Below are 72,089 nucleotides of genomic sequence, written 5' to 3' on the forward strand. Positions count from 1 at the left end.
CGGCGCATTAAAATGAACCAAAGCAGTAACATCATGTATGAATGCCACAGCCATGCCATTGCAGAGTTGCCGCATCTCATGAGCGAAATTCGTTAGTATACAGTAGCGCAACCGTTGTGGAATTGCACCAGTCCTCGAGAGTTTCTCGCGCAGCAGAAGAAGGTGCCATCCGCAATGTCCTCGTAATCCTGAAATAACATGTGCGTCACAAGAACCAAGACAATATAAGGAGCTAGCACCCTCACGTCATCGCTGACTATACGCAAATGTTGTGTCTCGGTTATTTTTCATTGCGCTACGTAGGCCTTTTCAAAAGAAATATCAACCGCGTTTCTTTCAGGTCAATGAAAACGCCATTGGTCTGAGGAATTTAAGGTTCAGAATCATGTCCTTCGAACACTCGGGAAGTGCCAAGAATTCAGAGACTTACACAAAAACGGATGCCGACCCGCGATGTGCACTTCCCAGCAGGGATTAATAAAGTGACTCCCAGCCATGAGAATTCTTGGGCCAGACCAGTGCGTCAAAACTCTTCAGTTCTCGGGCGAGAGCATAGCACATTACTGAATAATCTGTACCGTTTTCGAGTAAGCGGTGAGATGAACTCCATCAACCGTTACATACAAATCGGAGGCAGCACGTGAGCTGCTATCACAACCTGTTCCAAGAAAATTGTCGTCGTATCGGTTGGAGGTACCACGTCGGATGCTGTCGCTGCCAGGTCCCCAAAAATTGCGTGAAATCGGCATGACGTTGAAAGAGGATGTTCACGTTTACCTAAAGAGCGGCCCTGCATCCGAAGTCCACTGCTATTAGTTTACCCGGTTAGGGTTTGCAGAGCGGCGGCGTGAATATTCCCACTCTAAACTAGGGAATCATGAAACGGACCGAATGTAAGGAATGTCGATATATAGCTTTCCTATATTACGACAAATGGGGTTTACTCTGTTGAAACCTCCGCAGTCAAGCTGGCAACGTAGAAATAAAGAGTGAGGCAACCCACTCAAACGTGCTTTAAAGGTCCCCAGAAAGGGGTCACCAAGAAGGGTAAACAACGCCATAACACTGATAGTTATTGAACCACCCATCATTCTCCCGCAAAAATTTTCGATCTAGCTTCTGCAACACCAGAGATATCGGCGATTAAAAATGACCCTTCCAATTTTCCCCCTCAACTCGTACGCCGAAGGGAGCCATAAAAAAAACAAAGAATACAAGCAAGTTCAAAGCTCCGCCCAGACATACGTCACTTCGACGAACTTCCGGTTCCCGCGCGCTCGCTCGCTGGCGTACTCGCGCCAACCCGTCCTCGCTCGCACACGCCTGAGTTCGCCAGTTCGCGCAGCGACGGTTAGTGTAACCGCGAACCTGTGGTTATCCTATGTTACACGGCGGACCAAATCATGGTTGCACCACTAACCGCGGTTACCGCAAACCGAGCTTGACGACCTCGGTTTGCGTCGTTAACCGAGGTTATGACGGCGTCTGTTGACGAAAGCTACTCGTCGGCGCCCGAGTGCGCGAAACGTACGAGCGGGTCTGCTTCACAAAGTTATTCATTTGCCCACTGTATAACGTTTAAAGATCGATGTATAGATTATGGTGCCGCCCGACGTCTTCCATTAAGGCCGACAGCGCAGCGACTGCGTACTGAAGCCTTGTAGTGCCTACAGTATCGTTTCAACGGCTTGTTGCTGAGCAGAACGCCAAAAAATACGCGGCCTTAGCTATGAAAGTACACGAGTTTGCAACGCTTGCAGCACGGGATGCCGCGAGCAGGCTGAGGTACGTTACACAATTACCGCGGGGGTGGAACGTGCGAGCGCGGCTAACGCCGGCGCCGTGCGTGACCGTCCCTAGTCGTCGCTAGGCCTATTGTTTCGCTTCGAAGCCGCGGCGGTCGCCGCTTTGGAACATGATCAACGCTGTCGTAAATCGTCTACTTATGAAACTGCCCTATAGTGATTCCTATCCTGCCATAGTAAAATAATTATAGGATTAACTCTGCCGACGCATTATTCGCAGAGCTAGTACGAGCAGATCGGATCAGCCGAAATGCACCAGCGGCAGCTGGCTTGAGCAGAAACTAGCTTGTATCACGGCTATCGCTCTTACCAGCAATTTGCTGCTGGTCAGCGATCCTCACGAGGGCTTCATACTTAATATTCGGCTCAGTATTCCAGACGCCAACAAATTTTAGCACGCTTTATTTCGGACATCGGTGCTAACGATCCGCCGTGTGGTTCGCGAACGGTATGCGGGAGGAGGGGCCACAGCGGCGATGTTTACGGTGGTCAAGGAGGTGCTGCCATCGTGCGGTGCTTGACCGTGCTGTTGACGCCTCGTCGGACGACACTCCGATACTCCTGAAACAACTTTATATAAATAAGATATTTGTAAATGCAGCTTCGTTCTGTCGATCCCTGTGTCGCTTCGGTTGTTGCACTTAATGGGCAATGGCCACCTAACCGATAAGGGCGGCGAGCTGTAACAGCCCGCACAGAGTTCGAGCAGCGCACGAGCAGACGACTTTCGCAGCTACCGGAAGTGTGTTCGTGACGTCATGGTTGCAGTGACCGCAGCGAATGGCAGCTTCTAGCAAGCCTTGCCAGTCAACCGACCCGTGACGTCACGGGATTAGGAAATAGTTCCATGCGACACCGCCAAGCGACATTTCCTCTGCCCGCGAATTTCAAGAAACGCTGTTTTTAAAAATTGATAATAAATCGCTGGCTTTGTTCCAAGGAGTTATACTTTGCGTTAATGCTCAAAAGGATGTGTTCTACACACTGAACACGTTTATCAGTGGTTTCTTGGCGGCCGTTTCCGTGGACCTTTAAATTACCTGCATCTGTTCCTAAACCTAAAGGAATAACATCTCTGTTATATAAGGTGTCACACAGATCCCATTGTATTATGCAGCATTGGCTCAAAACATTTATTCGAAAATCTGGATTGGGAAAAGCTTATGATACATTTTCAGAACATGTCTGCAATTTGATTAAGTTATGAAATGTAATTAGACGAGAGCAAAAGGAAAAGAGCGAGGCATCTTCTGGTTGTCACTCCTTCAAGTAAATGCTGTAAGCCCATGTTCGTCAGCGCTTCTTGGTGAAGCTCTTTATTTGTGAAAACCGGAGGCTACGATGCTTGTGAGGAGTTCGCCTTATAACAGCGCTGTACATCCAAGATGTGCAGGCGCTGAACTGTACACCTTATTGCACCGTAGAGAAACACACAGAGCTGGATTAGGTGATCCCTCATTCTTGAGAGCAAATTCGCCTAAAGGCGAGAGCCCGTTAAGATGCCGAGATGAGCAGACGATGCTCGCGATTCGGTGAGGAGCACGGAGCGGCGGACTACAGAGGTGTATTGCTTGGGAGAGGCGCAATGGAAAAAGGCTGGCAATACATGATGACATTCGTAACTGCTCACTCCAGAGTAACTCGGGTCTTATGGCACTGCCTGCTGACGACCTCGAAAACCGTAGTTTTGATGCCCACCACTCTTTCGTTGGTCGCAGCTGTGCGGCAGCTAGACCTCCTCATTCACCACGCCGCGTGCCGCATTGATGGCCACCTTCTGTTTCGCGCTTGAAGCTCGCGTAGCGAGAGAGAAATCGAAATAGTGGACTGAGACAGCCATCGGCGAAATCCATGATTGAGGTTAATTGCTACGCAATAGCACATACACCTGCACCTACTTCTTCATTTTTATGGTCCTCATTTAAGATTGTTTGTGCGAGGAATCACACAAGGGTGCCTTGTAAACAATTTCTTCAGCCGATTATCAGATATATTCATTTTGTTAGCATTTCTGACGCGCGGTTACTATCCACCCATCTCAAAGGCTTTCTAAAGAAGAAGTCAACGAAGAATTTGCGGGATAAGAAGAAGAAGAACGGCATATTTGCAAAGCGGACACAAATCGCGCCTAAAGCTCTGGACAGATGGCGCACAACTAAAGCGGCGGAGGCAGTCCGGAGGTGCTGGCCCTGGTTTCGGCGGAATGCCATCTGACGAACAGCCTGGAAGCGCAGAAAAGCAAAGCCCAGTCTTCAACGAAGGCGCACCCGCCGGTGATGCTGGCAGCCAGAACAGGTCGGCCGGCCGCCAACCTGGGGACCCAGAACAGCCCGATGCCGAAGTACCTGTTTCACCTCCGACACCAGAACGCACCGTAGAGGAAACTATCCTACTCGACGTCAATCCTGTGGTGGGTGGCCGACTTTTGTTCATAGCAAGCACTGGGTGCGTTAGAAGGCTAAAAGCACCAAGCGCGAAACAGCGTTTCATCCTTATATTTATGAGTAGAGGACGCTAAGAAGTAGAACATAAGCATTTGCAAATTATCGGCGAATTTCAGAGTCATCTCAATGGCATGCAGTCGCTTTTATTTATCTGAAATAAATTATAATAAATTTGGAGACGAAGCACTTGGTTCTAACTGCTTTGGCATCCAAACATGATGATTACGGAGATAGCTCATGTTGCAACTCATTCGCTGTTTGAGGAGGCAGATTGCCACCACGCACTATAATCATGCTAACTGGAGCATGAGTATGTGGCAACGAGGTAGGAATATATGCGATAATTTGTTCACCCTGGAGAGGCGTTTAAAATGGGCCATAAGGAAAAGAGCAGAACAGCATAAGGTATAGGGTGAGTTGTTTTTATTGCGAAGGCAATACTGCTCGCAGTTTGAGCCGTTAGCGTGGCACGGCGGTGACCACCATTGACCTTTGACTTTTAGACGACCTCCGTAGACGACCCCAAACTGGCAGGAGCTGCCAACTTGGGTCTCTCGTTTCACATGGGACGCATATGTTAGAATCAGCCTGCATTTCAGCCTGCAATCAGCTTAACATTTCGTTACCCCTCTAGGCCAGTGAGGCACATTCATACGGCTTGGTTAAAGGAGGAATTTATGTGTGGGCTGGGGAAGAAGAAGAACTAGAAGAACGCTCGGTCACCCGCAGCTATTGCGTTCGCTCAATATTCGGTTCAGCAGCGTTGAACTCTTTTAACTTTTTTACACACCACAGCGTATTAACACATGCCGAAAGAAAAGAAAGGCCAAGCGCGAACTTCGATCTGGAAGTTTATTGAAACAGACACATTAGAGAATGAATGATGTCATTCAAACATGCTCAGAGAAAATTTGCTGAAATCGAAATTGCCCTGTATTTTTGCGAGTGCAGTAGATGGTGTGCTATCGAATGGCGACGAGCCGTATGAATGTGAAAGTCTTCTGTTATATCTAATAATTTGATGATTATATAGAAAGATTTTTTCAGTTCCTTTTGTCATTGATTTAAATCATGGTATTTGCAGTGCCTGCTATAGTTACAATAAGCATCATGTGCTTCCAATGCTATTGTCACGTTCTCGGTCTTTTTTATTACAACGTGACTGATTTATTTCATTTTTTGTCCTCATACCTTTTAGGCACACGAGTCACGAACTCTTCATTTTATAGGTCCGTTATCCGCTGCTGGTCTTCAATCTTTCCCTGTGGTTTATCGGCACGATGCTGATGACGGGCTCCTCATACATCCACCTCACTTCCGATGTGAGTGAGGGCGATGAGGCAGTTCTGTCCAGCCTCGACCTGACAGGCGTGCTCATTCACCGCCTCGAGGCCATCGTCTTCTCGGCTGGAGTAGCGCTCTTCGTGGTCTCTTTCTGCGGCTGCGTTGGGGCGCTGCGCGAGAACAGCTTCCTGCTCAAGCTCTACTCCCTCGCTTTAACCGTGCTCATCATGATATGTCTCATGCTCGGCCTCGTAGTATTCTTCATGCCAGGTGCGTGCCCTGAATCTTGTCGATGTCTAAATGCGCCCATTTGGGGGAGACATACACAGTGCATTCTAGACATGTCGAACTCGAAGGGCATCACAAAATAGTTTGAACTATCGATAATTAGTTATTTAAAGCAAGCCAACAAATGAGGGTGCAGCGGTGGCCTAGCGGTAGAACATCCGCCTCGCATGCAACAGGACCGGGGCTCAAATCCCGGTGCAACGCAATTCTCAACCGAAAGAAAAAATTCGCGTGTCGATAAAATTTCATAAACAGGTTTGGGGAAGCGACCTGATGCCAGTGAACACCTCTGGCAACGCACTTCTTCACCAGAACAGGATTTGGCCACCCTGGTGCAGTAATTGGCCGCAACCTCTCATGATTACTGCCATAAACCCCCGGCACTCAGTCGCCAGCGGCTGCGGAACAACTGACCACGGCGGCGGTCAGACCTGCGACACAGCAGGGGGTGCTAAGAATTCCTGGCTCCACTGTACAGGCCGCCATTGGAAACTGACCCTGGCAACGCTTAACGCTACAACCCTGGCTAGTGAAGCTAGTTTAGCAGAGCTGTTAAAGGAACTAGAGGTTATGAAATGTGATGTCATAGGGCTTAGTGAGTTAGAATGCATATACTGAAGGATGGGCAAGTACTGTATTATCGAGGTTTACCAGAGAGACGAGAACTAGGAGTAGCTTTCCTTGTCAATAAGTATATAGCGGGTAATATAGAAAAATTCTATAGTAATAATGAGAGGGTGGCAGGCATCGTAATTAGGCTTAATAAGCGGCATAAACTGAAAGGTGTACAGACCTATGCACCCGCATGTAGTTTTGATGACCAGGCAGTTGAAAGTTTATACGAAGATATAGCATCGGCAATCGGAAAAGTCAAGAAGTATACTGTACTAATGGTCGACTTCAATGCCAAGGTAGGGAAAAAGCAGGCAGGAGACCAGGCAGTAGGTGACTATGGCATTGGCTCTAGGAATAGCAGGGGGGGGGGGGGATACTAGTTGAGTTTGCAGAGCGCAATAACTTAAGAATCATGAATACCGTCTTCAGCAAACGGAATAACCGGAACTGGACATCCTAACGGGGAGACTAAAAATGAAATTGACTTCATACTCTCATCAACCGCCGCCATTATGCAAGATGTAGAGGTAAGCGGCAAAGTGCAGTGCAGTGAACACATGATGGTGAGGTTCCGAATAAGCCTAAATCTGAAGAACGAACACAACAGATTAGTAAGAAAGAAATTGGTCAACAAATTAGCGGTGAGGGGGAGGGCAGAAGAGTTCAGCATCTCGCTACAGAATAGATATTCACCTCTAACCGAGGATGGAGACATTACCCTAAAAGCAATGAACAATAATTTCAGAGATATCATTACTGCGTGCACTGCAGAAGTATGCGGTAGGATTGTTACAGAGGATACCGGTAAGCTGTCTAAAGAGACGACGGATTTAAGAAACGTCAGAGTATGAAAGCTTCCAATCCAACAGACCAGATAGAATTGGCCCAGATATCGACGCAAAATCAATAAGCCCAAGGTGGCCGATATAAGGAAGTATAACATGGAGAAACTTGAGCGTGCTGTGAAGAACGGGGGAAGCCTGAAAGCGGTAAAGAAGAAATTAGGCATAGACAAAAACCAGATGTATGCGATAAGGGACAAGGCGGCAACGTCGTCTTGAATATGGACAAGGTGTCAAAGTAGCTGAGGAGTTCTATACAGATCTCTACAGCAGCCAAAGTAGTCAGGACCTTAATGAGATTCACGGTAGGGAAAAACAGTAAGACGTTCCACCAGTGATGAAGGACGACGTCAAAAAAGCATTAGACACTATGAAAAAGGAGAAATCAGGTGAAGAGGATCAGATAACTACAGGTGTGTTAAAGGACGGGGGGAATATCGTGCTAGGAAAACTGGCCACGCTGTATATGCAATGCCTGGTGTCATCGACGGTACCGGAACCATGGAAGAATACAAACATTATCCTCATTCATAAGAATGGGGACTCTAAGGACCTTAAAAATTACAGACCAATATGCCCACTGTCTGGTTTTGCTGTTTTTACTATTTTTACTACAGTATATTTACTAAGGTAATCGCTAATGAAAAAAGGGGCAAACTTAGATTGCAATCAAGCGAAGGATCAAGCAGGTTTTCAGAAACGGTACTCTACTATCGATCATATTCATACTATCAACCAGGGGATAGAAAAATGCTCGGAATATAACCAGCCCTTGTACATAGCATTCACTGATTACTAAAAAGCATTTGAGTCAGTTGAAACCTCGGCGGTGATGCAGGCATTGCGAAATAAGGAGTAGACAAGCCGTACGTGAAAGTGCTGGAGGATATATTAGTGGTTGCCCAGCAACCATAGTCCTGCATAAATAAAGTGACAAACTTCCCATACAGAAAGGTGTTAGGCAAGAAGACATGATCTCCCAGTACTGTTCACAACTTGCTTAGAGGAAGTATTCAGAGACTTGGAATGGGAGCAGTTATGGATAAGGGTAGTTGGATAATACCTCAGTAATCTGCGATTTGCTGATGACATTGCCTTGCTCAGTAGCTCAGGGGGTGAACTGCAAATAATGATTGATGACCTAGACAGGAAAAGTAGAAAGGTAGGCTTGGAAATCAATATGCAGAAGACTAAGGTAATATTTAGCAGCCTCGGGAAGGAACAGCAGTTTACGTTAGGTAGCGAAGCACTGGAAGCAGTAGGCGATTATATCTACTTAGGACAGGTAGTAACCGCAGATCCGGACTATGAAAAGGAAATAACAAGAAGAATAAGATTGGGATGGAGCGCGTTTGGGAATCACTCGCAGATTATGACAGGCAGTAAATCGGTATCGCTCAAGAGGAAAGTATACAACAGTTGCATCTTACCTGTACACACCTATGGGGCTCAGAACGTGGAGGCTAACCAAGAGGTTTCTACTTTAGTTGAGGACAGCTGAGAGGGCTATGGAAAGAAAAATGGTAGGGGTAACATTAAGAGATAGGAAGCGTGCAGAGTGGGTCAGGGAAATAACTCAAGTTACTGACATTTTATTGGAAATTAAGAAGCTGAAATGGGAATGGGCAGGACATGTAGTGCGAAGAAAAGATAACCGATGGTTGCTTAGGGTAACAAACTAGATTCCAAGGGAAGGAAAGCATAGCAGGGGACGGCAGAGAGTTATGTGAGCGGTCGAGGTTAAGACGTTCGCAGGTGTCAAGCTGATGCAGCTAGCACAAGATTGGGTTAATTGGAGAAATATGGGAGAGGCCTTCGCCCTGTAGTGGGTATAGTCAGGATGATGATGATGATGATGAACAAATGAACTTCTCTGTAAACCCAGAAGCGTGAACGCGGTGCACCGACACTAGTGCCACGTTTTCAGCTGCAATGCTAACTGCTGGTCGCGTGTACAGCTTTTCACAATGTGCACAGAAGCGAACCCTCGCGTCAAGCTTAGGAAAAGGGCATATCTCAGCCTGAGGATTCGTGGGAATGAGGACGCGCTGTCACTAGAAACAGATCTGGGTGTCAAGCCTCGCGTCTTGCGCCGCATGGAACAAGTGTCCTTGATGTTGATGTTGACTTCAAAGCTTCTGCGCACATCGTTCAGAGAAAAGTCACCGCTGGTCATGAGAGGTATAGATTTCTACCGGTACAGTATAGGCATAACGATCCGTCAGTTCAAATATGCTGCAGTTGATTTCGTTTGATTCAGCAGCTAATCAGGCGCTGCCAGATCCGCCGGAAACTTTCGGTCGGAAAGTCTGGATTCACCGCACGACAATAGTGCACGAAACACCGACTTCTCGTTAAGCAGCAGGGTCACATTAAAAGTAATCATGTCAGATCCAAGAACATATTGACCCGACAGGATGTCCACCTCGTCTGGCGGTTTCATTACGTTAACGCTGGCGGGAGGTGGAAAATGCTAAAGGGCGTTTACCTATACCTATATCTATTCTGCGCTGTTTCGCCTTTGTGCGATTCTGCTGGAAGAATTGCATAGGTTTTCGCATGGTATACTAGGTACCATACAGACATTATAATTTGCTCCCACGTGTTCCCCTTTTTAATTTATCAGGGAGCAGGTCTGTTATAAAACACTAGTCGTTCTGATTTTCAGGGAGCATCCGCAAAGTGATCCAGGATACCTTGTCCATATCACTGGTGATCCAGTATCGCGACAGCGTGGACGCACAGAACATCGTGGACTCTCTGCAGCGCCAGCTCCGTTGCTGCGGAATGACACACAGAAGCTTCAGGGACTGGGACATGAACATGTACGCTCTTGATCTCACCGGTTATGGCCCGGACATTCGTCCTCTGCTTCTAAAGGCCCCGTGGCTAAAATGCAGAATAGCTATCTAAAGCTTTATCAAACACCTCCAGTAAAGCCGTGGAAAATACACTGCCGCGTATAGATGCACAGTGTGCTTTCTAGATAGAGAGGCATAATTTCAAACTTTATAACATGTACCAGGATACTGAAAATTAACAGGAGATGCTTTTATCTGTACAAAAGTTCAAACTTCAAGTCTCTGACCAACACACTATCTTAGAGGCAGCAATTACGTAATGTTTATAACATCTTGGCTACAATAACATGAAACGTCTCACCATAACAGAGGTGCTCACTAGAATAGAGCGAATATCTTACGCTAATCAATATGACTTCCCTTACCCATGAGTCACACATTAAATGGCAGCCAAAACGGGCAGTAGCATTCGAACCATTTTTTCGGGACTACGAGGTAAAGCAACTATATCCTCTGTTACATTTGCCCATTTAAGGGTCAGTTGCCTTTTTCCTGTCATAAATCTCACCTTCGTCTCTGATGCTTTTATTGTAAGAAAAATGTGCTATAATGGTCAGACATCTCCAAGACACACAAGCGACATCTGCTGGTAGCCTCATGCGATACTTGCGCATTTAACCGTGGTAGCGAACTTAGGCGTTCATTTATAGCTCAAAACAAATCTGTTTAAGCAGGTTTTCAAGTTGCCCAGATGCGTTTTCACATAGTGCAATATTTGGCGTGCTTTAAAATACTAACAGGTGCGTAGGATTTTTTATTGGATTGCATTGCTGTAACCACATGCTTTTTTAAACTATTTGAATTCATTTATGTTTTCAAAGCTTAGTAAAGCATAAGTGTCTCAATCTCAGTCACAAGGCAGCACAGGTGGTTGCAAACTGCAGATAAGATGGCTGTCACGACTCCAATCGAGAAATAATTCTCTCTACTATAGCAGCAAGCTGGTTCTCCTACAACGCAATAGAAAACCAAGTCATCCATAGGTATAAGTGGCCTACACACTAAACACGAATCCACTCAACCCAGAGTAAATAGCTTGTCTTCTAGGTCCTCCCTAAACGAGGTTCAGTTTAGAACGCTGGGTAAGAGTAAAAGTTTACCCCAATAAAAACGGAGCACTTGTGGATGGTCGGGGGAGTTTATTTGGGATAGATTTTCACTCTGCAAGAACGGAGCAGTTCCGGCATGCAGGGGGAGATGATGTGGGGTAAATTTTCACTCCAAAATACACGGAGCAATTACGGTTAGTATACGGAGCAGATGCACACTGCGAAAAATAAGGTCACTTGCGGCTAATATGAGACGCTTTTACCGCGCCCTTCACCAATGCTATTAGATTCGATTCAATTTCTCAGTTGCAGAGTGCACATAGCCGACATGTGTGAGGGTTTGTTTCTGTCGAGTAAGCGACAGAAACTGCTTCGTGTATACGCACGGCGCCACGATCTCGTCCCACCGAAGCCCACCGACCGAAGAGGTAAAGGCAGCGATCTGATGCGCTTGACGTTTGGCGTTGTCATCCTGTTCGCAAATTATAAACAAAACATGCGCTTTTTGGTAAGACTGTATGCGCAGAAGAACCTAGAAGATGCGCTATATTGTAACGAGTACAAGGCAGCGATCACTGATCGGAACAGTTTCACGCGCTACGCTCAGTTTCGTCCTCTTTGTCCTCTGTTCTTCTTTGTCCTCTTTTCAGAGAGGCATGCGGCATTACCCCCCCTCTTCGAAAGCGGCGACTCGACGCTGAGAGTGTCTTCAGATTATGCACACAGGAGAAGCAGGGCACACAAAGCTGCACACGCGCAAAAGATCACTGCCTCTCATAATACGGTTTCATCCGCACTACATGAACAGTTTCAGCACTTGAGTGCCGCCGTGTTGAAGGTCGTTGGCTCCGAGCAACAACTTCGTAAGTCACGTTACTAAGACGCCGAATGACCTCGTATGGCCCAAAGTAACGGCGAAGTAGTTTCTCGGAGAGTCCTCGACGGCGCACTGGTGTCCACACCCAAACAAGATCGCCAGGTTGGTAGTGAACGTCTCGGTGTCGGAGGTTGTACCGACTGGCATCGCGATGTTGTTGTTGAATACGGCATCGTGCGAGCTGGCGCGCTTCTTCGGCCCGCTGTAGAAATATGTCGACGTCTGCATAGGCGTTGGTGACATCGTCGCCATGACTTATGGGTAGCATAGCGTCCAACATTGTGGTGACGGGACGACCGTAGACTAGCTGGAATGGCGCAAGACGCGTCGTCTCCTGTTCAGCCGTATTGTATGCAAAAGTTGCATACGGAAGGACTTCCTCCCACGTGTGATGCTCAACGTCGACGTACATGGAAATCATGTCTGCAAGCGTTCTATTGAGGCGTTCAGTCAGTCCGTTTGTTTGCGGATGGTAAGCAGTAGTCCTACGATGACTTGTGCGGGTAAGACTGAAGAGAGCCTGCATTAGTTCAGCCGTAAAGGCTGTACCGCGGTCAGTGATAATAACCGATGGGGCACCGTGGCGCAGTACGATGGTCTTAAGAAAAAACTGGGCTACTTCTGCAGCAGTTGCACGGGAAAGTGCCTGTGTCTCGGCGTATCGCGTTAAGTAGTCCGTCGCCACTAATATCCATCTGTGCCCTGATGCGGACGTTGGGAAAGGGCCCAGAAGATCCAGGCCCACTTGCTGGAAAGGGGCTGCCGGCGGAGGTATCGGCTGAAGGAGCCCTGCAGGCTTCACCGGAGGTGTCTTTCGCCGCTGGCAATCTCGGCATGTTCTCACGTAGTGCTGGACTGAAGGTAGCAACTTAGGCCAATAGTACTTTTGTCGAATGCGTGCTAATGTTCGGGTGACTCCTAAATGACCAGCCGAAGGCTCATCGTGGCATGCGTGCAAGATTTCTGGCCTGAGGTCGGACGGCACAACGAGAAGAAAGGTTTCCTTGTTGTGCTGAAAGTTTCTCTTATATAGGACGCGATTTCGAAGGCTGTAGGAGGTTAAACCCCGTGCGAAAGCACGTGGGACAGCTACATCAAGGCCTTCGAGATGCTCAATAAGTGGGCGTAAACCGGGGTCAGCCCGTTGACGCTGGGCCATGTCGCTGGTCGTGACGACAGCAAGAAACGGAAAGTCATCGTATTCTCGGTCGGGAGGGGCAGCATCAACTGGTGCACGAGACAAGCAATCGGCGTCGCTGTGCTTACGGCCGCTCTTGTATACAACCGTAATGTCGTATTCTTGGAGACGGAGGCTCCACCTTGCAAGCCGTCCAGAGGGGTCTTTGAGGTTGGCTAGCCAGCATAACGAATGGTGGTCGCTCACAGCCCTAAAAGGTCGGCCGTAAATATAGGGTCGGAACTTAGTTATGGCCCAAACTACCGCGAGACATTCCTTTTCCGTGGTTGAGTAGTTCGTCACTGCCACTGAATCAGAACGGCACCGAGTCCAAAATTACTGGCATCGGTATGGATATCCGTAGCGGCGTTTTCGTCAAAATGGGCAAGTATCGGGGCGGCCTGCAGTCGCCGGCGCAACTCGTTGAAAGCATCCTCTTGATCTTCTTGCCACGCAAAAGGAACATTTTCTCGGGTAAGACGCGTAAGAGGCTCGGCAATCACTGAAAAATTCTCTACGAAACGCCTGTAATAGGCACAAAGCCCCAAAAACCTTCTAACGGACTTTTTGTCGGTTGGGCGCGGAAAATTTTTCACAGCAGCAGTCTTGTCGGGATCTGGTTTCACGCCGTCAGAACTAATAACATGGCCAAGAAAGCGGAGCTCCTGGAATCCGAAATGGCATTTCTGTGGTTTTATCGTCAGTTGGGCTGAACGCAGTGCCTGTAGTACCATTCGCAGTCGGTCAAGGTGCTCCTCAAAACTAGCCGCGAAAATGACGACATCGTCGAGATACACTAAGCACGTTTGCCACTTCAGTCCAGAGAGAACGGTGTCCATTATTCGCTGGAAAGTTGCTGGTGCAGAACAGAGACCGAAAGGAAGCACTTTAAATTCATAAAGGCCGTCGGGGGTGACGAACGCTGTTTTCTCTCTGTCCCTTTCGTCCACTTCTATCTGCCAGTAGCCATTCTTGAGGTCAAGCGACGAGAAATATTTGGCATTGCGTAACCGGTCCAATGCGTCGTCGATACGAGGGAGCGGGTATACGTCCCGTTTCGTTACCTGATTTAACTTACGATAATCGACGCAAAAACGCAAGGTGTTGTCTTTTTCTTCACCAACACTACAGGCGAAGCCGAGGGGCTGGCAGACGGCTGTACCACGTCATCGGTAAGCATTTCCTGCACCTGTCTTCGAATAGCCTCTCGTTCCGTTGATGACACTCGGTATGGGTGTTGGGAAATCGGCTTGGTCTCCGCGTCAACCATAATGCGGTGTTTGGCTACTGGGGTACGCCCAACTTTCGAAGACGTTGCGAAGCATCCAGCAAATTCATGAAGGAGGTCTAGGAGTCGCCGCCGCTCAACCACCGACAGATTGGCATTAATGTCCACAGTTGATAGAATGTCGGGTGCATTACATCTGGCTGGCGACGGCGGCGCCAGAGTACAGATGTTCCTTGGCTCAATAAAGTCGGCAACATACGCGATGGCTGTTCCTTTCGCAATGTGCTGAAACTCGGTCCCGAAATTCGTAATCCAGAGCTTCGCACAACCGTCCCGTAAGCGAACAAGTCCTCTTGCAGCGCAGATCCCTTTCTCAAGAAGCAAACCCACGTTCGTCTCTGCCAGTACGTCTCGGTCACATGGTGAGTCGCTTTCTACTAAGACCATAATGCTGCACCGTGGCGGGACCGTAACGTCACCAGCTGTAATACGCAAGGCGGACGTTGATGAACCGTCGACGCTAGATCTCGCAATGGCTTGGCTCGGCGAAAATGTCACTCGTGATTCTTTCAAATTAATTATCGCACCATTAGCCTGTAAGAAGTCCAAGCCGAGTATGACGTCTCGCGAACAGTGGGTAAGTGCAACGAAGTCGCAAACATAAACAAATCCGTCAATTGCAACTCTCGCAACGCATCTTCCGGCCGGAGTAATAAGGTGTCCCCCTGCAGTGCGGATCTGAGGCCCAGTCCACTCGGTTAAAACTTTCTTCAATTTCCTGGCTAACCCACTGCTCATAACTGAATAGTCCGCCCCCGTATCAACTAAAGCTGTAATGAGACAATCATCGATAGAAACCGGTATGTCCGAAACTGCGCACTCAGGATCATCGTTACATGTCGCCGTCTGATAGCCGTTATCTTGTACTAAGCTTGATGGAGGATGTTCAGCACTTCGCTCGTCAGCGGCCTCACCTCCGCAGGTCGCTGTTCCTAGTTTTCCCGAAGCCTCGGGGAGCGGGGGCTCGTCGAGCGGCTAGTGCGGGATGTAGAGGGCCGTGGACTTGGAGAACGATAACGGGAAGAGGTAATGACGCGGGACCCGTATTGTGGGACGTCCGGAGGATTCGTATGCGTCGACAGGTACTCCTCGATTTCGGGTGGTCGTTCACCACTCCGAGGACATCGTGCACGCGGATGGAAGCCACGAAGTCCGGCGCGGCGGTACGGACAGAACCTTAACATGTGACCGGCCTCACCACAGTGGTAACAAAGGGGCTGATTGTCAGGGGTACGCCAGACGTCAGTCCTTCGAAATCGTGCTTCGGCTAGAAGAGGAGAATGGCGTGGGCTTGGATCAAGAGTAGGGGGGTTCACTCTGGCTCTGGGAGAGCCGTACCCACTGTGGTGCTGGTTTGGATGCGGCACAGTGGGGTTCCCTCTTGGAGGATCACCGTGGTTATGCTGCTGAAGCACAGCCGCGTACGTTGGCACACTCGGTGGCGGTGGCTGCACACCACGCACAGACGTTTCCGGGACGACGGCTTGCCTCACTTCTTCGCGAACGACCTCCGCGAGTGATGGGAGCCTCGACGACGATGTTAGACCCTGTAGCTGAATATGTCTCAGCTCTTCCCTGACCACAGATCGAATGAGCTCCCTTAAGGCATCATCAGAACCATTGAAGCCGGAACCGTAGACGACCGGTGACATGGCGGACACGTTACGGTTATAGTGCTGAGCCCTGTGTCGAAGTGTTTGTTCTATCGTGGTGGCCTCCGCTAGAAACTCTGATGCCGTGCCAGGTGGATTGCGCACAAGCCCAGCAAATAGTTCTTGCTTCACCCCGCGCATTAGGTGGCGCACTTTCGTCTCTTCTGACATATTTGGATCAGAACGCCTAAAAAGGCGGATCATGTCCTCGTAGAACATTCCAATGCTCTCGTTTGGGGCTTGGATACGAGATTTCAGCGCCGACTCCGCACGCTCTCTTCGGTCGTTGGCGGTGTAGGTCGCCAACAGCTGGCGACGAAAGAGGTCCCATGTTGATAGTGTCGTTTCGTGGTTCACGAACCACGTCCGCGCTGAATCTTCGAGAGCAAAGTATACATTATAGAGCTTCCTTTGCTCATCCCAGCCGTTGTAATTGGCGACACGTTCGAATTGGTCCAGCCAGTCTTCAGCGTCCTCATAAAGCTCGCCATGGAAGGACGGTGGCGTTCGAGACTGGAGGACGACGAAATGGGGTGAAGACTCTCCGTTAGCAGCAATGTTCGTGTTGGATCTATGCATGTTGGCCCCAGGCGTGCAGGAAAGAGGCCCGAACTCTGGCGACTGACCTCGAAGGCGGCGGCTGCAACTGCGATGGACCGGTGTGAAATCCGTGGTGGCTCTCGGTTGCCCTTGAGGGGTTGCACTCAGCAAAAAGGGAAATCGTACCCCGCACCTCCACCAGAAAATGTAACGAGTACAAGGCAGCGATCACTGATCGGAACAGTTTCACGCGCTACGCTCAGTTTCGTCCTCGTTGTCCTCTGTTCTTCTTTGTCCTCTTTTCAGAGAGGCATGCGGCAATATCAACTTATATATTTCGCCAACATATTTAAGGGGCACTGGTGTAAAGAACAGAGCGATGTAAGCGCATTGTATTGCTGCCTTTACATCCTCTGAATGCTGGCTTTGCTACATTGTGATGCTGTACATACCCATGACGTCGTAGCCACGCGCAGCCTATCGCCATTTTCAGCGGAAACAAAACGAGGCCCATGGTGGCATTTCACGCTTTGTAATTACGAAATTCAATCGAACCGAACAGCAGTGGCGATTGCTGCCGTCTAAATATCCCATATTTCCAAGGGCGCTTGGAGCGAAAAGACGTTGAAGTGAATAGGCTCCGCACTCGCAGGACGTACCAAAAAACTCGGACAGTGTAATTCAACCTGTACCGCCTGTATTAAGCTAGCCTCCGCCGCCAACACCGTGACAAATCTGATGGAGGTGACGTCTGCCGTCCCGTAACCGTACGCTAAGCAGGAGTGCTAGTCATATATTCGAAGAAACGCCTGTTCACCGCACCAGCCGCAGGCAGCGAGGCCTACCACATGAGCCTTTCCCATCAGACATGACTACCAGCAACCACGACGTCGTCGCAATGCCTGGCACGACCCCCTCCTACATGACGTTTCAGACCCCCGCGTCCCAAAGATCTTTCACGGGGACACCTACGAAGACGTCGAGGACTGGTTGCAGCACTAGGAAAGTGTAGCTACGTTCAACCTCTGGGATGACGCCACACTGCTTCGAAATGTCTACTTAGCCTTCAGGATGGCGCTCGGATATGGTTCGAGAACCATGAAGAACAGCTGTCTTCTTGTCGTGAGTTCCACCGTCATCTTGCGGCAAGTTACGGTAGCTCAGATCGCAGCAAACGGATGGAACGCGCTCTCCAATCTCGGGTCCGAATGCCTAATAAAAGCGTCGCGGCGTACATCGAATACATGACGCGCCTCTTCAAGCGCGCGGATCCTACGATGTCCCTAGGAAAAAAGCTGTGCTACCTGATGCATGGCGTCAAAGAGCAGCTTTTTGCTGACTTCTTGCTCAGCGCGCCAAAAACGGTCGCAGAATTCCTTGCAGCAACATCCACTATAGAGAAAGTGCTTCAGCAGCGAGCTTTGGCACAGGATCGTACCGTCCATGGCGCCTCCGCCTCTGCCGAGTTTCCGTCGTATTGCATGGACACATCGGCGCTACGGGAGCTCGTACTTTCGATTGTGCGCGACGAACTCCGACTGCTCTATGACATACCTCAACCAGCTCCTACGTCCATTGCGAGCGTTGTCCTTGACGAGGTCCAGCAAGCGCTCCGGCTTCCGTTTCTAATCGGTGAACATGGCTCTGCTCTTACGCCACCTGAGTGTCATCGCCCCACATACGCCGAAGTTCTGCAATACTCTCCGCCCTCGTTGCCATCCCTGATTACCGGGAACATAGTTGTGCCGAAAACAGCAGCCCCCGTGATCCAGTACGGCACAGATTCCCGACCGTCTACACGGAAAGCACACGAGTGACGTACCCCGACCGACGGCCGTTATGCTTTCACTGCGGCGAACTGGGCCATATCTATCGGCGCTGTCCCTACCGTCGTCTAGGTCTCGAAGAGTTTTCCGCTGATTCTCCGCGGCCTCGATACGGCGAACGGCCTCGAGCCGTTGAAGATTTTATAAATAGCCAGTGCTGAGTGGTTCCGTCTCGTCTGCGGCAATCTATATCACCGTCACCCAGAGCTAGCCCTTCGCAATCTGCTGCGAGTTTTTCATGGGCAGCGCAGTGCCGATCGCTTAGTCCCCGGAGGGAAACCTTAAACCAGCGACCTTCGGGGTAGGCTCGTTGGACATCCCTGCACGGGAGACCCCCCTATCGACGCGGACACGTAAAGACTACGCATCGACATTGGAAACGTCCGCGGTCATTGATCATAAGACCACCTCGACGCCACCGCGCCGCACCTGCAACCACAACGAAGTGCAGGTGGAACTGACGACGCAACAACGCACCCGCAACGACGACAAATTGCCGGTGGAACAAGCGACGCAACAACGTATCCGCAACGACGACAAATTGCCGGTGGAACGGACGCTGAAACAACGCACCTGCAACGACGACGAATTGCAGGCTCCTTGAAGTGGACGACGCTACTCTCCTTTTGTCAAGAAAGGAACACCTCCGGAGCCGCACACGTGCATTTATCCCTCCGTGTGGGATATTCCTTCCCCGCGGTCTCAACCGTGCAGAGGAGGTTGTGCTTAGGAAGATCCGTGTCGGTGTTGCCCTCACACCAGCCGTCACTAGGTCGTGGTCATACTTCCAACACTTATATCCCCGCCCAGGGTGCCCGATCTGTAAAACCTAACATGTTGGGGCCGACCTCCACCACTTGCTGTGGGTATGCCCAGCACTCAAACCAACACGAATCCGGCACCTTAGAATAGCTGGCCTTTCAGCTAACAATCCTTCCTCATATGTCACTTGGACGCAAGGACCTCATCATCGCTCACTTCTGGACTTCATAAAATCAGCCAGCATTTTTCCATTAATTTAATAATATATTCATCCTTCATCTCAAACCTTACTGATGCCGAGTCAATAAATATCGATGAAAAAAATTAAAGCAAGGTAAAGCAAACCGCGTAAACCGACGCAGAGCACTCAAATACTCAGAAGCCTGACATTCGCGAGCAGCTTTCGTTGGACATACTCGTAATACTGGACGGTCGCCGTGTTCGAGCTTTGTTGGATACTGGCGCTGATTATTCTATTTTGAGTAGCCAGTTTGCCGCAGTTCTCAAAAAGGTTTTGACTCCGTGGGCTGGCACACACGCTTGCACTACGGCTGGTCATCTGATTACTTCTTTAGGCATGTGCACGGCCAGAGCTCAAATTCGAGTCAACGTTTGTGGTAAGCTGCCTTGTTCTGAAAAGCTGTTAGCGTGACCTGGTTCTGGGCGTAGATTTTCTGCGTGAATACGACGCAATTATTGACCTTAGGGATTTAAGGTCTCGTTTTCTACTGAGAAAGCAGTGGCCCTAAGCAGTGCATAGCGAGCACTCAATGTGCTTCGAGTTTATGCGGAGAGTGTCACGCTGCCACATCGAACCAGCACCTTCATTAATGTCAAATGCAATGCACTTCACGATGGTGACGCAATAGCCGAAACTAACGTCTCGTTACTGTTGACCCAAGGAGTCTGCGTGGCCCGCAGTTTGATCCATCTTTATCATGGTCACCCAAAGGTACTTGTTACCATTTTTTCGCACGAGCATCGGTAACTTCTTTGTGACACTTCCGTAGCTTTCGCCGAACGCATCTCTGATGTCTCCTAGTGCTTGTCCACAGAAACCGTGCCACCGCACACATCCCTCGACAATCTCGATGTTAGCTCAGAGGTATCGGTAAGCCATCGTGAACAGCTGTTTTCATTGTTACTTGAATTCAGAGAGTGTTTAGCATCGTTGTCAATAGAGAATCAAACTCCAATCGCCAAGCACCAGATCGTGATGTTCGATGATGCGCGCCCAATGCGCCAGCACCCCTACCGCGTCTCTTTTACCGAGCGCGAAGCTATTAAGTCACACGTTAAGGAAATGCTCGAAGATCATGTTATCCCGCCTTCAAATAGCCCGTGGTCCTCCCCGATCGTTCTGGGTAAAACGAAAGATGGCATGTTACGATTCTGCGTCGATTACCGCAAACTGAACGCGGCAGCCAAGAAGGATGTTTATCCCTTGCCGCGAATTGACGAATATCTCGACCGCCTTCGGCGTGCAAAGTATTTTTCGTCCATCGATCTAAAAAGTGGCTACTGGCAGATTGAGTTAGACGAGGGAGATTGTGAGAAGACGGGCTTTGTCACACCCGACGTCCTTTACGAATTTGAAGTTCTGTGTTAAGCGCCGGCCACATTTCAGCGGATGATGGGCACAGTCCTCGCCTGCCTTAAATGGCAGTGCTGCCTAGTCTGTCTAGATGACGTGGTGGTCTTCGCAGAATCGTTTGCATAATATCTTAAGCACCCGCGGTCAGTACTCGAAGCTCTTCGATCCGCTAACCTGACACTTAAGCCACAGAAATGCCACTTTGGATACCAAGAGCTTAAATTTCTCGGCCATGTCGTCAGGGCCGCCGGCGTGAAGCCCGAACCTCAAAAGCTTGCTCCTGTAGCGAAATTTCCGATCCCGCGTGAAAAGAAGGCTGTTCGCCGATTTCTTGGCTTGTGCAGTTACTACCAGCGTTTTATCGATACCGTTGCTGATCTCGCTGAACCGCTGACTCGGCTCACCCGGGGAGACACCCTTTTTGTTTGGAATCACGAGCAAGAAGCTGCTTTTGCCGAGCTGCGTCTCCGTCTCGAATTGCTGCCTGTTCTAACCCATTTCGATCAGCAGGATGAGACAAATACGCACCCATGCCAGTAACATTGGCATTGGGGTGGCTATCGTGCAACGTCAAGAGAATGTTGAACGAGTCATCGCCTATGCCAGCCATACTTTATCCCGCGCCGTGACAAACTATTCAACAAATGAAAAGGAATACCTCGCCTTTATTTGGGCTGCTGCGAAATTTCGCCCCTACCTTTACGGCGCCCATTTAAAGTGGTCACTGACCACCATTCCTTGTGTTGGCTGGCCAACCTGCGTAACCCATGCGACCGCCTGGCGCGATGGAGCCTTCGCTTACAGGAGTTCAGCCTCACTATAGTCCAAGTCCGGGCATAAGCATGAAGATGCTGACACGCTCTCTTCTGCGCCTGTCGAGCTCGCTTCAACAGACACGGATCACGCTGGCAGTTATCTCGGAGCAGTTGATGCTTCAGATATGTCTTATCAGCAGCGCGTCGATCCGGAATTACGAGCCCTGATCGATTATTTAGAAGGTCAGCCAGCCATCATACCTAACTGCTTTTCTCGGAGCCTGTGAGCTTTCTGCCTGAGAAGTGGTGCGCTCTATAAGCACTATACTCTAGATCCGAGTCGAGAACCCACCTCCTCGTAGTGCCCGTAGCTCTTCGAGAGGAAATCCTTTCCGCGAGCAGCGATGAACCAACTGCTGGCCACTTAGGGTATTGTCGCACACTTGCTAGAATACGATCGACATTCTACTGGCCCAACCTTGTCACTGTTGTTAAGCAATATGTCAAGAGCTGTCGGCAATGTCAGCATCGGAAGGTTGTGCAATCAAAGCCTGTAGGCCTCCTAATGCCCATAATACCACCGCGCTCACTGTTTGATCAAGTCGGCATGGATCTTCTCGGTCCTTTCCCTTGGTCCTCCGGTAGCAACCTTTGGATAATCATCGCCAAAGATTATCTGACTCGCTATGCCGAGACCAAAGCGTTACCTAGTGGTACAGCATCTGAAGTTGCCCATTTTTTTGTACACCAGATCATACTGCAGTACGATGCTCCTGTCTGTATTATTACTGATAGAAGGACTGCCTTTACTTGGCAAATGATGGCCGAAGTTTTTTATCTCAGCGGTACGGCGCATCGAAAAGCTACTGCTTAGCATCCGCAGACCAACGGGCTGAAGGAAATGCTTAAAAAGACCATCGCGGACATGCTGGCGATGTATGTCGACGCCCAGCACAAGACTTGGGATGTGATCCTACCATATGTGACATTCGCGTACAATACGGCAGTCCAAGAGACGACACGTTTCACGATATTTCGCCTGGATTACGGCAGAGTGGTTCGAACAATGCTTGACGCAATGCTCCCTTGCGAAAGAGATAGCGAGCTTTGTTCTGACGCCGAGCAGTTTGCCCAAGATGCTGAGCAAGCACGCCAAGTAGCACGCGTCCATATCACCCAGCAACAGGACAAGGAAGGATTCACGCCGGTAAAACCACCGCCACATGCAAGCTTCCTACAACACCGACGACCAGGTGTGGGTGTGCACTCTTGTTCGACGCCGCGGCCTATCAGAAAAGCTAATTTGCCGCTACTTCGGACCTCATAAAATATTGCGGTGCCTCAGCAACGTCAACTACGAGGTGTTCCCGGATGGACCAGAGCACAGAGGCCGTCGGCTACCTCGTCCAGAGACAGTTCAGGTCTTGCGGATGAAGCCCTATTTTGCGCTGTGACTGAGAAACTCCACTTGAAAGCTTTTTTTTTTCTTTGCTTTTTTCCACTTGTGTGCATGTGTGACTGTGTGCGTTACGCTTAAGGAGGGAGGAATGCCAGGGGGCGCTCGGAGCCAAAAGACGATGACGTGAATCGGCTCCGCACTCGCAGGACGTACCAAACGCTCGGACCGTGTAATTCCACCTATACCGCCTCTATTAAACTAGCCCTCGTCGCCAACACCGTGACAATATTAACCTTTAATCCCGCTCTACCGTGCTTACTGCCCAGCTGCAAAAAAAAAGACAAACCGTACGAGGAACAACGGAAATAACATTATAGGCCATGTAAAAAGCGCTTTTATTTAAACATGCGTTCACAAAAAAAATGCAAATCAGAAACTACCACACAAAATAAGTACAGTGCCGGGCTCAGCATGAAGGTTTTGGACTCGGGAAGACACATTTGTCGTCCATTTCAAACAGCATTCAGAACACAAGAATAAAACAATGAGAATACAGAAAGCACATGCAAACATGAAACGTTGTGGTGAAAATTTTAGACACCACGCTTCGCCATTCAAACGTCTTCATGCATTCCGCACAGAAAATACGACGGTTCTTCAGTTGCACGCGCTCATGTATACAAGACGCATGAGGTAACAAATGTATGAAGTGCTTCGTAATTATCGTTCGGAAAGGCGTAACAACAGTTTGATAGCTATAATGTGTTCCTCGATTTTAAGCTCAAGACTGTGGACTTGCATTTCATAAAGAAAAAACGCCTAGCACCCCCACCCCCCTCCCCAACACAGTGAGAAAACACGGAACAAGGACGAGCGTGAAGACGTGGCAGGACCATAAAAATGCAATGTTGCTTGACAGAAAACCAAGACATTGATAATCTTTATTTATGACAGTGCATGTGTAATGCGCAAAAGCAATTTTCCATGGCAAACAGTCACTTGATGACTAAAAAGATAATTGAATTTGTTCACCCGTGAGCTTGAAAGCAACACAAACACGCTTCAGAAACACCTGGCGAGACAAAAAACAGTTCGGGCACGCACACAAAAGAAAAATGTTTTTCCCGAAGACTGCAGCTTAAAAAAAGAAGCGATCAGTTCAAAACAACTGCGCGCACCCAGTAAGGCGTTCAGGCAAGAAGGCTGCGAATGGCTGCAGATGCTACATGTATGCACGGAAACAAAAATATTTAATCCTGGGATTGCTTAGTTGAATAACAATGCCAAAAAGCTATTTACACTAGCAACAGCACACATCATTGCAAACATATGAGAAACTAGCACAGAGCGCCCGAGTGGCGCTCGGAAAAATTTAACGCAGGTAATTCACTGACAATGCACTAACGATGCGTAGTCGTTTGAACGCAGGCTTATAACCATGCAAATGACAAAAGCAACGAGTCCTCAAAACAGTATGCCTGCTCTAATACGCCCCTTTGTTCCGTAGCACCCTCAAGCGCTCTTGAGTGCCGGCTCGACGCGGTTAAGACGCAAAACGAAAAAAAAATACAGATTTTCCGCCCAAACAGACAAAATCAAAATACGATGATATTTTCCGCCCAGCAAGACACAACACTGCGCTTAAAGCATATCCTTCAGGGCTGCCATATCACGGCAGAATTATTGCGCGGTTCAGGAGAGCGACAAAGCACGCACAAGAACTTGTACCGGTGCCCACGCAAGGACGTCGAGTCAGAGCGAAGCAAAAGCCAACACACCGTTCACAACGTCCCCTCAAGTGAACAACTCGCGCAGGCACCTTGTCATTCTCAGACGCACTTGGAAACCGTTGGAGGCTGACGCGAAGGTGCCGCCGCTCGCGTATTCATTTCAACAGTGGCCCCGGGGAATTCGGACAGTAAGTCGAGCTCGCCATGAAGGAGCCATTTGAGGACGTTAGGCCTGCCTCTAGCAGCATCCGCTTCACTCGGTGAAACACGATCCATAGCGTTACTCGCGCTGGCGTCTTTACACTCCCATTCTCACGTGGAACTCAGATAAAAGCACGAAGGCGCCGCCGTTCACGATAACTGTTTCAACACAGGCCGCAATGAAACCGCGCAGCCGGCCGGGCTCCATTCAACGGAGGAGGAGGAGGAATCAACATTTATTGTGCCCGAAATAATTCGGTGGTGCATGCTTGCACAAGATGGGGTGGTTCCCTAGATGCGGGACCCATATGTTCCCAGCAGCTCCTGGCCCCTGTCCGTCAGTGCGAGCTGGATGGATAGGGCGGGGCTGGATAACAATGTTTCACATCGCTCAAGGCGCAACTCGACATGTTAGGCCTACGTGGCTTGCTGCTTGCTTGCATGCCGCTGGCACCGTCGGCTTCTCTCGCTGCGCAACACGATGCTTGCGCCGTCTGCTCTTGAGTGTATCTCTCGCCGAAAACAAAACTTGCCGTTTTGAAAGCTAAACTGGCTAAACTGATAAAACGAATACGCAATGAAGCGTACTATCCACTTCCGTATGTCTACGGAACACAGCATCACTTCGGCCTTTCTCGATATCAACTGCCATACCTTCTTTTTTATACACTGTTAGAATCGTGGATTCAGAGCTCCGTCAAACCTTCGCGAGAGCTCCGCGGAAGACCAGACGGAGTGGCTTCGAGGTTGACAAGGTTCAATGTTCCGTCTAACCGGCGTTCGTTCCCATGGCGCGGACCTAAAAAGCGGATGCAATACCGTTAGTGCTCCCTTTACGGATATTTCGTGTTTAGTGTGTGCAGGTTTTTGCCAGAGTGGAACTTCAAGCTGCACAAAGCTTGCAAAGTCAGCAATGGAATTTACTGGTGCATGTGTAGGCAGCCTCAAGTGAAGAAATATCTCAAGCCATCCAGGTGCATAAATCTTTTTAAACAAATTTCTTCCTTTCATTCATACTCGCTGTTGAAGCAGTAGCGGATGAGTCCCGACCTAGAAGTAACAGTATCTTTTGTGTGTCCTTTAAGAATACACCAAAACATAATTCACCTAAATCACATTCTCGAACATTCGTCTAAATGTTCAACATAAAAAAATATATTCACAGGAACAGACTTTCATCCCCAATGCACACAAAATGCGATGAAGCCATTCTTATTATCTATCTAATTAAGTAATACTCTTAATCGGCATTTTATACCTCGCCGTTGTTTGGCTAGCGCTAATTCCTGGTTCGAAGGAGCGAACAAGATGGCGCCATATCTGTTTTTTTTTTTTTAATTCAATCGTATAAAGCCCTGAACTCGATGAGATCGGACGCATTCATACGCAAAGGACTCAAACTGAGCTCAAGTGGAGCCGAAACAACGGTAGTCTCGGGAAGTCAGGTGATGACGCGATGAAGTGGCTGTGGCGCTCAGTGCAAGGTAAAATCAGTATTTCCCAATATCACATACCTACTTTTGTCTCGAAGCTTGGTGCAGGGGACGGCCACTGGGCCACATGTTTCAGTCAGTTCGAACTTGGCGCAGTAGCTTCTGCAACACGTAATCACCAAATGGCGTGTCTATAGCTCTCAACTTCGGTTTCGAGCGTCAAGAAGCCTAGAGTTTATCCACGCTACAGGACACTAGAAAATGTGTTTTCTTTGTTTCAAAACGTGATATGGCGGCGTCTTGCGAAGAGCTTCCAGCTCACTCGGCAATAGTTATTAAGTTAATTTTTGTGAAGAGGGGTTTAGTGTTGTTGTCCGGAAGATGAGTGTGCAACGAGAAGGAATCCGTCATGTGAGTGTTGAGTTTTCATTGTGAACGGAAGCTGTAGCGACCGTCACGCCGTATCGTCACCAACGTGTTATTTACAAAGGCAGCACACACTACCAGCCTATGTCACGACTGCGGATGAGCGATGAACGGCCTGAGAATCAAGCTGTATGAGCAAATCTTACTCCATTCACATGGCTTCCACTCGCCAAATTACTCCTACCCTTGCGCTCAGTTTTATTCGCTAAGCCTTTATCATCCATCCACAGAGTTGACGTCTAGCCGCCAGATATAGATAATGCAAGGGCCTTGCCACTTTCTCGGGGGTGACGGTTGTGCCTATAATGGCGCAACTAAGCGGTCTATTAGTCCTTATTTTAAAGAACGAAGCATATGGAGGGAATTAATGGGGTTCCAACGAGCCACGGCAACACACAGAAAGACGTCCAAACGGCTCAAGCAGAAGAAATAATGTTAAGGAGAAGCCAGGATGATGAGGTTGCATATTTAAAAAAAAATGAAGGGCAGCCGCATTTCACCGCGAGAAGGTGTTTGTGAACTGAAAATTTTCGCTTATGACAAGGAAGATTTTAATGCGCACTACGAGATATTTGGAGTCTAGTTTCATTTTTGACTGATAATAGTTGATAACTTTATACACCTGCCTCATATTTGAAAATAAAATCTAAAACATCCAGACTAGTTTTTGAAAGCTTGGGTTGGATACTGATTTTCTGCTTTAGCAGCCTATAAACCAAGATTTTTCTCTCGGTGTTCCTTCCTCCGCCCAAATGTGACTAACGACTTCCTGCGCCTATCGCACCGAGGTGTAACATTTGCGAAAGAGACGAGGGATGAGCCAATGAACGCAATTCTTCATCTCTTTTTTGTCAGTTTTGCCCCTCAGTACTCCACTGCTTTTCAGCAGAGAACAGGATGAATTGGTTCAACTCTGACTCATAGTCAAAAGGAGAATCTGGGGTAGTAGGTGTCATTACGTGCTAGTTACTGACATTGAACTGCAAGAAACTAGGAACGAATGTCGTGCTTTATGAGGTTGCTTGACACCGACCCTAATACTTGGTTAGCTTTCTACTCTTAAGTACATGAATGTTAATTTCTTGCCTGTAGTAAAGTAAAAAAAAACGGTTTTCAGCCATACTAAATGATTATTTAGAGACAAATTATAATCGCGCGTACTGCTGCATTAATTATGAGGAGTAAGAAAAACGTGCGCCTTCAAATATTTCACCAGACGTTCTCATGCGTTAATAAGAAACAAGGTTCTGATGAAGAATACTGCGCAAGTATTTACAACCATGTGTCTATCCTAATACCTTGCATATGAAGTGCTTTTACATAGTATCATCGATGCAAGTTAATTTAAGTACTGACCAATGCGTAGCGCTTTAAGCAATATTAACCAGGAAAACACAAAACTAAGTGAAACTTTACTGTAAAACATTGCTTTCGCTACCTTGATCTCCTGTGCGCAGTTACTTCAACTGCAGCCTCCAGAACCCAAGCCATGAGCGCTGCTCAGTACCACACTCCTGCTGCAAGGGGGCGTCTTCGGGACTCACCAGCATATACTGCGGCCGCAATGTCCTTAACATGACGGACTACGACGCCTGGTTCATCGTCCACATCACCAACTGTCAAGACGCGGCGAACCGATACGTTAAGGAGCACGTGATGATCATCGGTGGTAGCTGCCTCATCGCGGTCATTCTTCTCGCCTTTGTGGACATGATCACCAACGCGGTCATCGACGAAATCGACATCATCTGCAAGATTTACTCTCACGTGCAAGCTGCCGCCGCAGCCGAAGCAGAGCCATAGGATCCACGTGGAGCCATTCGTCACTTCGGTGTTCTTGAGCCATTAAGATTTCAGCACTGTTTCTGTGTTTGCGCTATGCTCAACAGCTGTGGGGTTACGCTTTTGTTGGTGGCAAAGGCTCATTTGCCTTTGAACTGCATAACCGTTTTCAGTATAAATACGTTATTTGAAAACCTGTTCATACAAAACCGATTAAGCAAAAAAAATATGCAAACACCAGCGACCGCAAATTTAGCGGATAGGAAAACAACTTTTTCTAAGCTACCTCATTGTGCGTCGTATTATTTCATTAGGAACCGCGCGAATCACCCGCCTACTTTATGAATGTATTACATTACACTTGTTGACTGCGCATAAATACTTATTTGCTAGTGAATAACTGCTTTTAGAATAAAGACGTTTTGTTCAGCACGTATAATAAATTAGCTTATCCAATTTTTCAACGTTGGTTCGTTTACTTTGCGGGTTTTGTTATCCAGAGAAAAAGCACTCTATTCTACTGTTTATAAAAACAGCCGCTGCAGCTTTCCTAAGCGCCATGAGAAAATGTTGAAACCTTCCTTTTGCTCAAAATAAAGCAAGAAAAATTGTGGGGCTTTAACCTTTCCAGGCTCGAATTGTGATATTGTCCGCATAAAAATAGTATACTCGAAGTTTTTCTAGTTTTTGTTGCATAGAATTAAAAAATGTTCCCGTCTCTTTAAAATTACGGAGGTAAGCCGCCTCCTCATGTGGAGACATTGTGAATCAATCCTGATTTTCTCAGTAAAATTTAACACATGCTCAGCCAGTTCCTAACAAGAAGATAACATATTTATTACAGAGTTCAAGTGGTGTATGAACGTACTGGCTCAGTGGCAATGGTAACAGAACAAAAGGTCCTCGTCAGCTACCACGCACAGAAAAACTTCGAATTTCTTGCGACGTACTCTACTTTTTGCCGAACAGTTCTCATACTTGCACCGCTCTGGAAATTGCAGCTGTACCTGCGGAAGCCAGAGGGCCTTGGCATCGTGCCTCACAGTATTTTTGGCGATGGACGATCATTGTGTTTTCGGTGCAGCTGTACATCAGATGCTCTGTACTCAGCTGTTATCTCTTCTTTGGTGCGTTCTTGACTGTCTGAACTAGGCTTAAAGTCACATCAATCTGGAAGACAAGCGCGTCAAGGGTCTTTGCTGTTGCTTCACAGTATTTTTTGGCAATGAACGAACATTGTGTGTGCGGCACAGCTGTGCATCAGATGGCTCTGTACTCAGCTGCTATCTCTTCATTGGTGCGTTCTTGACTGTCTGAACTAGGCTTAGGGTCACATCAATCTGGAAGACAAGCGCGTCAAGGGTCATTGCTGTTGCTTCGCAGTATTTTTTGGCAATGGACGAACATTGTGTGTGTGGCGCAGCTGTACATCAGATGGCTCTGTACTCAGCTGCTATCTCTTCTTTGGTGCGTTCTTGACTGTCTGAACTAGGCTTAGGGTCGCATCAATCAGGAATACAAGCGCGTCAAGGGTCTTTGCTGTTGCTTCACAGTATTTTTTGGCAATGGACGAACATTGTGTGTATGGCGCAGCTGTACATCAGATGGCTCTGTACTCAGCTGCTATCTCTTTTTTGGTGCGTTCTTGACTGTCTGAACTAGGCTTAAGGTCACATCAATCTGGAAGACAAGCGCGTCAAGGGTCTTTGCTGTTGCTTCACACTATTTTTTGGCAATCGGCGAACATTGTGTGTGTGGCGCAGCTGTACATCAGATGGCTCTGTACACTCAGCTGCTATCTCTTCTTTGGTGCGTTCTTGACTGTCTGAACTAGGCTTAAGGTCACATCAATCTGGAAAACAAGTGCGTCAAGGGTCTTTGCGGTTGCTCACAGTATTTTTTGGCGATGAACGAACATTGTGTGTGTGGCGCAGCTGTGCATCAGATGGCTCTGTACTCAGCTGCTACCTCTTCTTTGGTGCATTCTTGACTGTCTGAACTAGACTTAAGGTCACATCAATCTAGAAGAGAAGCGCGTCAAGGGTCTTTGCTTTTGCTTCACAGTATTTTTTGGCAATGGACAATCATTGTGTATTAGGTGCAGCTGTACATCAGATAGCTCTGTACTCAGCTGCTATCTCTTCTTTGGTGCGTTCTTGACTGTCTCAACTAGGCTTAGAGTCAGATCAATCTGGAAGGCAAGCGCGTCAAGGGTATTTGCTGTTGCTTCACAGTATTTTTTGGCAATGGACGAACATTGTGTGTGTGGCGCAGCTGTACATCAGATAGCTCTGTACTCAGCTGCTATCTCTTCTTTGGTGCGTTCTTGACTGTCTCAACTAGGCTTAGAGTCAGATCAATCTGGAAGGCAAGCGCGTCAAGGGTATTTGCTGTTGCTTCACAGTATTTTTTGGCGATGGGCGATCATTGTGTATTCGGTGCAGCTGTACATCAGATGGCTCTGTACTGAGCTGCTATCTCTTCTTTGGTGCGTTCTTGACTGTCTCAACTAGGCTTAGAGTCAGATCAATCTGGAAGGCAAGCGCGTCAAGGGTATTTGCTGTTGCTTCACAGTATTTTTTGGCGATGGGCGATCATTGTGTATTCGGTGCAGCTGTACATCAGATGGCTCTGTACTGAGCTGCCGTCTCTTCTTTGGTGCGTTCTTGACTGTCTGAACTAGGCTTAAGGTCACATCAATCTGGAAGACAAGCACGTCAAGGGTCTTTGCTGTTGCAAGTCTCTGTTTGCTGGCGCACACTGATACTCCAGCCATGAGATACAAAGCAAGTGTTGTAAAATGCTAAATTACTCTGACAGGCTATTTTAGCAATGTTACTTTCATGAGGTAGAGTTCTATGACAAACTCTAGCTTTTCTACACCTCCCATGAATTCGCTGTATTCTATAATGGCTTCTGGGCATGGTATTTCAATTCCTTCCAACGCATCGCTCCATCTCGTGGCGATACGAAAAGCATAATTACGTAAACCTGACGTCCGCGACGCCATTCGTGAACTAACTCACAAAACAACAAAACTTTATTTAACATCCATCTGTATCGCAACTCTTCGTACCTTTCGAACCTCTTTTTATTCTTCAAGTTACAGCGCATCGGTTTGTCCCTTTTGATTGTTTCTGTGGATTGTACGCTGGACGTTCGCAATTCGCGAAGTAGGTCGACGGATGTAAAATATTTGTCTAAAAACCACTTATTTTTTTTTTATTTGCAAGCTGCTCGCATAACCCCAGTACAACACAGCCGCCAAGTCCGAGATGTACATAGCTTGGGGTCAATCTCAGTTACTTTGGCTTAATAAATAATTCCACCCACTGGCTTCGGCTTTGACGTTTTGACTTACTGTACAGGGAATTTTTCAGTTAAAGGTATCATCTTTTCGTCAATTCTTGATTGTTTTATTACGCAGAGCTGAAGGCATCGTCCCCACATGATATCATACACCATCTACATTTCATCCGTGTTTCGGGGACTGGATAACTGATCTCAGTAATATGCACAGCAATATGAAGCTTAAAAAATCAGTTCCGATTTATGGCATCTGAAATCACAGTGATCCGCGTCCTTTGCTGTCAGTAAAATCTGCTTATGGAATTTTATTATGCCCATATACATCATAATGCTAAAATACCTTCATTTACCCCGGTGTTGTGCCCACCTCCGCGCCAGCTCTTCGTGATAGTGTTTTGAGCATAGCAATGATAATTGGTTCACAGGAAAGGAAAGGCGCAGTATCTGTCACACTAGTTCTGTCGACACTCGGCCCACGCCGTAAGAGAAGGAAGCTCGGAGTGAAAGCGAAAAGAGAAACGGGTGTCGTACTGTAGGGCGCCGGAGTAATTTCCACCACCTAGGGATCTTGAATGTGCACTGATAGCGCACAGCACACGGGCAGCACTTCGTTTCGTTTTCCCTATATAAAAACGCAGCCGCCTTCAGTCTAGATAGAGCCTGAGTAATCGGGCGCAATACTCGGCCGTCTTACCACTGCACCACAGCGGCAGGGCCAGATTCGAGCATTCGACAAGTTTTTGAAATGCTCGGTCGGGCAGGTACTTCATCAAGTGTTGAAGAGATTCAGCCGGCACCTCACCGAGTGAGGGAAGGATGCCATGAAATATTACCTGGATCGGTATTTTATTGCGAAAGCAATACTACTCCCATTTTCAGCCCTTTACGTAGCCACGGCGTAGTCAGGTGATCTCTGTGACGTCATACCAGCTGCGAGAGAGTCGCCATTCGACGACTGGACTTCATCGAATGGCTTCGCCATTCGACGAAGTCCAGTCGTCGAATGGCGGCGGTGGTCGGTAGACGCGGTGCGCCGCAGATGAGATAATGCCATCACTGTGACTTCATATCAGCTGTCAGAGATGGGCTACCAAGTAGAGTCGTCGGGTGGCGGCGCGGTCGGTAGGCACGGCGCGCTGCAGCTGGAGCCGCGCTGCAACCGAGTGGAGGCGTTGCTGTCATTTCTCTCAAAGTTGAGAGGAAGAGGAGGAAAACGACACTGTAATGGACGGTTTGAAGAGTGAAGACTCTTTGTCGATGTGTTCACGCAGCAGTCAAGGACATTGGAATGCAACAAGGCGTCAACGATGCGTTCAGGAAACAGAAGAACGGCCACAACGGCTTGAAAAGGAGCATGTTGATCATGCTGCTCGACAAATAAAGTATAACGTTACCCGGAGGAAACGGCCTGCAGAAGAGATGTCACAAGAACCAGCTGTGTTTGAAAAAGAGACGGGAAGCGTCACTTGTGAAGGCTTGTTTAACTGTGTCAACGCGGGACTTGGAAGAGCAACGACATTCAAAGTATGCGAGAAGGGCTAGTGAATTTGACTCGGCTGTGTGTGCTCGGAAGTGTGTACCAGGTGTGCGATCGCCTATGGCATAAAGACTGCTTGACTCCGGTAAGCGAGCTCATGTATCCTACTCTTCCCCTAGCTTATCCAGAATGGGACGAAGAGACTAAGACGTGCTGTGGTGTGTAGAACGTGTCGAACGAGCCTTAAAGACCAGAAGGTGCCCCTTTCCAGTCTGATAGCTATGTGATTAGCCGTGTGGAGACAATGTCTCACTACTTCAGTGATCAGCGAAGTGTCTTCATAGGTATAAACAATAAAGATAAACAATAGTAAACTCCAATGTGTGTCTTGGTTAATCGTATGGTCAACATGGTACACCACAATTGGATACACTAAAGCTGAACTATAGCGTAGCCATGCTATTATTGCTTTTGCAACCAGCAGAGCTTAATTAAAGCTTAGCCTCACCTAATTTGTTTTCACCTAGTCAGCCATTGGATACACTAAGAGCTGGACTATAGCGTAACCATGCTATTATTGCTTGTGCAACCAGCAGAGCTTAAATAAAGCTTAGCCTCACCTATTTTTGATTTCACCTAGTCAGCCATTTTTGTGTGCTTTATTGGACGTACCTTAACAGCGTCGTAATCATTATCTGAGGCTCTGTATTCCACTGCTACTGATGCAGAAGCACTGCTTTGACCTCCAAGGCTAGGGTCCTAAGATAAAAAAAATAAAATGAGCGTTTGGGGCCCGACTGTTCTAAAATATAGAACGTTCGTGCTAAATGTACCTACCACATCCACAATTTCATCGGATACTTCGGCCTCGTCGCCAGAGAGCTTAGCGTAAGACAGGGCTCAGTCATCAATTACCATAAACGAACTTGCTCTGTTACAGAAATTTTAGCTTCCTGGCGAGTCTTTCGCTAATTCTTGATAGCTGAGAAAACAGGAATGCAAGTACAAGTGAACACAGCGCAAAAGAACAAACCCGATAACTTCACGCGTTAGTGCTCACTGAAGTATATACGTGTTAAGTACCAGTTTGTCGGTTTGTACTCGTTTTTGGATGGTGTCAAAACTAATAAGCACACGACCTCGGAATAAAACTCTGAATTTTGTTGCCTAACATAATGCCTGAAGTACCCTAAACATGTCGGCTTCTTTTATGGGCCCCTTCATCAACTTATAGAAGGCGCTTGCTTGGAACTTCAAAGGAGCTAGCAACTTTGCAGGAGGCGCGTTTCATACCTTAGGCACCTCGCTCCAGACGAGAAAATAGGAATGAATGCGAACTCGATCAAATGCTTTGCGAGGTCGACCTGAAGTAAAGCAACCTGAACATGATAGCAGGAGCGCGATTCCAGGATTGTGCGCGCAATGTGCATATTACTTTGTATGGAACGGCCCCTCAAGCCGCTGTTATGGTGAGGTCCAGTGAGAACCGACATTGCAAACTGCAGCCGATTTGATAAAATTCTGGCGAAAGCTTTGTAATCCACATTTGTAAGTGTAAGTTGTCTATAGCCTTCCACTAAGCGTAATGTTTCTTCATCAGTACGCTTCGAAGTCAAGACTTTGTGACAATTTTTAAGTCTCGGAAAGGGCCTCTACATCAAAACTTATCACGAAGACATCTAGCAGGATAGGAGCAAGAACAGTTTTAAATGTTTTGTAAAATTGAGAGGAAATGCGATCACTACCTGGCTTTTGTGAGTTAGGTAATTGATCAATTACCAATTCTACCTCCTGCTGCGTGAAAGAGCTACCCGATCATTGTTTCGTAATTTGCCCCGCCCCGGGTCGTGAAACGCTCTTCGTAATTTTGCTTGTCTACCGTGAGGATGATAGCGGGATTCCGCGAATGATAGATACTGCAATTGGCGCGCAATTTGAATGTTAAGTCACTCAATTAGGGTAACGTGAAGTATGTGACGTCAGCCACCTACAGTTAGCTGCGAGGACCAAGCGGGAACGAGTGCTCTCCAACACCGCCGGGCGGCGCTCCTTGCCTTCTGCGTGAATTTGATTTATAAAGTGAAATGAGAGAGGATGCACATAAAATCCTACATGCCGATTACCATAACATCTGTTATGGACAGGTTGGCCATGCAGGCGATAAAATTAAAGGTTCAAGCATGGGTAGAAAGCAACAACATACTCGGAGAACTTCAGAACGGCTTTAGAAATGGTAGGTGCTTAGATGATAGCCTGTTCGTACTTACCCAGTGCGTCGAAATATCTGAGTGGAAAATAGACCTTTGTATTTGGCCTTCCTGGACATAAACGGGGCGTACGACAAAGAACAGGGAACTCCTGTGGAATATTTTAAAAGAAGAAGGCATCGGTTATGAGATAACAGAGTTCCTACAGTAAATATACCGGGATAACAAAGAAAAAATTACATGGGAAGGGATAAGAAGTACGGAAGTTGCCAAAGTATGCAAAATATTAGTACAAGGCTGTCCTCTATCACCGTATGACAATCCCGGAACGGAGAATACAAGAAAATAACCTAGGTTTTAACCTGTCATATTGATTAGGTGGAACGGCGGTAGAGCAGCGCCTCCCCGGTTTGATGTATGCAGATGATATTGTGCTGCTAGTTGAGAGTCTGGAAGAATTGCAAACTGTAGTTAAGTATTGCGGAGACGAAGGGGATGCTCTTGGCTTCAGTTGTAGCACCGTTAAGTCGAGTCTGATGATTTTTAACGGCTCAACTGATCAGGGTCTCAAACTACAAGGCCATAAAATACCCAGAGTAGCAGAATATAAATATCTTGGGGTATGGGTAAACGAACCATTGGCATACATTGGAAAGGATCAGCAATCACTTAAGGCCAAATGGCGATGAAATGCCGGGATAATGAAGCATATAGGGCATTGTGGTGATACAACAGGTATGAGGCTTTGATACAACAGGCATGAAAGGAATTATGGTGCCCCCACTTACTTTAGGAAACGAGGTTTTGTGCCTAAAATTAGAGGTACAGTAGACAATATAAATAAATCAGAGAGCCGTCGGACGATGAGCACTAGGTGCCCACGGCAAAACCACAAATGAGGCGGTACAGGGAGATATGGGCTGGGAATCCTCCGAAGTACGGAAAGCTCAGAGTAAAATATTATATGAGGAACGCCTGATGGAATTGGACAGTAACAGATGGGCAGCTAAAGTATTTAAATACCTATACCTAAAAAGCGTTGACTCACAATGGAGGAAAAGAACTAGGAAACTAGCCCGTAAGTATGCTAGTCACAAAGACGGATAAATAAAGAGCGTTAAGCAACACGTAAGAAACACAGAAGGTAAAAACTGGATAAATTTGATGGAAAAGAAAGAGTGTGTGGAATTATACCGAAAGTGGAAAAGGCAGATCAGGAAGGAAGCTTTCTTTTATAACTCAAGAGGCAGTGCCCTACTTTTTGAAGCTATATCAGGGTGCCTTAGAACACGCAGCTACAACAAAAGCATCAACAATGAAGACGATGCATGTGCTGTATGTGGTAACTCGAGTGAAACAACTGCCCATATTATACTCGAATGTAATGGTATCCATCCGGAATTCGATGCAAGCGCAGTCACTGTTCCTAAAGCTCTGGGGTTTAGAGATGCCAGTGGCCGGGTTAATAAACCGGCAGTGGAAGGTAGCAAAGAACGACTGGAAGATTGATGGCTTCAAAGCAGAGAAGTGACATAATGTTAGTAATGTAAAAACAAAAAATAATAAATATAATGATGGTAGAGTTAGCCAATCTGAAACAATAATTAAGATATAGGGAGAAAAATGAGCACGATAGCTACTGCTACCAGCTCGTTTCAAGGGAGTCGCTTCTATATTTCATCCATCCATCCATCGTGTGACAGACGCGGCACCTTTATTTTCTTGTAAACAAATTATAGAACCCCGGTGAACTTAACCGCGCCCAACTTGGAAGCCAAAGAGAGTTTAGCTGCTGGCGAATGGCGCAGAAGACTGTATAAATTTACCAGCTCTGATCCCGAGGTAGTCACTGAATTTCGCTACGTGTAACTACGCAAAGCAGAGCCAAGCCATATCTTTAATATTTTATTGCACTTTCTTTGACACCCTCGGTCCTTCTTTAGTTAGGCGCGTAAATTTTTTCCTCGAGAGCGGCACCAAGCCACCCTCGTTCAGTGTCGGCCGTATCGTTATAATGCCGAAGGTGCACGACGCCGTCGAATCCCCCATCGTGGCGACCGATTACCATCCGTAACATCGCCTATGAACTCGTCTTAGAAATATTGCTGCTCCGTAGGGTGCGAACCTACCAGCCGAATTTGGTTAGCCCATACAGGTCATGTGCGATACCAGCACGATCAATGTTATCTTAGCTGACATTGACGACGGATTGCTTCGAATGCGCCTGTGCCAAACGGATTACTGCAGCTTCCATTACCTAGGACCAGGCGAAGGCCTTAGGCTGCGTTAAACATGGTTACTTGCTCAACGTGCTACGCTGATTTGGCCTTTCTGCCGAATTCGTTCTGTCCCTAGGCAGCCTTTATACAGACATTATCAGCGAACTAGTACTGAATGGCCAAGCTCCCGGCAGCTCTCCGATTACGCGGGGAGTGCCCCAGGGGTGCCTGCTTTCGCCGGTTCTCTTCATACTTTCGCTCGACTCGCTGCTCACCGCGGGCAGGCGTATTCGAGGTTTTCCATCAGTTGGACAGGAGACAGTCGTTGTATCTGCATACACGGCCGACGTTTCTCTCTTCGTGCGTGACAAAAGTTTCATTGTTTTTGGAACATGTTTTCATAATACGCAGCTGTAACTGGAGCGCAGCTCAACACCAGGAAAAACAACGCACCCTGCTTCAATCAGTTCAGGGGCACTTTATCCAGCCGCCGTACCATTTGTGGACACCGTGCGTTTACTAGGCGTGCTGTTTGAGCCAATTAAGTGGGATCTCTCCCCGCATCTGGGACATAGTTTTCTCGCTAGCAACGCACGTCTTTCCTGACGCAGTGCGTTGCAACTTCACGCTCAATGCTAAAGGCAGTGTCACCAAGACGCGAGCGCGTGCATTCACCCTTTATGTGGCGCGCATCGCGACAATCTCGAGGGTTTAGATCACGAGTTGGGTCATGCGGGGACTCAGGAGGCCTGCATTCCTCGAATCATTGGTGAAATAAAGTTTTTTTTTCTTCTCCTCCCACGCCATGGGGCGGACATGCTCGCGTCCCTTATAGGGACATTCGTTTGGGACGGTAGGACAGCGCTAATCGCCCGCAACATCCTGCACCTTCCGACGAGCAAGGGAGGCCTTGACCTGCCGTACATCTCTACATTGGCTCGACTACTCGCGTTAAGGGTGGCGAAGAGGCTATTAGGTGACGCGTCTCATTCTGGTCGCTCGCGCATCCTGTACTGGAAGAACATGGCGCGACGTATGTTTACACTCGGATATCACCTCAGTCCACAGGCGGACAGACCTCTGCCTTTTTCCCGGGAGGTTAGCCAGATAAAGTCTACTGTCGATGCCGACCAGTCAGATGTTAATGTAGGCAACCTACCACACCGAGCTAGTTGCAATTCGCAGGCTTTCAGCTGGTGAGCAACGAGATACCATTGCCCTCAAATAGCGAGCATAGGCAGCTTGTCGGCTGCCAAATGAAGTACGAGATTTTGACTGGCTTAGGCGCTAGGGCATCCTCCTCACGAGACAGCGCCTTGCTAGATGGGGTAGCATACCAAATTACTAGTGTGCCATCTGCGGCGCTCCCGAGTACCTCACGCATGTTTTTTCGAGTGTGAATCTCCGAGAACAATGCGGCTCGCATAAAGGATATTTAACGTCCTTATGAACCTGGTGTCAGGCGTCGGAGCAACCCTTGAGCAACCCTTTCAAACATACCCCGCCGGGGTGGCAGAGTGGTTTCTTTTCTTCATTTAGTCTTGGTAGTGCCCTGAGATACCTGTCCTTAAACGCTCTGATATAAAAGCCGTGCAATGCAAACAGCGTCTGGTAGTATTGGAAGTATGCTCACTGAATATGCTCATTGTCATTTGATAAGACGCCGCCCCATTCTATATTTCCGATGCGATTTCTCTGTGCGGGTGCGCCTTTTGAATTCCTAGCGCTCGTCTCGACGATGCCTCCCCTACAGCTGCCTCTCGCGCTCTCGCACGTACAAGCGCACCGCGATAACGCTCTTGCTCTATCAGGTCGAGTTTTTGTTTATTCTTCCTTATAGCTTCTGTCCATTTGCCAGGCTCTGCACATTCATTTTCAAGCATGTTTTCAAACAGGTACCTCAAGTTGCGTTCAATATGTTTCTGTTCGTAAGCAAGGACACTAGACCTACTAATTGGTATTACTTTAAGCTGTTCCTTACAAAGCTCCCATTGCTGCCATGTTCTCTGTGTACTATTAGGGACTATCTTGCCTATTTCCTGCGTTACTTATTCTCTGACAATTTCGTATTTATTCAACTTGTAATTGAATTTACACTGGTCGCAATTAAAAGCACTGCCCCGTTTTTGTGATCCTATAACACATATTACTAAACAGTGATCAGAAAAAGGGACGGGAACAACATGGTAGCTACTAAATTTTTGAATCACATCAAGCGAAACATATTTATTTATTTATTTATTTATTTATTTATTTATTTATTTATTTATTTATTTATTTATTTATTTATTTATTTATTTATTTCAGATACTGTCAATCCCAATCAGGGATTTTTACAGGAGTGGGTTCTTTGCTCATACAGGCATACACACATATATACAGAAGGGTAAAATCGAAAACTTTTACAATACTGGCAAAAAGAAAGGAAGCAAGCATATAAAAAATGAAAGATACAGTCATTCACAGGTTGACGTCATCACAGGTTACATATGCGGTAAAGACGAGCGTGGCTTGCACGCTGGAAATGTGTGTATTTTATACCGCACGCGCCGTTAAAACATTCCGCCACATCTTCAACTTTCCACTCTCCCACAATTTTGGACTGTACCTCAGTGCTTAAGTCTGTGAATCCGCGCACACTGGTCTTATCGCGACTGCTAAGGACGCAGTTGAAGTCGCCCATAAGAATCAGGTGTTATTGCAAACTGAGATGCTGTTCAATGTTTTCAAAAAAATGCTGCTCTTTCCTCTGTTAGATTTGGTGCATACAAACATACAATGCGCCATTCAGCGTTGCCTAAAGTGCTGGCGTACGCCGATGATGCTGTTTTTACGGTTGACCAGGAGGGTATAAGCGAAATTGTTGATTCTGTAAAAGCTTTAGCGAAGTTACAGGTAGTAGGGTAAACTGGTCCAAGTCCCTGAGACCATGGCATGGTAGATGGCAATGTGCTCCTAATAATTTTGCAAACGTGTCCTGGGTGACGACTCCGCCAAAGTACCTTGGTGTGCCACTAGAATGCTGTCATGATAGCGCGACATATTGGAGAGCATGCACAGCCGACATGCGGGAAAGGGCAGATAAGTGGAAAGGAACTGGCTTATCAATGTTTGGCAGAGCCACAGTGTGCAACCTCTTCTTCATTTCTAGGCTGTGGTATCCGATGCAAGGTATACACTGTACAACGCTGAGTGTGCAGAAGCGGCTTAGGATATTGGCGGTTTTTGGGTGGGCTTCAAGATGGGAAAGATACGGCCGCACGAATTTATTTAGAAGTGTCAAGGATGGCGGTGTGGGCAAGGGCAGCTTTTTTTGCGGCAGATTTTCAGCAGATTTCTCTTCCTGCGTGGCGTTCATGATGCACATTTTTTTCACTGTCTGCCAAACTAGGCTTGGACGTGCACTGCCAGGTTTTGTAGTGCCACCGAATGTTACACGGGAGGTATTTTTGGTTACTTTAGAGAAGTTGTTCAAAATGTGCGATCTTCAAGATATTCAAAAGAATATTTATCAACTGTGAAAAAGAAAAACTGTACAAAGATTGGTGCGACGTTGTTCTTCCGGAGCCCACCTATAGGGCCATATAGAGGGCAGGCCCATGCAGGAATGTGCTGAAGAGGGTAAAGAGAATGAAGGTGCCGGCAGCGGCTAAAACTTCCTTTTTTAGGTTCCAGCTTTTGCATGAAAAAGGTTTATTTCGTCCACGTGGTGTGTATTTCTTAATTTGTAAACAGCCAGAAACGATAGATCATGTATTTCTTTACTGTTGGGAAGGGGTTCATTTTCCGCTTGGATATCTCCCAGGAAGTATGGAGTGATATTTACACTGAAGCCGGGGCAAACAAAGCCCACAATTTCTTTTTAGGGAAATTCTGCACTATATACCATAAACAAATTTAGTCAAGAGTTAGACGTAATGCCATGGTTACAAAACATTGGATTACTTAATGCATTAATGTCAGGTTCAAAGTTAAAAACAAGCTGTATTACTCCTTCATTCACACATGAAATATTGCTATTTTAGAACAGTTGAAACAATGCAGAAACGAATTGAATAGTGACAACAAAAAAACGCTATTTTGAAAACTGTTTTTGATTCTCAAGCCGCTCTGTGACCTTTGAAGAAAACTTCGGTCATTAGACAGCCATTACATCGAACCAAGTACTGTAGACTAGGTTATTCATAATGGGCTTGAGTATAAGGGAGCAAACCTTGCCGACCTATTTAACGAAACCATTTTCATAGAACCACGCCCGCAGGTGTACCTCACCAATACTGCTATTGATAGGCGTCCATCAACCTTTTTTTCCGGCCAACATGCCAAAAGAAATTATCTCCATGTTCACCGAATAAAGCAATAGTTCTACTTGTGACTTCAATAACCTACAGATCCTTCCAATAAAATATGTTATCGACATTATATCCGTCCCACTGGAACACATTTATAACATTTGCATTGAGCACTATCATTCCTGCCTACAAATATGCGGGTAGCAAAGGTCATCATCTTCAATAAAAAAAGGCCGTAAAAACGTCCTAAACAACTATAGGCATAGCACTATTTTGAGGGTATTTTCAAAAGTTCTTGAAACAATTATTTTAAAATGTGTGCAGGATAATTATCACCTGCCAGTACGGATTTCGAAGCGGTCGGTTTACAGAGATTGCCCTTCTTCACCATAAAGAATATATACTTGAACAATTTGAAAGGACAAATATTGTCTTGGGCTTGTTCATAGATTTCCAGAAAGCATTTCAGCAATAAATCACACTACTGTTTATTACGTTGGAGTTGTATGGTATTCGTGGTCAAGCTCTCAACCTAATTAAGTCTTATTTATTGTAACAATACGTGGAAATAAGAAATGAAAAATCCACTACACGACGCTATCTAATGGCGTCCTAAAAGGCAGCATCCTTGGTCCGCTACTATTTAGCACGTATATAAATGATATCGTCAAAATGGATCCCGTACATATTTTGTTTTGTTTTTTTTTACGCAGCTGACAAAAGTATGTTTCGTTCCAGACAAACATGAAACGAAGTTATATGTAAACCAAATAGAGTAATGACAAATTTACCCATATGGTCAGAAGTAAACTCTCTTCCGATTAACTTACCTAAATCGAAAGCAGTGATATTCTGCCCTAAGAAAAAAGAATGAAACCTACCTTTCTCTATCTCCTATAAATCGCAGGACATAGATTTAGTAAAATATTTTAAATCCAGTCAGTTTGCGGACACCAACAACAATATTAGAGATCTGAATAACTCACACATTTGACATTACCCTATTACAAATAACCATTCCTGACAGACACATTACCACAGTCGTTGAGTTAGTTATGTACCACATCGCTTATGCTAGAGCACTTTATCATGTTATTCGCTACTTCTATGCCTCATTGTATCTTTTATTTCATCACTTGCACTGTATAATTACTTGACACGAGACTTATTGACACTTGCTGCTGCCCACTACCCACTGTAAAGGGGGTGAGAAGATTACCAAGCGCTTCACGCTTTTTTGCTCACCTCCTCCATCACTCACTATTGATGAAAATAAAGAGTATTGTTAATATTATGAAAGAAGGCCGGGTCGAGACGCCAAAGCCGTGACGGCAGGGCAAGGTACGCCGTGTCAGCGTTTTAATCTAATGGTGAACCCAGGCGCGCGCTGGAGCCGGCGCCGCGGGACGATGACGATGGTATGTACAAAAGAAAGAAGAAGATCATGGTATGTACAAATGAAAGAAGATCCGTGGAAGGCTCACACAATCAAAATATTATTCTTATCATTATATAGCAAATATTGCGCTTGTGCCGAGGTCCAGGTTCTCGGCGAATCGTGTCAAAGCTAAGTTAAACAATATCGGGGACAGAATGTAGCCATGGGGCACACTCCTATCTAAGTAATATGTTTTGGGCACATAACCCGAAGCTTTGCCAGCTAGCTGAGTGGGTTTGGACACCAAGAAATTGCGGATCCAGATTTGAGCACGAGCACTAGGAAAGCGTTTAGTGAGCTGCTTTAAGATAACCTCATGGCAAGCATTGTTAAAGGCCTTGTGTATCTTGTCATGCTGAATTTATCTTTGACCATTCGCCTACTTGTACGTTGGTTTTTATCGAACACGTCACGCATAGGCTGTATTTAGCGTCATTTCTTGATGTTGACAGTCTTCACGTGCGAGGATTCTCCTTCATACTCTCTCGGCTATTTTGAAGAGATTGTGCCATTTAAAAACTGCGCCTTATGACATTTGAACAATTGACGAATTGTACCAAACATCTTCATACCGGACTGCCCAGGCCTCATAAATATTTATGGCGTACTGCTATTCAATTGCTCGCATCATTTTGCGCTTGGGAACAATTAAAAGCATTGCCCCCGTGTGTCCAATTTTATTCGGAGGTGACTTCAACGCTCCTCACCCCGGTTGAGGTATCGCACTTCACGCCCTCGTGGTAGAGTGTGCGGGACGTCTTCACTGATGCCCTGTGTGTTCTGCATAATCTCAGCAAGACTGTAACACGGCCTGTGCGTCACATGTGTAATGGTGCCTATACTCCGTACGTGACTTGGTGATCTGGCGCGGGAACTCCCTCTTTGCACATGAATGCAGACTGCTGGGGAACTAATCACCACCCTATCATCATCGGTCTCCATCCCTAACGTCTCCGCCCGTTACGCACAAATGTTCTGTGATCAGCTGGGACAGCTTTTGCTCATGTCTCGACAGTATGTCTTCAGATTCGTCGTCACTCCTTGTTGAGCGCATATGAAGTGCACTGAACAGTGCTACGACTACTACCTGGGCAGATGTTGGTCGACTGGAACCAGATGTCGGGCTACTTAACCTGTGGGCTGCCCGCTGTCAATCCGATCTGGCTGCAAGGCGAGACCCTACTTCGGCGCAACACGCACGCGACTGCATTATCTTACTGCTAGGCTCGGAGATATGAACGAGATCGCTCGCGACGGCAGTGGCATGCATGGTGCGAACAATGTTCTGCTAAATCCTCGAATGCTACAGTGTGGCGAATGTTTCATGCAATTGAACATGGTCGCTGTTCTACTGACACAGCAGCAACGGCAGGCTTTGCTGCTAGTCAGACGTCGGATGATTTCGCCAAAGAAGCACAAAGAAATATTTTCCCAAAGCATGATACATTGCCTCCTTCAGCTGCTAACTTTAATTCGGCAGATATCCCTGCAGATACATACAGCTACCATCTGCTGCTAGCGATGATGGAATTGCGAGTCCCTTTTCTATGACTTAGCTACTGGCTGCAATTGATGAGGCAAAACGAAAAACAGCGCCCGGCCCGGACAAAATAAATATGAGGTTTACAAGAACCGGAGTGCCCTTGCACTCCCCCAACTACTAGATACTATAAACAATGTATGGCTGCATTGTCTCCTACCTGAGAGCTGGAAACCCGCTGTCGTGATCCCTATTCCCAACCCAGGAAACCCTCCAACAGACCTCGCCAACGTGCAACCAATCTCTTTAACATCAACGCTGTGCAAGCGTGCAGAGAAAATGCTGGCTACACGACTTTCTAAGTGGCTGGAACAGCATGGTTGTTATTACCCCACTCAAATTGGATTTGGTCCATTATAGATGCAGAAGACGGGTTGGCGGTTTGGCATCAGCAGTTCTGTCATCTACCAGAAGCCGCAGTGTTCGTACCATATTAGTGATGGAAGCTGAAAGAGCAGACGACAGTATCTGTCATGCTACAATTCTGAACGCCATTGATATGCTCCATCTCCCTCTGAGAGTACGCAGTTTTGTAGCAAGAACATTTGCAATACGCCTCAACGGTGAAGCAGTTGGTTCATTCGTTTCGCTATGCGGCATGCCCCAGGGATGGGTATTGTCGCCGATGTTGTTTAACATTGCTTTCATCTCAATGGTTTTGCGCTTACGTGACATCCCTGAAATCAAGTTATTGCAATGCGCTAACGACATCACAGTATGTAGCACTCAGCAAGATCTGCTCACTCAGCAGGCTGCACTAATATCAGCTTTAGATATTGGTTCTAATTACGCTTCCTTCATTGTCCTTCAGGTTTCCGTGTGTAAAACTGCATACCCCTCTGTCGCCAACCGCTGAGGACGCGTAAACGTACTGCAAATCCAATTCGTCTCTGTGTGCCAGGCACCCCACTACAATAAATTCCGAGCTTACAAATTCAGGACTTAACGATTAATCAATCAGGATCAGCGACAACTTGGTTTTCTCAGGCATAAAAGCAAGCCATTCGGACTATCAGTTTGGTTAGAACAACTGCTCGTGAACGGATGGCGCTGGCGCATCTGTTGCACGCCAGCGTGTGAGGGTAATTCTGCAGCCACGTATTATTTATCAAGCCCAGTTGCATCGTCTTACAAGAGCAAAACGGCATCGCCTTAAAACCATGAACCGAAAAGCTATTAGAACCATTACATGCCTTCCACGAATAACTCTAGTAGTAGAATTACAAGAGAATGCGCAGCTCAATGCCATCAATGTACTGGTGCAGCAGCACCGTGATACTCGCATACTTGAGGCCTCTTTTTTATATTCCAAGCAAGCACTGAGGGCGTATGCAAATTTACCTTTTATTTTTCAGCCACCTGTGCCAGTTATCCCTCCCTGGAAGTTTGTACAGTTAGGCCACACAAGCCAACTGATAACAGCAGACCACAGTCTGTCAACTCGACATCGTCCATTCGCCAGAGATTTGAAGAGCAAGATGCTCAACAGCGTCACGGATTCATTGCAATGTACCGTCTTTGCCGAAAGACAAGGCTGCATTTCTTGATTCTCGCTTGTATTCTAAAGCCGGCGTGACATTCCAGAGGATCAAAACTTGTTATTAAATGAGAACAGGAGCTCGCCTTTACTTTGCACATATTTACAGCTTCAGAAATGGTACGAATTCTCTACTACAGGACTGAGAAGCGAAACCCGCAGCCTGATTACGTTTGGCAAAGACGCTACATGGATTGCAAGCATTCAAGGCTTTGAAGCAAAAACAGAAATCTATTTTCCGTGGAGACCCAGCCTGAATCAGACCTTTACGTTTAAGCTTTAAGAACAACCTACATCTTTCTGCGCTGAGCTCGTGGCAGTTCAACAGGCACCCTGCTCCGTGGCCACCATTATACGTTCCCTACGGCCCACGCTGCCATCCGCACTGACGAACTTCAAGCAGTGCGCTTGCTCCGACGTGTCAGCCATTGCCAAAAAATATGTCAAGACATTCACCAGCTTGCGGCGCGCATCCCATGCGCAGTATGTATTGAGTGGGTCCCTCGGGACCTTCTGCTTTACCAAAGTCAAGCAGATTTAGCAACCCGTCTCGTGACCCAGGACTCATCATTATCAAAGCTCCTTGATATGGACGATGCTACCACATTTTACTAAGTAAGGAAAATCTCCGGCTTCGCACTCGTGTTCTCCCTCCGTGTGCGGTATCCCTCCCCCTCTGTCTTACCCGTGAAGAGGAGGTTGCGCTTAAGAAGATCCGGGTCGCGGTTGCCCTCACACGAGCTGCCACTTTGACGTGGTCTCACTTCCGACACTTGTATCCCTGCTCAGGGTGTCCGATATGTACAGACGAAAATTTTGAAGTCGATATCACCACTTGCGGTGGGTCTGCCCAGCTTTGAAACCGACACGAATCCGGTACTTGGCGATAGCTGCCCTGTAACCAAGTAATCCTGCCTCGTATCTCGCTTGGACGCAGGGACCACATCATCGCTCCCTCCTGGACTTCATAAAATCAGCTAACCTTTTTTTTCATTCATTTATTCATTTCCTCAACCTTGTTCTCATGCCTTGATGATGCCCGTAGGCAAAAAAAAATATCGTTAAAGAACTGCTTCTTATATACAACTATGGTTTATTAGAAGAATAGTTAGTACTATTCACAGCCGTCTAACCTTGGCGCTAAAGCGCGGTTAACTAAAAACATCGTATTTATACAGAGCCAACTTTCGTAGGTGTCTGGGACTATAAGGCATGTTGCCATGTTTTCCCAGCGCAGGGATGACTCACCATACATGCAAAGTGTGTTTTCCAGCGGTCGCTACTCTCTGGCGTTATGAAAACGAATAGTTTCGGACCACTAGCAAGGATCGTCAGAAGATTTTCCTCTGATTGCTACGTATGTCTACATTACTGACGTTTTCCTGCCATACAGCCTTTACGGCCCTTTTTAAGAGGGACGCTTTTTATTACAACAGGAGCGGAGTCCCGTTCACACATAATGATGAGTAAGTGCTGTTCTCTAAACACAAGGAGTGCGAAACTGCCACTGAAATGGCACACTTGAACCCCTTAGGGAATGTGTGGGACATTATGAAAGCCAACATCATGAGGTCCCGCATTGAGAATACCAGCGCGGGAGTTTTGAAGGCTGCCCTCAAAACCAAGGGCACAGGCGTCGCGTTGATAAAGATGTCACTCATTAACTCTGCGAGTGTATACCGCACCGTTTGACAAGCGTGGTTGCGGGTAACGGAGAATTCGCAAAATATTAGCAAGCAGTCTTTTTCTTTTGTTGCCAAAGCAACAATACGCCAGTTCACAAGGCTCATCGCATATGCTCGTATACCGTAGCCGCTAATGGCAGGAGCTACCAACTTGGGTCTCTCTTCACATTGGACGGTTATGCCAGAATCAGCCTTCCAGATATGGTATTCACGTTACCCTTATAGGCCACTAATGCACGTGCATACGGCTTGGTTAAAAGGGGCATTATATGTAGGCTGGTAGCCTACGCTATCGGGTCATACCCTTAATCATATTTAGACGCAATAAACACCTTTACCACTACCACCTAAAACGCCGGTGAAATTTAATGCGTTGAACGAAACGCTGGTTGTGTTCGCTGCAACGCTCGGTCGCCCGCATCCAAAGCTTTCACTTCACACTCGTATGCCATAGCCACAAATGGCAGGCGCAACGAAACCCTCAGGGGTCGGCATGCAGCAGAAACGGATGAAGAGTGTACTGCACATCTCGTGAAAAGAAGGAAGAGGGAATTGGCCGGTTTCATCGTTGAGCCGGGAGACGTACAAGGTGGTCGGCGCGCAGACTCTGCACAGAGTGCGCGAGCACGAGTCGGCCGCGCGAAGTTTCACCGCCGCTTCACGAACAACCCCTTTGGAAGTGTGCGTTCTGTGTGCTACCGGCTTTGCCACAGAAATGATCTCACACCGGTGAGCGAACTTATGATTCGACTCTTCATTTCGTCTCAAGAGTAGCCATGCAGCAGTTGCTTTCGCAATTCAAGAAGGGTTAACCGCAGTTAGACGATAGAAAGCTTTTACATTGGTTTTACGTTTCACTGCCATAAATTTATTGCCTGAGAATTCTTGTGTTTTTTACGCTTCAGGGGGCACAATATTGATGAAGTAGTTGCGATGCACGCTAATACTCGCATTTAGGGGGACATCAAGGGCCTTTGACAGGCAGTGGGCAGTAGCATAAATACGCCTCATTCGCAGGCAAGCGAATTACCAATGCAGGAAGAAAAAAGACTGCGCTTTATTTCAGGCCTAAATTAGCTTTAAATGCGACTGGGGCCGTGAGTACGCCCGTCATAGCAGGTGCCGGGCCGCGCGCCGAGTTTGGCGGACAAATGGCTTCTGATTGCAGAAAGCGGCGAAAAGCGGCTGCCTGCATCCAGGCTCGGAAAGAGCAGTGCCCACTGGAAACGAGCTATCAGGTAGTGAAGTGGGGTGAATATAGGACCCGAATGCGTCTTATCATCACCGAACATAACCTCAACGCTATCATATCGTCGCCTAGGATACCAAAGCAATTTTATAACGGCGCTCCGGCATACCGCACAATTTTGTCGGTGACTCTACGATGTTTGCAGATAAAGCATGCGAACTGTTTATAAGGTAGCATTTATAATAACGTTGTTAGAGAATAAAGGTGAAGTCTTTTCACACACGCGCCGGTAAGTGCAGAGGTAGCCATAATACGTCATTTATGCCGAATGTTTCGATTTCCGCTCTCATTTCCAAAATGCTATCGTGTCGAAATCCTACCAAGTAACTCTTCACAAGCTGTGTATTCAGTAGCCTTAGTTTTCTCCCTTCAAGCAATCGTTTTTTTTTTTTGCCTGAAACGTAGCATTTCTATGCACTACGCCATCATCGCGAACCCAGTAATGAGCGGACAGCTAAGTTAATTTATTCAGCAATTACAACCACAATTCATATGCTAGCACAAAGCAGCTTCCCATTCTTTACTTCAAAAATCATACATTTTCCCCTTCAAGCTTGTCGAATTTCAAAACTTATTCCGATGACCTGTTCGGAAGCCAGGAGATTTCATGAGGATCAGTATAAAAACGCCTCACGAACAACAATTTCGCTACGTAGCATCGCCGGCATTTGCTATAACAGGTGAATAGTTTGTAATTACGCTGCTTTTGCCCGCAAGTAGTAGAACTCGAGTAGCGAACTGGGGTAAAAAAATACAAGATCGAGAAAACATATTTGAAGCACGTCCAGTTAAAGCCGCCATACCTCTCCCTCTCTGATATGCGGATGCTGAAATCAATCGCCCTATGAATGTTTTCAGCATCGCTTACGGGCACTAACTTCAGCCCAGTATCGAACCTCAACGCCTGCAATTGAGTTTTTTTTTTTTATATGTGCTATCACCTGACCAAATGAAACAAAATCTGCGGGCGCCGAAAACATTTTATTCAGCGGTTAGTTTGTGACACTATTGTGTCAATCTTCTAACGCCCAAGCAACAAAAACGCACGACAAATGTTTTGTCCATCCAGTATTTTGTCACTAGTGATACGGGAAATGCAGAATTGTAACAAAGTAAAAAATACTGAAGGAAAATGACGAATTCTGCATGAACAAAGGCTGCAAATATTTGCAATCTTTAACTGCCCCATAACAATCAAACTGAGAAAAAATACTGAGCTGCTTGCAATGAATTAGCAGGTGCGTTCAACTATCAATAACTTAGAATTCAAAGCTGCAGGCATAAAAAAATATCGGCTGTGCTGTAAGGGGTAACATTTGCTGCAGGTGATCTTTCACACTCCTCCTTCGTCTTTTGGAACTCCTAGTTTCAGGCCCATCATGTTAAATTTACTTCATATGGCAACTTCTACAACACTGCTTAGAATTGATAGATAGGTGCGAGATTTATTGACAAGTATTTGAATCTTTATAGCCTCAATCGCGCATCAAACGCCGGGCAATGCAGGTTTAAGAGCCACACTGCGCTTTTTACGTGAGCCGGGGGCATCGGTGTAATGTTTCATTAGGTGTTAATAACAACGTCTACAATACCTTTCTTTCTCTCGCCTTCATGTTAGCCCTTTTACTTTCGAGTGAACGGTAGCCGAAAGTAACTAACCAGCCGAGAAAAGAAAACATGGCCGTCAGTAAAACGCTAAAAATTGTGCGCAACGCTGAAGGTCTTGTAAGAAACGATGAATTGGCTTTTTATATATTTCACTGCCAGTCGGAACAAAGGACAGTAGATTTGCGTGCTTGTGCTAACTTCACCTTGTAAGGAATGTTCAGCAAAGTTGGTGGTCAAATTACTTTTACCGCGCTCTAAAATCTCTACTAGCTTAGATAAACTCGTACGTATACCTAGATAAACGCAATAAATACATGAAAATAATTTGGCGCCTAGTCTGCTGTCTTGTTGCTATCATAAAAGAGGCCGCGACAGAGTCCATAATATTTTTATGCTGAGCAATTACGCCCTTGTAAGATTCAAGCAGCTGCTATCTACGCTTCTTGGAATATGAGTAATCCTTCAGGAGCGAACCACTTAAGTCGCCTCTTATTGGCGGTGTATGAGAACAAGGCAAAGCTTTGGTTTAATCAGTGTAGATTATAGTACAGACCCAACGACTCGGACTGTGGTAGAGCCACGCAACGCTGTAGTAGGCACGGAACCTACCTGTTCGCTCTATATAGTGTGGAAATAAAACATGGCTTTCAGTGCGCCTTCTTTCCTCACCATATCTTTGTGTTAGGAAATACATAGGAGACGTTCGACGCGGTAGCGAGGCTGTTGCAACTGCTCAAGAAGACTGGGAGCTCACTTTTTAAAGCATGCTCGTTTAAGAAGCCGACAACGCTCGTGAAAAGTTTTGCACTTATCGCCGGTACCTCAAGTGTGTATCAATGCAAGGCGCCATAACTTAAAAACCATCGCCTTTATTCTATCGGCCTCCGTCTTTTCCTTTACTCTATATATTAGTGTAGTATAAAAGGAGTACAATAACAAAGTACTCTACGTTTTAAAAGATAAGGCTTTTCCTCTCTGCGCCATACTGAAGAACTCGTACAAGCCTAAAAAATTATAAGAACTCAACCACTGCCTTCGCTAGTCAAATATATGGGTGCATACTGCGAAGATCACATAAAAAAAAGGACATATTAAGGATCCTATTGGAGGGATTTCCTACAACTGGCCACTGGCTTTGCAAATAAGTTTGCCTAATACTAAAAACATCTCCATCGGAAAAGGTGATAGAAAATTGGGGACTACTACAGTCTTCGCCGTTCATGGAAAGGAATGTCTACACTCGCGAGATGCTTGGTCAGTCTGGTGAAAACAGATTGTTATCCTTGCAAATAGGAACACGCAGTTATGACATCGATCGTGTAATGTCAATGGCCCAGACAATTTGACTTCATAGCACTGAAGTAATCTGTCAACTGAACATTCAGACAAACCTAGATCTGTCAAATTTAATGACTGCCACACAACAACGGCGCCTTATACATAATGTCTGTCTTGCACGAGAAGAACGATTCCACATAATTCGTAGTGCGCGAACGATGAAGGAGTCTTGATGTAGAGTTTTTAAGTGCAAACAGACAAGGACAAGCTGGTCAACGTATTATGACGTCCAAGCGATATGCTCTTCAGGGGTGCACCACCTGGGTAAGGAAAGCCTATGCCTACAATCTCCGTCACCTATGGGCAACCAATGACTTTTCGACCGAAAAAGAAAGGGCCACATATGGGCTGCTGCCGCGCGAGGCGGTCTTGCGGTTGTCCAGCGGCGGAACGGATCACTATCCCATCGGCGCAAGTGTTTAGGCCATGACCCCTTTATCAATCGTTCACCTCATAACAGACGAGTGTTAGACAGGGGGAAAGCTTGTACTTATTGAAAAGCGGTTTGCAACCGGCGGCACCAGGTATCAAACCTGGTACCTCCCGAATTCGAGATGGATGCTCTACCGCAAAGTCACTTTTGTGTGTGAGTAGTCTCTCTTGTCCTTGTATTTGTTGCGCTTAAAAATTCTACGTCAAGATCAACTACCAACTGGCCCAACAGGAAGTCAGCAAAAGCATTTTGGCTAACACAAATGCCAGATGGTTTGGTTTGTGGGGTTTATTTTCCAATGCGCTAAGGGAGACACTGTACGAGAGGACTCCGGAAATTTCGACGACCTGGAGTTCTTTAATGGGCACTGACATCACAGAGCACAAGGGCGCCATACTTTTCACCTTCAACGAAAACCGGCTGCTGCCGCCGGGATTCTATCCCGTATCTTTGGGCACAGCAGTGCAGCTGTCTAACCATAGCATCTAGGAGGGGCCGAGTCATTGCTGAGGAGGATGTACCGAGTAGAAGGAGAGCACCATTATGAGGTGGCGAGCTCCATTCGTTAATAGCGAATGTAAACAGTACATCAACTGATGGCTTACACTGAGGCCCTCTCCACACGTATCGCATAGGGTTGGTGTTATTTTTGATAAGGAGTTAATTAGTGCAAGATTCCCGTGTCCTAATCGAACACGGAATCAATACAATACCTTAAAACGCTAGTATATAGTGCATCACTTCCATTCACCCAAGACAGGAATTGCAGCGTGAAATTTATTTTTACTGCTCTATTGGAAAGGAAATGAATTACCTTCATGTAATCTTTAAAGTGCATACTTACTTTCTTGGTTTATCTGTTCCGAGTTTGAGATGCGCATAAATCTGCACTGTCATTGCTTATGATTCCGAAGTTGCTCGGGGTCAACTCATTTGCATCGGGCTGGTAACCATCCATGTTGCAGTAATTGCAAAGATAATACAGACAGCTGAAATTGAGACATAGAAATATATTACCCCCTATGCAAATCGAAATATTAGATGAAACATTTGAAGACAGCGGAGTAACCACCTAGCAATTATATTCTTCGAGAAACTAAGAAATTAAAAATGCAAATTAGCAGAGCATGCATGGTCCTGTAAAAATGCCGCATCGTCCTTAAAGCAGACTGGACCCCTTGGGGAAAAAATGAATTTGTATTAATTCGTCTGGTGGGGAGAGGAGATAAAGAAGTCAGTCGCGATGCTGTGACTTTAGCTTTTGAAGGACATGGTTAATGAATATCCACGGGAGGTACGTTTGTCTTGGAATGCACCAAATCGGGCTTGCTACAAACATAGTGATATTCAGTTTCCAAGAACCTTTCGTGGTATATTGGTAATAAATGCTTTTATACGCGAGCATAATGTATCCTGACGGCACAGATATGAGCCTGAACTTTTTAGACGTAAAAAGGTCATGCAATAAAAGGAACGTCTTTTTACAGTATTGTTTTAAATGTATCCAAACTGACTCGAAACCTTTTTAGGCTGAAATAGATTGACAAAAAGTGTGTACCAAGGAGTGAATATTCAGAACCAAGTTTCGGTGCCAAAATGAAGCTATGGAAGATCAAACGTTGTCAACAAGATGACAGCATACTTTCCAGCCCCAAGCCCTGCAGACGCCACCTGTTTTATCTGTGACCGATTGGAGCAAGCACGTGGGGCTTACTCAAGAGTGTTGCATAACGTGCAAAGACCATGTACCGCTCCAATGGAGGTAACGTGGTGCGCTGCCGTCAGAATGAGAAAATGTTGGCGTTTCTAATGTTTGACCCTAATGATTAGCAGGTGGCAGAGTAGTGAAATACCACAGTAGTGTTTATAGAAGAAGCAGTGCATCCACCAGGCAGCCTCTAACTTCTTTCCTTTGGATGATCGCTCTATGCATGAGAAAAGAGGCTCTAGAACGACATGTAGACCGCGAAGTCTATAGGAGTACTGATCTTCTTCCGATAATTCTTTTGGAAATGATTCGATAAAAGCGAAGTCGAGCAACGGTGTTACCACAGTAGAATTTTCGGCTTGCGTCTATTTTAGCTCGGTGACAGAATCGGCGGTTAAATTGAAAGGTGCCTCAATGAACAGCGGTTCAGGCTTTGATAGGTTTCTGCGCAATGCAGCGAGAATAGGCTCTGTGGCTGGCATCGTCTGGAACAACTCAACGTCTTCCTTGGTGTCGATAAATAAATGCTCACCACGCAGCAGTCATTACAACCTTTTCTCATATCTTCCTGCTTCTCCAGGGAATTAGGTCTGAATGAAACCATTGTTTCCCCGGAATGAGCTGCACTTTCCAGTAATTGTGAGCTGCGCTAAAGTGGCAGAGGAGATCATACTTTTAGCCATCGACGATTCTTCCTCAACGACCTTGTACGCAGTTACGTTCTTGTTCCTAGAATTACTGAGTCTCCTTCGGTAATGCTGCTGTAGTAATCTACACAGCTGCTGCAGGGAGCTCTACCGCGGGCTTCATTAAACAATAGCGGATGGTAGCAGGAGCAGGAGCCTGAAGGGCCTAAATGTGGTGGCGGAGAAGAGGCATTGTTTGAGTGGCATTTTCATCAAACACTAGTGCAGACGCAATGTCGTATGCGGAAACGTTGTCTTTAAAAGCCTGCGACTTCTAGTTGAGCACGCGTCGGCTGTCCTTGCAGGTTTTCGGTCGTGCGTGACATAGTTTTAACGTAACAATATTTCCTTCTTTGACTTCTCATGGCTCAGCCGGGTCTGAAAAGCGCACTGGATGATGCGTTTCCTCTCAGGGCGATTCATGCTGTTTCGGTGAAACCCTCCTCGCCTCCATTGAAGTCGATGCCTTTCTTCTACCACTAACCTTCATGTAGGATCGATTGGGAGCTCCCAATTACATTCCGGGTTTCGGTAACCTAAATAAAGACGATGCAGGGCACACACCAGGCCGCCTCTAATAACTTTTAATGCCCAATCCCCCCGGCTCTCAATATGGCGCTCAGTACTTTCGCACGCCCCCGGATCCAAGCCTCGTATTCTCTCCCTTCGTCCGCTTACTTGCTCGAATCTGCAGCAGTGCGCATGCATGCGCATTAGTTCCCCTCCGGGTGCTGTAAACGGTGGAGTTATTACAGACCTTTATCACTGCCGCTTACAGCGGCCGTCAACCGCTACCGAGTACCGCCAGCATAGCTTACACTGATTGTTCCCTACGTGGCCAGTCCGCTGGCATTTGATGGAAACGTAGCTCCAACTGTCGTCATCAGGGTGATATACGCATGCACATTGACGCTCCCGCGGTAGCGGTAGGCGGTGGCGGTCAGCGGTGGCGGTCAGCGGTGGCGGTCAGCGGAAGCGCTAAACTAAAAGTCTCTATAGAAGCTACGCATCAAAGTATACGCTGCGTACTTGTACTTCACGAACCAGAATGATTTCCTAGATGCAGATTTAATTTTATTTCGATGGGAGCAAATCTTTTAATGTCGAGTAAGCTTAGAGCAGTAAATCAATTGATGTTTCTGTAATTATGACTGCCATTATACACGCCTCCTTCCTAACAAATCACGACTCTAACCAAGATGCATAAGAGGGTGGTTTCATTGTTCGCAGCAACAAACAGGGCTGTCAAAAAACAAAAGAGAAGTCAAAATGCGACGCCAATGTAAAAGTCATGGACAGTATTGGGGTTTCTTTAGCATAAATGGCTTCTTTGTGCCCTCAGGTTTCCTTCATGTTTTCATTGGGTTTGAGGCCTGTTGTACGGATACGATAGCTTACGTGCATTTCGTGTATTGAGCAAATAAAAAGGGAACGGACAGTTAAGTCAAACAATATCGGTATCTACAAACATTCCACAGCTAGCTCGGCAAAAGCTGTACCTAATCATTAGCATTGTACATCGAGCAAAGCTCTGAGGATACTCACTGCGACACACAATTCCTATAAAGGAATTGTGTGCTTAGTACTAAGCATAAATCAGGCAACAAAAAATTCTCATATTGCACATGCTTGCCACGTTCGCAGTATTTTAACAAATTCTTCCATTGAAAGACGCAAATACTGTCGGCGTAGTCTTTGACGGAGGGTTTCTATACCATGCAGAGGTGGGCATTTGACGTCAAACAGTGCAACCTCACCTCAACCTCAATAAAAATTTCCTGACCTCACTCAACCTCAACCTCACGCTTTGAGGTTTGACCAGGTGACCTCACCTCAATTTTTCTGGTGCCACCACCGACCTCACTCAACCTCACCTCAAACTCAAACTGTGAGTTTGAGGTCGGTCGTTCGACCTCAAAAAAATCAAAAATAAAAGGTTTTTCATTTGAGAACACTAACTATAAAACGTCATGGCACAAGTCCTGTGCGGTGACACGCCAGAATGACGACATAAATTTTAAACAACATTGAATATGATGAGGCTTACTTGTAAAGTGAAAAAATTTAAATGAACATTTGCCAGCGGGGCTACTGATTCATAGCAGGCTGACCTAATAACGGCAGTATAATTGGTCAGTTTCAACTCTTCAAATTATATTTTTATTTGTTTTGATATGGTGACTTTTGACCTAATTCGCGCTGTAATGCTTATGTGTCCTTGGTGCTGCTGGATGCGAACTCCCGAAGGTCTGCAGTGAAACGTCGCACATATCTGTGACCGTGAAATAGTGTTTCCTCATGACAAGCAAGTCATGATTTCTTGGTGAAGACATTTTCCTGCGATTTGAAATCGAATCGGATGACAAAATCACAAACAATCTAATGTTTCTTCAGTGTAACGTCTCTGTTACAAAAAAAAAAGTAGATTGACCACTTGCGTATATATGGAAGTTGTAGTACCATAACATTCTTTTATCAAACTGACTTCTGACGTGGGACTTATCACAAGAGGCGGACAGAACAGAATGTTGCCATATGCAGAGAGGCTTAGTTACGAAAAGGTAAAGCGTGCTTGACTTTTGGCATTGCGCAACTTTCGATAATCCTGACGAGTGGGTTGTGCTGTATAGAACAAACGCCGTGACAAATTATTGGAAAGATTACCCTCCCTTCTACTTATAATAACTAACGGTGAATTTGCAGCCCCAAAACATCCCTTTTATCATTGATGTAAGTGAAAGAAATACTACGTTGGATTAGGGATAATTCGCACATTACCTTGAGATGCCGAGAGAAGCTCAAAAGCTGGTTTCCTTGCCCACACAATTTCTTGTCGCAGTGAATGCATTCCAAGTTTACAGTGCTTTTCGTTTCTTTTGCGTGGCTATTGTAAAGGAAATGGCCTTCGATGTCTTCGTCAGTTCGACAACTGCGCGCGCACACATCATCGTCGGTATATTTAGATTTTTTTCGCTATATCTGCCATAGCCGCAACCATGTCATGCACCCTCGACACCGAACGCAACAATGCGATAGACCTCGAAGAAGAAGGGCAGACCTCAGCTGGAAAGGGCGGAAACTTCCGTCATATTTTACAGCAAGTCGCTGACCACGGCATGGCTGCGTGTCTTCGCTTGAAAAAGACGGCCACGGTAAATGGCGAAGAACACAGCATGTCGTTCAGATGCTGCCCTCTTTCCCCCCCCCCCCCCCCCCCCCCGATTTCGGGCGGCTCACCGACGCCGTTTGGGGGCGACTTCCAAGCAGACGTTCCAGGAACGATTGGTGCCGATGAGAACGGGGGGCTAAGACACCAGCTTCTAGTCGCGACGAGAGAACCACGCCCACTGGGAGAAGGAAGCGCCAACACTTAACCCATGCTACGGGAGTTGTTTCGTTTTTCTTCGACTGCACAATATTCGTCAAGAGAGGAAGACTAGCGGGTGGTGAGCACGGTGGCAACGCGTCTACAGGGAGGAAGAGCAGAGTTTGAACACTGACTAGCGTTTCCCTCCTGCGAAACGATGAGATGCCTGCATGGTGGACAAGCGACAGAAGTCCGCGCAGCCGCCGCGGCGTTCCGAGAAGCGAGAAGGGCCTGTCTTTATATTTCTTTAGACCAACAGGAATACGGCAGTCGGAGGTATAGCGCACAACCAAAAGCTAAAGACGCAAAAAAAAGAAAAGAATGTTGTGAGAGGAAGAATCTCAGAATTGTCTTTTCTGATTTTTTGTTTTTTTTTTCTTAGGAGGAGGAGGGGGGGGAGGGGGAAGGGTGACGACTGGCCGTACCGCAGAAAAGCGGCCGGTTGTGAGTAAACGCGGGTGCACAAACGCGAGAGGGGGCACTGGTAAGTGACCACATAAAACGAAAACAAGAAGTGAGGAAAAATAGGGTTGGTGCAAGTCTACTGAAAAACTAAAGAGGAGACGTAGATCTTCACTCGCGCATTCACACGCTCGAGCACCGCGCACACAACTCGCTCTCTCGCCCACACTGCCACTGTCCTTGTAACTCTCGGCCCCGTTGACAGAAAGGCACTTAAAAATACCTAAAACTCAAAAACTCCCAGAGGCGCGCGTATGCGCAGTGGCTTACTTTCCAAGAAATGCCGAGGGGTTCCCGGGTTCGCGCTTTGTCCGCTAGTTGAGATCGGACACCGGCTGCGGAGCCGAAAGAGCAGAAGCCAGCTTACGAACAAAAGGCGCGCCCGCCACTTTGGCTGCAAGCTGTAAAACGGAGGGGAGGCCCTTGATAAACAAACATGTAAATGAAAAAGCCGCAAGCTCACGTAGGGTATGAGAATGACTGCAAGCAGTCGTCAGTCACTTTTCTGTTCTTCAATTATTCTTCGAGAAGGGCACATTAAATTTATATTTTTATGTAAGGGTTAATTTATTGTCTAGTGACTAATAATAATAATAATAATAATAATGAAAGAGTGGATTGCACAGATACAACTACGATCTACCTTCCTATTGCTTTCTTTTGTTTTAACTTGTACCATATACAATAGCGAGAGCAGATTTTATTTACTAAAATTCAGTCTTCGTGGGGTGACTTCTCGTCAAGCCATTTATCTCTCGTCTCTTCTGCATCCTTGTTCTTTCCATAGGCCTCTCTGAAACCTCCTCTCTCGTGCCATCCTCCCCAAGCAATTCCTTGGTTGCTGGATCTTGCGCTTCCCTCTTTTCTACTATTCTAGCTTTTTTTTTCGGAGAAGTCAACATATCCACGTAGGTCTGGAAATCCTTCGAGTTTGCGCAGACTTTCTTCACTTCCCAAACTCGTTCGGAATGGTGGCGGGATCTTGTTTCACCTTCTTTCGAGTCTGCAGCCGTCGTCCAACCCCACTCGTTTGCCGCGCTGCGCTTTACGCCCCCCCCCTCCTTTTTTTCGTGTTGAACGCAAACGCACAGACGCAAACTGTTCGTTACGTGCGCGTTGGTAGCCAAAAGAGTGTACACGACAAGCATTATGAAAGGTGTTTTTCCGGCTATTTTATCGCTGTGGGAAACAATAATTTCGACCTCACAAGCCGACCTCACTAAGTTACGACCTCACTCAACCTCAAACTCACGCATGAGGTTGAGGTCTCATTTGCTGACCTCACTCAAAAATATTTCAGGTGTTGCCGACCTGACCACAACCTCACCTCACTCCGTGAGGTTGAGGTCATTTTGAGGTTGAGGTTGACCTCATGAGGTCGAAACCTCATGAGGTTGCCCACCTCTGATTCCATGCAATGAAAACACGCCATATGTGGCGTTTCCCGACCGGAGTACTTAGAGGAGAACACTGGTCTGTCCGATGTTTGTTTAGAAGGTGCTTGGAATACCGGCGGGCTTTAGCGGTTATTTGGTCGGTCTTCATTGGATTTGGTTGGTCTTTATTGATGATTGAAGAAAGAGTGTTCTGATTTAGAACTTGCATGAAGGTAGAAAGTTCCGAATCAGGAGTGATTGAGATGAGGCTTGCACCTGCCAGGAGAGAGTCCGAAGAAGTGCTGTTAATTTTGCAGCAAATTTTGCATAATGCACTTAAGGCGGAATTGACTAGAATAAGAAAGTGATCACTGTGATCACTGCCCCAAGTGTATGGTTAGCAAGTACAGTGATTATATTTTGACTAATTGTTGAGAAGTGTAAACGACTGGTGAAAATGTATATGTCGTAAATTTGACGTCCACGCTTACAGTTTTGAATGTATCCCCAGGCTGTGTGCGGTCCATTGAAATCGCCACCAACAAGTATGGTTACACATCAGGTATAAGGTGCGTAGATGTGTCAGCCACCAATAGTTGATCACGTTACACAGCGGTCGTGCGTAAAATGAGACCATACTATAACTTGAGTACGTTGGGGCACAATAAGAATGGCAGCCATTTCTTGACGGGTATTGCACCAACGAGATAGGTCTGTAGAAGAATGAGAAGCCGAAAAATCAACATATATTACCTATTTACTGTGAGCGAGAGAACTGCGACGGTCGGGTATCCAGGAGCAGTGATATGTACAATAAAAGAGAGAGGTGGACTAGCGTTATGTTCCTGTAAAGCTAAAAACCAGATCTTAAGATTCCCTTCTTGAGTTTATTAGTGAGACCCCTAAAATTTCATTGTATTTTAAAAAAAGGTAAGGTTAGTGGTCATTTTCTTTCGGAACAGGCGCTGTAATTTGAGGGAGTTGCTGCAGCCGGGTAATGCGGATGTCATTTAAGTTGTAGCAGCAGATAGTTAAGGTTCGCCATACTTTTGAATCAAAATGACAGTGCACATTATAAAAATGATGTTACTTGGGGAAAATGCTCAACAGGTGGTGGATGCGAACGTTTGAATATGATTCATTGATGTTTTCAAAGGTGATCAAGCTGTTGGCGAAGTTTGCAATCCCGACATCGATGACAGAAATACGTTTAGGCATAAGGAAACTCATTGGTGGAAATCCATGTTCTGTTTAAAGGAATGTAAGGAAACTATGCTTCAGAACAGACGTATAAGAAGGACGGATATATGAGAGGTTTAAAGCACAAATGTTTGCGGCAGGTCTTACTGAACCAAGAAGAAAACAGGTTGATTGTTTAAAAAGACAAGCATAGAAGGCAAAAAATTACCAGCGTACCTGTACGTGTCATTGCACATAAACCCGGTTTGTAGACATCGCAGAGTAGTTAAAAATAAATTTTAAAAGATGACAAATATCACCTTATAAAAAACTGTGTTGCGCCTTCCTATAGAGGGTGCACGAACATACCCGACAACCATTTAAGGATGAAATTCTGTGAGTCAAAAACTAACATTTTTGGTTTCGCGCATGACATCTGTAAAAAAGCATTAAAACAAAATCAAAGCTGAGTTCTTGCTGCACAATGTATAAATCAGGTTGATTGTTTAAATAGGCAGGCATAGAAGGCAAATAAAAAGCCAGCATACGTATAAGTGTCATGTCGCATAATACCGTACCGCAAGTATTGTGCAGTAGTAAAATGTTGTTACGTGGAAACTCGATGTATTTACAGTGTATTTACAACAGCCTCGTGTGGAATAGCAGCAAGCAGCAACACCGAACTAGTCCCACTTCTTCGTCATCACCTTGACCCTTCCGCAAGGCAAGAGAAGGCAACACTTCGTCTTCTTCATCCCGTAACATGACCCCCCGGCTGTGTAAGCGTCGTCCCGGCACTAATCTGACAAAGAAGGCATCCGTTCGTATGGCTTCAGGCGCGAAACATGGACAATGTCAGTAGTAGGGCGAGAGAAGGAGGACCCGGGCACAAGAGGGGCAAGTTCATACGGCACGTCAGTTACTTGGCGCACCACCTTATAAGGGCCACTATAGAGGGACAACATTTTCTCGCAGAGACCCATGCGGCGTGCAGGAGACCATAAAATAACCAAGGACCGAAGGCCATAGGTTACGTGGCGATGTCGCCTATCGTAGGCAGGCTTCTAGACGTCTGAGAGGCGAGGAACCGACTATGGGCTGCTGGCACGCTTCAGTGGCTTGCGCAATAGTGCCACTTGCGTAGGTAGTTATGGGGCAGCCAGCAGTAGGAATGAACGTGTCCAAAGGTAAAGCTGGGGTGCCTGCCAAAGAGCAGGAAGAAGGGTGAATAACCAGTCGTGTCGTGCTTGGAAGAATTGTAAGCAAAGGTCACATATGGAAGAGCGAGGTCCTAGTCTTGGTGATCAGGTGATACATACAAGGGTAACAAGTCCGTAAGTGTGTGGTTGAAGCGCTCGGTAACGCCGTTGGTTTGGGGATGGTACGCGGTCGCGAGCTTTTGCTTCTGAGAACTTGAGCGCAGGATATCTTCAACAACTCGGGGCAAAAAGTAGCTGCTGCGGTCAGTGATTATTGACGTGGACCGCCGTAATGGACAATGACACTGTGTAGAAGAAATTCAGCGACATCCGTAGCGCAGCTCGCGGGTAAAGCTCGTTGATGGCATAACATGTTGCATAATCGGTTGCCACTGCGATCCATTTGCGACCCGACCGTGACGTCGGGAAGGGGCCAAGAAGGTCAAGCCCAACACGATAAAATGGTTACAGGGGCACGTCAATAAGTTGGAGAAGGCCAGCTGGTGGCCGCGATGGTTTTTTCCTGCGCTGACACGTGTCGCAGTCTGCGATGTAGTGCCGGAAGCTGCGGTATAGTCCCCGCCGAAAAAAACGACGCCGTACCCGGTCGTAAGTGCGAGGCACACCGAGATGGCCAGCTGTGGACAGGTCGTGCAGTTCTTCAATAACAGAGAAGCAGAGCTTTGTGGGAATCACCAAGAGAAGGGAGGACCGTCATTATGAAAGTTACGGCGGTAGAGCACTCCATCCTGTACAACAAAACGTTGCAGAGAAGAGTGTGTTCTTCCAGATATCAGGCCTTCAATGATGGATCTTAAAGATGGATCGTTGCGCTGCTCGCCTGGTATGTTGGCGAGATTGGAGAGGGTGAAGACACAAGGAATTGCCTCTGTGTCACTGAGATCAGGAAGCTCTACAGGATAGCGAGACAAACAATCAGCATCTTGATGAAGGCGCCCCGACTTGTAGACAACGTTGTGCTTATAACCCCGATGTTCGCAACCTTTACTCTGGCCGACCTGCCTATGCTGCCCCGCATCGACGTAATCCAGACGAATGGCGAACATCCGATAACCGACCTATTTGTTTTACTTGCTCCTGCGTCGGCCATATAATGGCCGAAATGATTGGTTCCAGCCACAAAGGTCCCGCCTTCCACCATCATCTATCTACGATGACCGCTCTCGTCCCTTCGCACCTCGTCACGACCCTGCAAGCACAGCCGCTAATACCGAGTCACACGCCTGAACCGATCACCCTCCCCCCACCGCCGTCAGTCCCGTTTGCCCCAACGCCGTCACTTTTCATTCCCCAGTCCATATGGCCGCTCCTCGACGGAAAACTAGGTGCTGCAGCGCCTAGAGGTGATGCTGCAATAGGGACCACGATCTCAAATCCTCGTGTAGCTCTTCGTACGTGCCGTAATTTGCTCACCGTGTTCGTAGATGGCACAGCAGTTCAAGCCCTCATTGACACCGGTGTGCAAGTTTCTGTCATGAGCCCAGAATTCCGTTCTCGCTTGCGAAAAGTGCTGACCCCTGCCCATATACAGGTTGTGCGTGTTGCAGATGGAGCAACGCGATAGGTCATTTGGCTTATGCTCTGTCCACGTAACAATTTCTGGCCGCCATACTACTTTCCTCTTCACAGTTCTGCAGCATTGTCCTCACATCATTCTTGGCCTCGACTCTCTTTTTGACCATGCAGCCATCATAGACTGTGCTAGAAGCGTCGTTAAACTTGACCTCCCCTCTCCTTTCCACCCACCCGCTCCTGTTCTGCACCGCCTTTGTAGTGTTGACTTTGTGCGCCTGCCACCTGAAGCCGCAACTGATATTACATTCTGCTCTGTACCCTCTATTCCCCATGGACACTATATCATTACCCCGTACCTCCACTAAGGTGTTACGTGGAAACTCGATGTATTTACAGTGCATTTACAACAGCCCTAAGCTGCATAGCAGCAAGCAGCAACATTGAACCAGTTGCACTTCTTCGTCATGACCTTGTCCCTTCCGCGAGGCAAGAGAAGGAAACACTTCGTCGTCCTCATCGCGTAACAACAAATAAAAAAACACCGACCACCTTATCAGAAACTGCATAGAGCTATTACAGTGGCGTCGTGGCGACCATTAATAATACAGGTTGTTGCGTTACTTGGGTATGCTGTTATTTCATGATGTCGAGGTAACATTTTAGGCGGCTGGCAGGTGCAAGCAATCGGCTACTGCGCTTTGTCAACAGGTGAATTCAAATGTCTTGAAAGCTTCTGCTCTCTTTGAAGGCTATCTGATCTTTCACAGTTGACTCCAATGTAGCCGTTGCGGAATTTTCTACGGGCTGCGGCTCCGCTCTCGGAGCCAAACACCGCTTCGCTAGCTCAGACCACAGTGGTGGCCCCAATGAACAACACAAACACCGAGGACCAAAGGGTTACCCGTTTATCGGTCTTCCTCGGCCGCTCGCGCGATTATGCAAAGGGAGGAGGAGGAAACAACTTTATTTAACGCATTATATTAAGCGTTAAGAATGTCCTGGGCCAGGGTCACCAAGGCCAACTGATCTTGCAGCTGGTCAGAGGCTAACCAAGCCCGCCACGTTGGGGGAGGAGGGTGTGGAAAGTGAGGAGATTGGAGGGCAACAGGGCTTGAAAAGATGCAATGCTCCAAGTTTGCATAGTGTTCTGGGCAATTTGGGCATGCAGGGGAATGTATGATTCTGTATAGAAAAGATCGGGCAGGAGTAAGCAGTGTATTTAGTTTTATGCGTCTAAGAATGCGGATTTGCGATGTAGTGAGAGATTTATCAGGAAGAGGAAGTGTACGGAGTGTTTCTCTAATGTTGTCGTAGTGAACGTTGATTTCTTTTTTGTAGTGAAGAGTAGTGTCCCACGTTGGTGGATAAGGCCGGGGAATCCCAGGCGTCCAGTGTTGAAGTTCGCGGGCGAGGCGATGCACTACCTCATTGCCTGGGATTCCAGCGTGACCAGGAATCCACCTCAGTGTTACAGTGTGGGGACGTAGTTTGGTAAGAGCTCTGTGTAGATCATCGTGTAGTTCTTCAGGAATGCGACCCGTGTGAATGGCGCGTACAGCTTGTATTGAATCAGTGTATATGGTATATCCTGAAGGGTTAGGGGGTGCTTGTGCGAGGTCTTGAATACTGGTAACTATTGGTAGGGTCTCGAGAGTCGCTGTAGGAGGAGGATCTATGTATGGACCGAGGGTATGCGTCACTACATCGCTACAGCTCTGAATTGAGTAAGCAGCCGCTCCGACGTTAGTTCGTGATGCATCTGTGTAGATGATCGTGGAATCTGTCGGGTGGACATGGTTGAAAACGCGAGCGGTACGTCTGCCTGTGTTAGTGTCGGGTGCAACGTTTTTGGGATGGGGATTATTCTGAGGTTATCCGGGAGTGAAGAAGGAAGGGTAATTATAGGGAGGTCTATAGGTTTGAGTGCAACCTGCTGTAGTATCCAATGTCCTTTTTTGGTGCTAGAAAGACGTGCATTTGCCGGTCGCGATGTTGTTGTATGAGGTCTCCCAGGGGCAAGAACAGCCCCGTAGAATATAGGCGCTCCGTGGACGTATGTACAGGGACGTTAAGGGCGGCCTTGTACAATATGTGAAGCGCAACCTCAATCTGATGTCTTTGGCGACAAGTTAGTCTAAGGTAAGGAATCGTATATAAATTTTGTCAAGTGCTAATGCGTGGACAAGCTGCCTGACTTGACCCTCTCGTAGCGCGGCGTGCTTAATGACTATGCGGCGAACTAGATGCGTAAGCTGATTGCAAACTTTAACGGTTGTAGATACATTGGCCTGATTGGTTGACTCATGGATATGAAGTCCGAGGATCCGGCAGGATGATACACGAGGGATGGGGTGACCTGCCATTGTGAGATTGATCAGCTGGTTATGTTGGCGTTGATAGCGAGTTTTTGCAATCAGCAGCAATTCGGATTTTTTAGGTGCGGGAGATAGCCCTACTTTATCAAGGTAACTAACGACTGCATCGATACCTTGCTGTAGGGTCTCCTCTACTGCTCCAGGAGACTCAGAAGTGCACCAAAGAGTAAGGTCGTCTGCATAGAATGTGTGTTTTAGGTTTGGGATAGACGCTAAAGTACGAGATAGGGAGCCATTGCAAGGTTAAAAAGGGTGGGTGACAGAATAGCGCCCTGAGGAGTACCACGTGTGAGGGGGAAAGGATGAGATATCGAATCAGGGGAGACGGAACTTGGCCGTACGGTCGCGGAGAAATGCTGTGAGGTAGCCATACATCTTTGGACCACAGCCAGTAGAGGCAAGGATGTTTAATAGAGGATCGTGGGCAAGGTTATCAAAAGCTTTTCGCACATCAAGGGCCACTATGGCTTGGATCTGGGAAGTGGGCGGAGGGTCAAATTCGTGCATGAGGAGAAAAAATAGGTCCTGAGTGTTCACACCTTTTCGGAAGCCAATTTGTTGAGGGGGAAAGAAATCTATGGATTCAAGATGAGTCTCGAGCCGATTGAGCACCATCCGCTCCATGGTTTTTCCCAGGCATGATGTTAAAGAAAGGCTGGGATTCACCTGATCAGTCCGTCTGGTTTTGTGGATGCTTCCGCCTTCTCGCCCGTCCGGTCCGCGCTGCCCTCGGTACTATCACCACACGCGCACTGACTGACTGACTGACTCACTCCCTCACTCCAACGAACGCCGCACCCAGTCAACACACACAGCGCGCGCACCCTAGCGAAAGCAGCCAAGAGAGAGGGGGAAGGATGCTGCCACGTGATCGGCAGAGGAGAGGCCTTGCGCCTCTCCCTCGCCGCCATGGCGTATCCAGGAAGGGAAGTGCCGCAGAGAGCCGGCGATGTATGTCTTCCCTCACCGTAAAATCTCAGGTAACTAACTATATAATTGAGTACACTAAGGCCACAGTTTTCACCCCTTACACTAAATGATTGCAGGGTGGTGAGAAATGAGTGTGCAGAAAAACAGATTGCAGCAAAAACATGTCACATGCTATAAAAGTGAACGTTTCAAGGCATTTTTTAAATTCAAATTTACGGTAGTAATTTACCTTTGTTTTGTATTTATTCACTATGATTTCCAATCCCAATGAGCCGTGTGATACGCCTAAATTAACATATTGTAGCGTGTGCAACAGAAGCCGCTAAGCGACTGCTCATCGAGTTTCGTGCGCGGACTAGAAAAAGTTGCCCGCGGCGTTCAATTAGAACAGACTGATATTGGCTGCGGTCTTTCGGTGCTCCCTGCTCTCCTGTGCCTGCTAGATGAACCGCCCAACAAAAACCAACCTTCTGGTTACGGACCAATACCGGCACAGCATGGGAAAAAATTGGCACAAATGTCGTACATTTACAGGCATTCGGCCCAAATGCAACCCGAGCAAATATATAACCGGGCTAAAAACTTCTGTAGGACCTATATTTAGCCATTGAAAAGCCAGCATACCTATGATGCTGGTTTTCCAGCTTCAAACATAGCTATATATGTTCTTATTGTCTGGCTGTTCTATATTGGCAACCCGACCGTATTTGTCGGCAATCGTAATATTTGCCATCGGATGTTTTTCCTTGACTTTTAAATTTTTTCATCCTTTAAAATTAATTTGGACTACAATATTTATCAGTCAAGGCTACATACTGGCACGCATAATGTTCAGTTCAGTTCAGTTCAGGCGTTCAGTCGAGTCCGACTCTTCGTGACCCTATGGACCATGTCACGCCACGCTTTCCGGTCTCTCACTATCTTCTTAACATCACATAGCTTCATCCGCAATGCCTCGAGAATGCCATCTAACCATCGCGTTCGCTGCCTACCCCTTCTCCGGCGACCCTCAACCTTTCCCAACATCAAATCTTTCTCCAGCGACTCCTCTCTTCTCATCAGATGACCAAAGTAGCTGAGCTTTAACTTTAGAATTTGACCCTCCAATGAGCAGTCAGGGTTTATGGTCGACAATATCGACTGATTTGATCTTCTGGCAGTCCAAGGAACTCTTAAGAGTCTTCGCCAGCACCACAATTCAAATGCGTCAATTCTTCGGCGGTCAGCCTTTTTCACAGTCCAACTCTCGCATCCATACATCACAACTGGAAAGACCATAGCACGGGTTATACGGATCTTGGTTGGTAGACTAATGTCTCTGCTCTTTACTAGGCGGTCAAGGCTAACCATTGCTCTCTTTCCCAGAAGCAGGCGTCTCCTAATTTCATGGCTGCAGTCTCCTTCCGAGGTAATCTTGGCGCCCAAGAACAGAAAATCTGTCACAGCTTCCACTTCTTGTCCATTGATGCTCCAGGACTTGATAGGGCAAGACGCCATGATCTTCGTCTTTTTAATGTTCAGTTTAAGCCCAAACTTCTCACTCTCTTCTTGTACGCGCATCAGAAGTCTCTTGAGTTCCACTTCACTTTCTGCCATTAAAGTGGTATCATCCGCATATCTAAGGTTGTTGATACGTTTTCCAGCAATCTTCACTCCAGCTGAAGACTCGTCCAGACCGGCCTTCCTCATGATGCACTCCGCATATAGGTTAAATAGGCAGGGCGACAGTATGCAGCCTTGCCTCACCCCTTTCTCAATCGGAAACCAATCAGTAAGGCCATGCCCAGTTCTGACTGTGGCCTCTTGCCCTTCATAAAGGTTCCTGAGGAGACAGATGAGGTGAATTGGAACTCCCATCTCTTGGAGAGCTTGCCACAATCTGCTGTGATCTACGCAGTCAAACGTTTTCGCATAATCAATAAAGCAGAAGTAGATGGGTTTCTGGAACTCTCTTGCTTTTTCCATGATCCAGCGAAGGTTGGCAATTTGGTCTCTAGTTCCTCTGCCCTTGCGAAACCCAGCTTGCACGTCCGGAAGCTCCCGATCCACATACTGCCGCAGCCTGCCTAGCAGGATTTTTAACATCACCTTGCTAGCATGCGAAATAAGCGCGATCGTGCGGTAGTTGGAACAATCTTTGGCACTGCCTTTCTTTGGAATGGGGATGTAAACTGACCTCCTCCAATCCTGTGGCCACTGCAGGGTTGTCCAAATCTTTTGACATAATGTATGCAGTGTGTTAACAGCGTCGTGGCTGAGGTTTTGAAGCAACTCAGCTGGAATATCATCAATTCCACTAGCTTTGTTCTTAGCAAGGCTGGCTAAGGCCCATTCAACTTCACTCTTCAGGATGCCCGGCTCGAGATCAGTAATCACAACCGTCCTATGTTGGGTTTGCACATCCGGGTCCTTCTTGTACAGTTCTTCTGTGTATTCCTGCCACCTCTTCTTTATCTCTGAGGCTTCAGTGAGGTCCTTGCCTCGTTTGTCCTTTATCACGCCCAGCTTAGCACAGAAGCTTCCTTTGATATCTTTGATTGTCTTATACAGAGCTCTTGTGTTCCTTAATTGGCTGTTGTCCTCAACTGCTTGACACTGTATGTTCAGGAAGGCATTCTTATCTCTCCTTGCTATTTTCTGAAAATCCGCATTGAGAACCTTGTATCTTTCTCTTTCCCCCATACCTTTTGCCATCCTCCTTTCCTCAGCTATTTGCAAAGCCTCTTCAGATAACCAGTTTGCTTTTTTGCATTTCTTTTGCTTTGGAAGTACCTTAGTAGCAACTTCTTGTATTATATCACGAACATCAGTCCACATCTCTTCGGGCTCTTTGTCTTCGAGATCTAATTCTTGAAATCGATTCCTCACTTCCACAGCATATTCTAATGGAATCTGATCCAAATCATACCTGAAAGGCCTTCTAGTTTTCTGCGTTTTCCTCAATCGAAGCTTAATTTAGGCAACAAGAAGCTGATGATCGGTGCCACAATCGGCCCCAGGCCTTGTTTTTACTGCTTGTATAGCGCTTCTCCATCTCTGCCGGCAAATAATATAATCGATCTGATTCCTGTACAGACCGTCCGGTGAAATCCATGTGTACAGGCGCCTCTTGTGCTGCTGAAAATGAGTATTCGCTATGGTCAGGTTGTTTTCTTGACAGAACTCTACTAGCCTCTGCCCAGCTTCATTTGGCTCACCAAGACCGAACTTGCCTGTAATTCCGGATATTTCTTCACTCCCGACCTTAGCATTCCAGTCTCCTATGAGAAAAACGACGTCTGATGATGGAGTGCGGTCTAAAAGGCATTGTAGGTCCGCATAAAATCTCTCAACGTCAGCTTCTTCAGCAGCAGTGGTCGGTGCATAGACTTGGATAACTGTTATGTTGAAAGGGTGACCTTGGATCCGAAGTGAAATCATTCGGTCGTTTTTGGGGTTGTATCCTAGCACTGCTTTGCCCATTCTTCTGTTTACTATGAGAGCGATCCCATTCCTTCTCTTGGATTCGTGCCCACAATAAAAGACATAATGGTCGCCGGAGTTAAATTCTCCCATTCCGGTCCACTTGAGCTCGCTGATACCCAAGATATCAATGTTCAATCTGTCCATTTCTCGCTTGACGATATCCAGTTTACCTTGCGTCATAGATCTTACATTCCATGTTGCTATGTGATATATCTCCTTGCAACATCGGACTTTCCGGTCGCTTCCCGACACATCCACAACTGAGCGTCCTTTTGGCTTTAGCCCAGCCGCTTCATTCGTCCTGGAGCTACTAGGAATCGCCCTTTGTTCATCCCCAGTAACATGTGGGACGCCTTCCAACCTGGGGGGCTCATCTTCCGGCGCCATATCGATAATGGTATTGTGACTGGCCATAGGGTTTTCTTGGCAGGAAATACTGGAGTGGGTTGCCATTACCTTCTCCAGTGAATCACATTTTGTCAGAACTCTCTGCCGTGACCTGTCTATCTTGGGTGGCCCTACACAGCAGAGCTCACGACTTCATCGAGTTTCGCAAGCCCCTCCGCCACGACAAGGCAGTGATCCATGAAGGGGACGCATAATGTTAGTAACTGGATTTATATGTTGGTTTCATGTTTTTTGCCAATCCGTTGCTTGCAGTCATTCACATGCAGAGAAATGTTTGTGCAACTTATTGAAATAATGCATTGAAGCAAAACCAGAAATATGTATTGTGAGTGGCATTTCTTTATTTAGTAATAAAAGAGAGCGCATGTGTCCCAGAGGTTTGTTGGAACTCACTTGAAGGCCTAGAGGCAGCATTTGAATTTAGTTGGCTGGAGAG

The 72,089-nt window shown here is 46.9% G+C and overlaps 1 protein-coding gene across 1 annotated transcript; it reads left to right on the plus strand.

Moving 5' to 3' along the window:
• Positions 1 to 4,008: 4,008 nt before the first annotated feature.
• Positions 4,009 to 28,651, plus strand: LOC146200337 (tetraspanin-33-like). The gene is made up of 4 exons (XM_084592332.1): positions 4,009 to 4,215; positions 5,479 to 5,803; positions 9,947 to 10,103; positions 28,306 to 28,651. Exons 1-4 carry the CDS (start codon positions 4,009 to 4,011, stop codon positions 28,649 to 28,651), a joined length of 1,035 nt encoding a protein of 344 aa, XP_084448458.1.
• The last annotated feature ends 43,438 nt before the right edge of the window (positions 28,652 to 72,089 follow it).

The sequence above is a fragment of the Amblyomma maculatum genome, chromosome 2 (genome assembly GCF_055883805.1).
Source record: "Amblyomma maculatum isolate TAMU_Amacu chromosome 2, ASM5588380v1, whole genome shotgun sequence".
NCBI classification, from domain to species: domain Eukaryota; kingdom Metazoa; phylum Arthropoda; class Arachnida; order Ixodida; family Ixodidae; genus Amblyomma; species Amblyomma maculatum.

Excerpts from the sequence above, each read along its gene's own strand:
- LOC146200337 (XM_084592332.1), top strand. The coding sequence starts at position 4,009 with ATGCCATCTGACGAACAGCCTGGAAGCGCAGAAAAGCAAAGCCCAGTC. Across the intron at positions 5,804-9,946 it reads CGTAGTATTCTTCATGCCAG|GGAGCATCCGCAAAGTGATC; the intron begins GTGCGTGCCCTG and ends TCTGATTTTCAG. Across the intron at positions 10,104-28,305 it reads AGGGACTGGGACATGAACAT|TTACTTCAACTGCAGCCTCC; the intron begins GTACGCTCTTGA and ends TCCTGTGCGCAG.